Below are 71,637 nucleotides of genomic sequence, written 5' to 3'. Positions count from 1 at the left end.
TGTGCCGCAGGAGACTTGCACAGCACACTTGGGTTGATGGAAGTACAGCGCATGAACATGGGTCCTGAACTAACTTGGTGTTTGTTCAGGAAACAAAGCAGGATTACTGTAGATTTGCTGTAGAATTCAAGTTTGATCACTTGTTTGTGCTTCTGAAACTTAGCGTTGTCCTAGGAGATGCTTCTGATAAGCACAACAGGGCTTTCAGCTCTCCTGATCCCATGCATATGGGCAGCTCTGAACTGTAGAGTTATGTTCAGGCATGCAGTTGGGACACTGTCACCCAGTATGTGCAGTGGGGAATTTGTCTTTCAGCCCGTTCCATTTGTTAAAAGAAGAGAAGATGTAGCTGGTTGCTTTGTCCTATTAGTAAATCCGTAATGCAGAGTAATATGAATAGGAAGAGACTTAAGAGACTGACGGAGTTGTGCAGCCAGATTGCACTCTGCTGGAGGATTGGTAAAGCCTATTCAATTTCCATTTCAAGCAGGCTTGTATTGACTCCAGAGTCTCAAGTTTTTTCTATTCTCACCTGGGGGGGAGGGGGGACTGGGTTTCCTTAAAAAGGTAATAAGATGGGTTACAGGAGAACTGGCATACAAAGAGTGCCTGAGTTTGCATCAGATATCAATTGGAAATTTATCTGTTCTCATTATTCTGTTCTAGCTGTTTAGACCAAACATCAAGAATCAAGTGTTTCAGCTTCTCAGGCTGGCTGTCAAGAGTAACTGTCTTTCCTGTTAAGATGAAAACCTGCCGCTTCTGAGAGGAGATATGAGCTGCTACTGAAAATCCAAATCAGCTTTCCAATGTCAGAACTAATAGAGCGAAATCAGATGTGTTTCTGTATTGCTGCCCTGATAATTATATTTTCCTAGATGCAATTAAGTTCTTGTCTGTGGAAGTAATAATATTCCCTTCTAGAAAGTTCTCCACTAATCTTATGCAGCATCAGGAAAACTTAAAGACTATTTTTTGACCATTCTTAAATCTTGTAGCTATATTTGTACATGGTAATAATTATCTTGTATATTTTTTGTGACCTCAGTTGCAGTTTCCATTCTCAACACCTGCTATCCTGAGAGAATACTGCTTGGTCTTAGCAGTCTATAAATGTTGAAAAAACATCAGCATCCTTTTTTTGGCTAAATGATGAAATTTTAAGTTATTGTACTAGATAACTGTTCATATTTTAGAAACAGAATTATTCTAGGTAGAATGAGGACTACAAATACAAGTTAATATTTCTGATATTGGACAGAGGTGATAACTGTCTGACTACTATTAGAAAAAGGAAAAGTGTGTGTGCTTCCAGCTCTCAGAACCTAATAGAAGCTTAGTACAATCCAGAACAGTCTCTCTAAATACTTAGTAAGAAATTATTACTGTATAATATTCTTCATTTAAATACTTCTTAGAGAATAGCAGAAATGTTACCATGATTTTACAGTTGCGAAGTTTGAGTTGGAAAGAAGTAAAATTACTTGCATGAAGCGATCCAGCTGTCAGAAGTTATTAATTAAATATTGGGATGAAACAAGATATGTCTCTATTGTATGATCAATACAAAGCACTCTCTTCTGAACAGGTGCTTGCGTTGATATTCATTGTAGTCAGTATTTTAGAGGCTGATATGTCACTTAAACTTAACTTATAACCTTAATTTATATATTTTAAAAATGCATCTCTGATCTTGGAAATAGTACTGAGACAGTAAAGCTGTACAAAAGAGTGCTTACTAGAAATGCTCACATTTGATTTGGAGTCCAGATTCTGCTTGGTTCATTAGGGATCTTAGAAAGCACCATGGCTATGAATGGAGTGGTAGGTTCTGGACAAGTAGACAGCTTGTTCTCAGAGAGATCCATCATGGTGATGCAATTACATGGAAAAAAAAGCTGGTCTACTGTTCATTTTACTGTATTTTTTTACCATTAATAGGCTTATCTATTTAACACTGTAACATACTTGTTCAGAAACTTAGGTTTGTACCTACTTACTAATTTTTCTCCATTTTATTTTGTAGGGTTTTTGTGTAAACTGTTTGTCTCACCTATCTCTTTGCTTTTAAACTTGGGTTTAAATTGAATCTTTTCCTCACTAGTACAGGCCTTTCTAGAAGCATAGGTTGTGGCCTATTTCAGCTAGAACACAATCCTTAACACCTTGGACTTAATTTGAGGAGAGGGCTGGAGAAAGTGTTTTTACTAGTCAAAGTATTTGTATCTGAATGTGAATTTGTATTTGAAATTGCTCTATGGGCTAGACTAGTATGATATAAAAAGCACACAACATAACATTTGAATACAAATTTTATAATGCAGCTTCATTACAGAGTTTCATCTTCAAAGTAGTTGACTTGTTTTTACCCTCCCATCTGCTATTGAGAGTTAAGCTTAAGTAACTTCATGCACTTGGGCAGACCTAACAGATGTGATTCAGTACCTATAACGTGGCCCACAGGTATGTAATTTTAATAACTTAGGCAACTGGAATGTTTGAATGTAGTCCATCTCCCTAGTGAGTGTTGGACCAATGACATATTTTACAAAGTTTACCTCTGGACTGGCCTTCCTTGAATAGAGAAAACGCTCAATACTTGCATATCAATAATATTTAATGCAAAGTTAATGTGGCTCAAGGAAGACATTGGTCTGTTTTGGAGTGCTGCAGGCATAGGAAAGAAATGCATAATGTAATGTATCTAATCCTGTACAGTCAGATTTCAGGAGTAAGTCTTGTGCTTGTAAAGCAAATCAAATTGGAGTAAAGCATATTTTCAATTAAGATTAGACTGGAACTTTATAAAGACTTTAGACTAGGTAAAGTATTTTTCTTGCATTAAGTGTACCAGAGAGAGAAAAAAAGGTGAAACTGCCTTTAAGTTGTTTTTAGACCTTTTGTGTTGAACCTGGGAATGTTCAAGCTTTTAGATAGTTGAGGAAACCGAAATATATTTGCCATGTTCTAGTCTTGTTTTTCTCAGCTTGAGGAAGATATGGTAGTGGTAGAGTGAGGTAGTAGTTGCTTAATTTTAAGGGGTTTTTTTAATCAACTTATGTGCTGTGCAGTTAACTCTGAAGCAGTAGCAGAGAAGGGTAAGTCTTGTAAAGTAAAAATATTAGTGTAGCCCAACTTAATAAATTTTAAACTATGCTTGCAGTTTTTTCCCTCAGAAATTACTTGGCTATATAGACTCACGTAAGCCTTCCCGAGAGAGCAAGGACTGATTCTTAAGCAGCATAAAACTTTCCTATTACTATTCTATACCTTATGTTCAGCTGTCTTGAGAGCAGGAGTGTTTAAGAAGGGCAAAGGCCTCTAGTCAGTCCAGGTACAGATCATTGAGATTGTCTGTAGTTGTAATTTCTGAGTATTTGGAAGGACTTTGGGTCTTTGATTATTTGAGAGGTTGATATGGCAAACTTGTAATAATGTTAGTGTAGTGTTGAAGATCCAGTGGTTGAGGAATATGCTGGTTATTGTAGAGTGTGGGAATGTCTTTGGGTTTGTTTTAAATACAAAAGGATAATCACTTATACATGTTTAATTGTCACCTGTGATCTCCTTCAGAATGAGCTGAAAAGAAGCTTTCTCTAATCTTGTTTGTGTTGTTCTGCATTCAGTGGAATGCAGATTCAAAATCACAATCCCTATCAAAAAGGTCCTACAACTGAGTCTGTGCGTGCACACAGGTGACCAAAGTACAGATTCTGAAAGACCATGTATCACTGCTTGAAAAAGGGAGAGGCAGTTATGTAAATGCTTCTGCTACGAGTAACTATGGCAGTATCATTCTTTATGGAGTCACTTGCACCAGAACTCTTGCAGTACCTGGCTATTCATTGTTTACAGAGTACTTGAGAAAGGAAGCAGGACCGTGCCAATAAAAGGAGAAGTTTTTGCCAGGAAAGATCTGTTTTGGTGATGCGTGTGTATGGGTAAAATTTGTTTAATTTTTTTTCCCTTGGGGAATTTTCATGAGGATTTATTTCCAAGTGGAGGTTCAGGCTGTGCATGTGAAACCATAAGCAGGTACTGAGAATCTCATAGGGGAGTCTCAAAACTGCCTATGAAGCCAAACTGATTGTGTGTTTAGTTTATTATTGGACTTAATTTTCCATCCAAAACTTGAGAAGAAAAAGTGATCTATTTAAATTAGGTAGAAGCTAAGTTAGTACTGTAGTTCAGGAAGGACTTTTGATAGAAAATTGATAAAACAGCTACAGTACATAGTGTGTCGGCATCTCCTTATCTAATTTGAGAAGCAACTGCAAGAGTCTAAAGAGACTGGCTGAAAACTTGGTGGCTGTGTTTGAGGGGGAGGGAAAAAAAGCAAGTCAGGGGCCATGGGAATACCTGTCAAGGTATGCTTTAGTTGTATAAATCTATCTTGATTAAATTAGTGTGTTGGAAACACAAGTTAAATACCCTTGAGGGAGGACAAGAAAGGCAGTTGCCTTGCTGCAAAGATATCCCTAACTAAATGTGCCTAAAAATTATGTGAGCAATGACCAAATGACAGAGTAATGCAATGCCAAGTACCCTTTTGGCAGCTGGGGGTGGTGGTGGGTATCTGATGCTTATAGATAATATTTTTCAAAATGAGAGCCTTTTACTCACATTCTGGATATGTTTCTGTTGATCAGATTTAGTAAGTCTTGAAGTAACTAAAAATTACCTAGATATTAGTGATCTTTTTTACTTTATTTTTCTGGCCTGTGTCTCTATATTGGTCTGGCGTAACTCTCCTGAAGTCATCATTTTGCCTGGGGCTAAACTTCATTCTCTCTTCTTCTAAGAAAGATTGCCAATTGAGTTAGGCCACTTTGAAAAGCTTTTATGGCTTTGATATGGGTTGAAAGCTGCTGGAGATGAGGTTTATCAAATCCATTACAGTTCAGTGTTATTCCATTTGATTAGTCACTTTTGGCATACAGATAGGATTTGAAAAAAAAATGTCTTCAACAAAATTATTATCGATAATTCACATGTTTACATTACAGTTGTTTATACTGCATACTCCTCCAATGGGAAGCTTTATTTCATACACATAGAACTATAATGGATACACCTGCTTCATTGGAAGGCTTCAGAAAGTAGCCCTTCACCAGACCAGATTTCAAGTATTTAAATACTCAATATTGTGACATTTGCTTCCTGCTAGAAAGTGTTATAATACCACAGCAAGGATGTAGTCTTTTTTCTGGAATCTCTGATGGGGACTAAAAACTTTCCATTGCAAGGCAGAGAGGTGACAAAGCATTTTTTAGAAACAGACTTCACAAAGTTACATGAGTCAGTCTCACCCTGAGTTCTCAATCTGTACAAAAACAAAACACTTTTTTTTTTTTTAATTAGCATTACATCATTGGTTGAAAAAGGTGTACTGAGTGGTGCAAGCTCTCAAGTATACCCATACGCTTTTCACAGAATTGGCTTAAGTTTCATTTTCTGTTTTCCTTTTTGTAAATTTTAGGGAAAATACTTTATCAAAGAGTGTTAACTGTTTTATTGTACTCTGAATTTTGTCCTTGGTACTGAATAGGTATGCCTTATTCCCCAAGGAATATATTACTTACTCCTTTAAGCATTTAGTTACATGAATCATCCTAAAACATTAGTATCTCCCCAAGTCCCTGATGAGGTTTACATGTTTGTCAGGAAAAGAATTGCTCCCATACTCATGTTCAGTAGACTTTTCACACTATGTTAAACTCTCAGCCAACTTAGTGATAATTTTGACTTTTTGAGTGTTTTTCTTTATTAAAAAATTGCTATTTTTACCTTTTGATCTTACTTTTTTTCATCGTTCAATATATTCATCTCTTAGTGTGTTCTTTACAACTTTAACAGAGGTCCCAAGTCTTTCATTTTTATAACAAAGTTGAAGCAAGAAGAATTGACTGGTTTTAATTTGAAGTTGGAAGTGGAAAAAAAAGTTTATTTTCTTCTGTTTACATTCAAATCAAACATGTTTGGCTTGAGTCAAGATGTGATCCAGGTATTCTTTGCAGAATGAAAGCCTTAATTTGAATGGGTTTAGTATCTCTTTGTGCTTTTATACCAACAAATTTATATTCAAACCACAAGAATTATATCAAAAGATCTCATTTTAAAGGCATTTGAGATGTGCTTTTGGAAGTTGAGGTGGAGTGATTGAAGGAATTGCTATTTCCCAGCTGTGTAGAGCATCTCAGCTGCAGAACTTTTAACTTTACTTAAATGCAATAACTGTTGAGCTTTTTTTCCTAAGCTTCTAGTGCTTAGAAAGGGGACAGTGAGAGAGGCCAATACTTTATCTCTACTTTAGGAAAAGCAACTTTCAGATAGTGAACAAGTAAATAATTTGAAGGGGGTGGTATCTTGTAGATCCTTAGATCTTTTACTCTTAGAATGTTTGCTCTCTAAAATGCTGTTGTGGAAGGAGTAATGAGCTACTGTTCTAATACTCACAGTTTTTGGACCAAATATTTCACAATCTTATGACAATTTATTTTCCTTCCAGGAGTGTATTGTAACCATCCAGTCCTTATTCAGCTGCTTTCCCTTGGGTGGGCCTGGTAAGTTTTTGTATTTTATTATAAATAGCTTTGTCAGTGCAAGAAGGGTTAATTTATTTTCAGTCATTCTTTCCACTTGAATGTGGAGCAAGAATAAGGTTCAGCTATTGTTTGACTTTTTGTAACAGTTTGTCAGCTCTGTTTAAAATTGAAATGTACAGTACCAACATATTATAAACAAGAACCAGCATGTGCCCAGGTGGCCAAGAAGGCCAGTGGCCTGGCCTGTATCAAAAACAGTGTAGCCAGGGGGACCAGGGCAGTTCCCCGTGTTGGGAACTTGTGAGGTCCCAACTCGAGTGCTGTGTCCAGTTCTGGGCCCCACATGACAAGAAAGACAGTGAGGGGCTGGAGTGAGCCCAGAGAAGGACAGTGGAGCTGGGGAAGGGTCTGGAGCACAAGTTCTGTGAGGAGCAGCTGGGGGAGCTCAGCCTGGAGAAAAGGAGGATCAGGGGGAACTTACCAGTCTCTACAACTGCCTGAAAGGAGGGTGTAGCCAGGTGGGGGTCATTTTCCCAAGTAACAAGGTCATAGTTGTTTGGGGGAAAAAATTACTTCCTCATTGAAATAGGGCTAGCTGTAGGCAGTTTCCCCTCGGTGTTTGGGGATTTTTGTGTTGATGTAACTGCAAAGCTTTTATTTCGCATTCTGCATGATCACATAGGAGTACAGACTGCTCCATTTCATGTAGCTGTAGCAATGCAGAGCTTAATGGATGCACAATGAGGCAGCAGTTCTAATGCAAGCTGAAATGTTTGCTCTTTATTTAGGTTAAGGCATTGCAAATAAGTATATTCAATATTTTCTCCATCCAGAATGAAGACAAATGTAAAGATGGCATGTCCGAGGAATTTTAAAAGGTGTAGACCTCCTGACTGAGCAGTGCTGTGTTTTTTATTCTGTTTAATTAGTAAAGTAAGTATGAATCAAACCTATGCTTCTGAGAGTTAAATGTGTCACTTATATATATATATATAAACAGCAATATTGAACAATAATAAATTGTGCCACCTTAATTTTTATTCTGCCAATATGCTTAATTCTCTTGATGGGAGAAGATGGGGAATTATACATAAGAATATGTAATACAAAATGCCTTTTGGGGAATTTGTATATTTTTAACTGGGTAGAATTATTTAATCTGGTAGAAAGTTCTAAATTACAAGAGCCATCATGTTAATGTACCACTCTGATTTTGGAATTCTTCATAAATAAGAAATCACTTATGTAAGTTAATGATGGTAGTGAAGGCCTGCTTTAACTTATACCTGCTTGTTGCTTCTACTGGAGCAGTGCCCAAATGTTTGGTTAAAATATACCTTCTCCTAATCTCTCGTGCTAGTTTCGCTCTCTAAGTTTTTGCATTCCAAGTACCTTTCCTTAAAATAAATCCATGAGATGATGGCTGGGGTCAGGTCCCAGAAGTTCTTGGATCCTTTCACTATGCTCTGGAGTCCAAGCCACATGTTACACATATTTAAGACTGTGAAAACGGTAATAAACTTCAAGTATTTAATGGTGAGATAAATTGTTTTTAACAATTATCTAAGAATGTCTTTTCTTTTTTCTTCTACCAGCTGCTGTTCTCTCACAGGTGAAAGTCATGATCACGCTAACAGAACTCAAATGCTTAGCAGATGCCCAATCATCCTACCACATACTAAAACCATGGTGGGATGTCTTCTGGTATTACCTCACCATGATAATGCTGCTACTTGCTGTGCTTGCTGGGGCTCTCCAGCTTACTCAAACCAGAGTATTGTGTTGTCTTCCTTGCAAGCTAGAATTTGACAATCATTGTGCTGTGCCTTGGGATTTAGTTAAAGCCAACCTTAACATGTCAGCTAGCTCGACAGCACCAATAATCATCCCGCTTAAAATCCAGAATTATCTCCATCGGCAGCAGTATTCCTACATTGATGCAGTATGTTATGAGCGACAGCTTCACTGGTTTGCCAAATTTTTTCCATACCTAGTGCTTTTGCATACCTTTATTTTTGCAGCTTGCAGTAATTTCTGGCTTTACTATCCTAGTACAAGTTCCAGGCTTGAGCACTTTGTAGCTGTTCTTCAGAAGTGTTTTGACTCTCCGTGGACAACGCGTGCCCTCTCAGAAACAGTTGCTGAGCAGTCTGCGAGGAAGTTGCCGATAGCCAAATCAAAAACAGTGATTTCATCACCTCAGTGTTCAGGAGACATAGGGGCCAGCAGACAGTCCCTGCCATATTCACAACCTGGCTTGGAAACAACTGGAAGAGAAAATTCAAGTGTTCTTGATAAAAAAGAAGGGGAACAAGCTAAAGCTATATTTGAAAAAGTGAAGAAATTCAGAGTACATGCCGAAGAAAAGGATGTCGTATACACAGTGTATATGAAACAGATTATAGTGAAAGTCTTTGTAGTTGTCATAATAGTAATTTATGTCCCCTACTATTTATCCTTTATTACACTTGAAATTGATTGTGTGGTTAATGTTCAAGCCTTTACAGGCTACAAAAGGTACCAGTGTGTTTATTCACTAGCAGAAATTTTTAAAGTTTTGGCTTCATTTTATGTTGTTTTAGTGATCTTCTATGGGTTAACTTGTACTTACAGTTTGTGGTGGATGTTAAGAAGTTCACTTAAGCAATACTCTTTTGAGAAGTTGAGAGAGAAAAGTAATTACACTGATATACCTGATGTAAAGAATGACTTTGCATTTATTCTTCACTTGGCAGACCAGTATGATCCTCTTTATTCCCAGCGATTCTCAATATTCCTGTCTGATTTGAGTGAGAACGAACTCAAACAGATAAATCTTAACAATGAATGGTCAGTAGAAAAACTGAAAAATAAACTAGTAAGAAATTCCCAAGACAAGACTGAACTTCACCTTTTCATGTTAAATGGTCTTCCAGACAGTGTCTTTGAACTGACAGAAATAGAAGTCCTAAGCCTGGAACTTATTCCCGAAGCCAAACTTCCTTCAGCTGTGACCCAGCTTGTCAATCTCAAAGAACTCAATGTTTATCATTCATCACTAACGATGGATTATCCAGCAGTCAACTTTTTAGAAGAAAATCTGAAAACCTTGCGTTTGAAATCTAGTGAGATGGGAAGAATTCCGTTTTGGGTCTTTCATCTAAAAAACCTACAAGAATTGTGCTTAACAGGATATTTCATGCTAGATCATCACAACTCCATATACAATGACGGCTTTCATGGGCTAAAAAATCTGAGATCCATTCACTTAAAAAACAACCTTTCCCGTATACCTCAAGTGATTACAGATCTTCTGCCTTCTTTACAACACTTGTCTATCAACAATGAGGGAAATAAGCTGATAGTGCTAAATAACCTGAAGAAGCTGGTAAACCTGAGAACCCTGGAATTAATCTGCTGCGATTTAGAGCGCATTCCCCATTCCATTTTTACCCTAAACAATTTGCATGAAATTGACTTAAAAGAAAATAACCTCAGAACAGTGGAAGAAATAATTAGTTTCCAACATCTTAAAAATCTTTCTTGCTTAAAATTGTGGCACAACAGTATTTCATATGTCCCAGTGCAGATTGGTGCATTATCAAACCTGGAACAGTTGTATCTAAATTATAATAATATTAAGAATGTTCCATTGCAGCTATTTCTTTGTAGAAAGTTACACTATTTGGATCTTAGCTATAATAAGCTAACCTCCATCCCTGAAGAAATTGGTTATCTGACCAACCTGCAGTACTTGGCTTTGACAAAAAACCACGTAAGTAGAACTTTGAATTACTACTCAAAACCAAAAATAGATATTTAACCTACTATTTCTTCTGGAACTGCCTCTAGCTTGAAGTGCTTTTGTGGTGTTCATGATTAAAGCAAACCCAGAAAAAAGGGGTGGTGCTTGTTTAATTACTAAAGCTTTGGAATCAGCAAAGCTCACCTAATACTATCCTGGTTTGTAGCGGCTTAATGGCTTTGGTCCAGAGACAGTATAGGTTAGCATGGCTGCAGAAACGCATCTTTCCTTGCCCTGCAGCTGTCAATCCTATGTAGTATTTTAATGGAAGTGAACAGCATTTAATTTTTACCTTAAAATGTCAAACTGAAAGCTAAAGTTAATCAGCAGCTGGTTGATAAGCAGCTCAGGTGTATGATGGGGAAGAGGGAAATAATTATGGTTGGTAACCTCATCAGCAGTGCTAAACTTTCTGGCTCGTTAGTGTGGGGCTCAGGCTTGTGACTTCTTTTGAGGCTTATAATTGTTTTCATTGGTGAGGCTTGTTTTGGATGTTACATGTCAGTAGAGTGGGCCAAGATTACTGTACTGCACAGGTAACTGCTTGTACAGGTTTCACAACACAGGAGCTGCTAATGTCTCTCCACAGCCTGTGCTTGTTCTTAAGTGATTCTCAGGAGACAGTGGGCTCTTCCTCTCCCCTGCCCCCTGCACTCCTCTGCATGCACGCATGGATGTACTCCCCCTTCCAGGCTTGGTGTGTGCCAGGAGCCAAGCAGCTTTGTAACAAAACAGGTATAATAAAACCATTGTAGTGCTCTCAAGCACTTGATCACATAATGATAGAGAAATTACAGTCTTCCTTTTCCTTTCATAAACTAAGAGGGATTTTTACCCTAAAATAAAAACTGGAAATGTCAAAACATGCAGCTGTACCTAGGCTAACAACTTCTAATGTACTTTATTTTTGTTCTTCTCTTTTCTTTTTCTAGATTGAAATGCTGCCTGATGGATTATTTCAGTGCAAAAAGCTGCAATTTCTTCTTCTGGGAAATAACAGTCTGATGAATTTGTCCCCTTTTGTGGGTCAGCTACTGAATCTTGTTCACTTAGAGCTTATTGGAAACTATCTTGAATCCCTTCCTGCTGAACTGGAAGAATGTCAGTTCTTAAAGCGAAATAATCTAATTGTAGAAGAAAGGTTGTTAAAAACACTTCCCCCTCGTGTAAGAGAGCGTTTGCAGGCATGCTCAGATAAGTCCTAAGTTTAAAATGAAACTCTGCATCATTGCATTCTACAAGTCTTGCTTAATATATCTCTAAAAATCTGTATATGTAGAGAGGAGTGAAGGAAAGAGAGCAATTTACAAATCAATCTTAAATGCATTGAACTGAGTCGATTGTATTGGAAAAGAAAATTTTACTTAGATTCAAATAAAAGATGCAGCCTTTTACAGGTAAACATGTTTGAAAATTTTAGAACATGAATTGTTGTTTAGGTTCTACTGATTGAAATAATTCAGCTAAATGTTTATGGTAGTATTGATATGGAAGGGGTGATTGCCTGGCTATAGTGAGAGTGTATATACTTTTTTCCTATGAGAATTTTTTCTGTTGATAGTGATGATTTTAAACAGTTTCATCTCCTGCCATATGAGATCTAAGAACTGTCTGGAATTAGTTTCTAAATATGAATTCTTCTCTAACTTAGGATGTATTAAATTAAGAGCTTAAACTATTTGAGCAGTTTATTTGCATGGGGTATACTGAAAGTAATTTTTCATCATAACTTAATTTTTAAAAGCTTTTGACAAGTACTAAGCATTAATTCTATAATTGTGGAAGATGCCATTTGAATCTTACTATTAAATACCTAGAACTGGTTTCAGCATTTTGTCTTAAAAATAGTAAATACAAAATTAATTGTTGCCTAGAAATTGGGAAGAATCAGAAGAATCTGAAGTGACTGTTGTGCGCATGTCCTAGAGAACCAATCTTACATTACTGATCTTCAGAGACAGTGATGGCAAACAGAACACAATATAGTTGCAAAGTTGTCTTCTGTATGTTGTGAGCATCACAGGTGTTAGTGTAGTGTATGTTTCTGATTAATATTTTTATAACTTCTCATTACTGACTGCCTCAGTGCAGCTTCTCCACACCCAGTTATTGGGGAGAGGATGAAGGACATTTGTATTAGATACGGACAGAAGGACACAGATAAAACAAACTAAATAATCACACATCTTATATGCACTTAGGAGGAAAAGACAGGAAGCATTATAAGCTTTGCCTCTTCTAGGGATGTAATAATTTCATAAATCATAGTGGTGGGATAAACTCTTATGCCATCCTTAATACTTGCAAAACTGGATGGAAATAAAACGTTTCCTGACTTCATTCTTCTGCTGTGCGCTGTTTTATTATATTTGAAGTCTTAATTGTCATGATGTTTATCATGTTCACTAAAAACATAAGTTATGCCCCTGGGGAAGGAACAGGTTAGCATGCTTTCCAAAAACATACTTTAAAACTTTAACATAGTACAAAAAGTTTTGGAAAACTAATCTCAGTTATGGGATTAATAAACAGATGAAGTAAACTGTGCCCTGAATGACTTTGTGTTCAAGAAATGTGCTAACAGACTGTATTCCAGTTTGTAATAAAAAATCATCACAGATAAAACTAATTTTAGTATTAGACTACTTTTAGTCATCTCTTGCTCCCATTCCACTGCCAGTTTTGTGGCGTGTGAAGTTTATTTTGAATGAAAATGCCCAAACAAATCTGATCAACATGAAAGTAGATGTCTTTGCAGGAGCAGTGCAAGAGGTGCATGTTTATCCACTGTACTGATGGCATTCCAAAGACCTTTGTAGTGGGAGCACTTTTCTTCTCAGGGAACCAAAATGTGGTAAAACAATTGCTTTCTATGTAGTTCTAGAAATGTTTAAACTGGTTAGTTGTGTTTATGTGCAGACTAGTGCTGCTGGAACAGTGTTTCATAATGTCCGTATGTAACTCCTCCAAACTCTGTCGACTAATTTTGAGTTGTATAACAGTCCCATAGGAATTGACATAGTTCACCAACAGAGCTAGTACATGTGATTAAACCACAGTGCATTGATTTACACCCCTGTGGCAAAACTTGTGTTAATAATTGCAATAGGCCTGTCTGGACTTCATAACTTAACATTAAAGAACACTTTATGCCAGAATTTGACATGTAAGACTTGCAGTCTAATAATTTATATCAGATTAAATAAGCATTTTCTTTAAAGCTTTTTTTCTGAACTGGAAGGCTTTGTTGAAAAAGTTAAATCAGCAAGTAACTGACTTGGCCAATAGCTTCAACTTTTTAAGAATGCATCAGTCCTTTTATGTAATCAGTCAAACTGATGAAGGCAAATAATTATCTTAAATGTGCATTTTACACTAGTTCTGTCAGGAGTGAAATAACAGAAATAACTTGGAGAAAGGTACTTCATTTCTAAAATGGTAGGTTCAAAGGATTTGAGAAACTACCCAAATGCATAATTAATAGTAATATTGTTTTATAGGCTAAATGGGTTACATTTTTTGCAGACTTTATTTTGTCACTCTGCACCCCCTCAAGAGGGTTGGATTATTTTAGCTGTATGTTTGGGTGTTTGAAAAACACCCAGACAAAAGCTGGAAAGTGTAAAGGCTATAATGTCTAGCCTTGCTTTGAAACCACAGTGTGCCTTTACTATCCCTTTTGTATCATGAAACCTAATCCAAGTGCTTAGAATTGAGGGTGGAGACAAATGTAACCCTGAATTCCTTGAATTCACTTCAGCCATCACCTTAATACTCACTATTTCTTCACAACAAGGGAATTTTCAGGGAATCAATTTATGAATCCACTGTCAAACTTTGTACAATAATACTGTTGGCAATCTAGTCTTTGTATAAAAAATAATTTCCAATCAAAAAAAGGCTTTTCAACTTGTTTGTGTTGTATTGTGTTTAAGAACTTTGTATTGTGACCTTCCGTATCATGAACATTTTGTTTAAAGATTAAATTTTTGTTTGCATTACAATTCTACGAACTGTTCTTTATTTTTTGTAAGAGATGTTGCATTTAATGCAAAGCTCAGAAGTCTGCTTCCAGCTATCTGTATCTGTGTGGTAGCAGGTCTATCTTCCACAGGAAAGTGTGAAGATAATGAACAGTAGTGGGAAATGAACGCTATGCTCCATGTCAAAACAGTTTTCATATTCTGGACTAGGAGAGAAGTTCTTGTGTTGATTTAGAACTAAGCTTCCTTCTTAATTGTTGCTACAGAACCTTTTCCAAGTCTCCCGCTTCGATTTTTGTGAGCTGGGTAAGTATCAAATGCAGACTGGAATTATACTGGGAGAAGCAGGTTGGCAATGATTCTCTTCCCAGCTTGGCACGTACAGCTGTTCTGTGGCTAAACTGCCATAAATAATGCTGCTTGTGGTAAATCATGAATGTATTTCAAGTAGTGCACATGATATGAGCTCAAACGAGCTCATTTCTCTTGAAATGTGAGATGATACCTGATGGCTTTTTCTGTGGGCCTGGGTTTGACTCCATGTTTTTAAGGAAGAAGCTCAGATATGCAAGTAGTGTTACATTTTCAAGTGCTAGCTTTTTATTTTTCAGAATAAGAACCTTCCTAGTAAGTTTTACAGAACTGTAGCCCTTTCTTCTTGGAGATGAAATGAAATAACTAATAAAAAATGATGCAGCTTTCCTGTTTCGAGGAGGTAGTGTTAGTAAAATAAGGCAGATAATGATTTTTAAAACTGTTTTTTTCATGCCCCCACAGATTCATATATTTTGTTTTCATGGCAATGTATTGTTGCTCTAATAGTTTAATTTTTTTAGTCAATAGATTTTCATCATGTTAACGTACTTCCTTGGTTATGTGGCCTTTCCATCTTCCATAATGTAAACTGAGGTTCATTCTGTAATCACTTCTAATAAGTAACTCTTTCTCTTCCCTTTCTACCCCAAAAAATGCCAGGATTATTGAGAACAATGTAGGAGCAAATCCATGGCTGCAAGTCCTGAAAGCTGGAGGCAGTGCACATCATCCTGTGGATTGTTTCTAGGATGGATTTTGCAGAACTTTGAGTATTTCTGGAAATCAGGAATTAATCAAGCTCTCACACTTTATTTGGCGTTGTTGGGTGGGCAAGTCCCTCAAATGTGTGAGCATGATAGTGCATTTCTCAGACTGTGGTGCATGCTAGCGCCATTGTGATAGCGAGTAATGTAGGCTGTGGCAAGGGAGGGGGAATAGTAGTTGATAGAAAGAAGCAAGCAGTGATATTATGGTCCTATATGCTTTCAGGATACAGCAATGGTTCAGGAATTCCTGTGTCTGGAGAAGTCTCCATCCTGGCATTACATGGAGATTTTATCCCAGTGCTCCATTGCTAGGACATGTAGGTGATGGAGGGGGCAGTAGCAATCCACTCTGGACTGGGCTGGCATCTGAAAGGATTTAGGCATTATGTCAGTTTAGTGTGTTTAGTAAAGGAACCATTACATCTTTGTCTTGTTGTTTCTTTATGTTACTCCATTTATGTGACTATCCATTCCCTCTTAGTTCAACTTCTAGTAACCTGTAATCTGTTGTTATTTTGTACAAATGTGCACTCTGCTAAAAGACTTTTGGGTAGTATGGATATGCAAGTCATATGCATTTAACACTTGGAGAGGTGGAGAAGAGAGGATGAAAATGTATCTACCTGCAGAGAGAGGGGAGAGGAATAATTGCTCAAAGTAACGGGAGAGATCTGAGAGACTGTTGTTACTACTTAGCCCAGCAAGGCTCTTGGGAAGTGTAACTTGCTCGTAGGCAGTTCTGGCAGCGTGGTGCTTAACACAGGGAGGTATCAGTCTGTAGTGCTTGTGGGCCTGCAGGTTAAACAGGTACATTTATTACTTGCTGTTGCTTTTTTCCTCTTGTAAAAACACTATTTCTAAATTTACTGCTACTGTTTACAAATGTTACTTATAATCCACTGAATGAAAGTTATTTCTTTTTCTTTTCCCCTCCCTATACTTGCATATCTATCTATTGCAGAACCAATACTCTTGTCAAAAGATGTTGCAAAGCAAGTATTTGAAAAGTGTGAAGGGATGAAAACTGTAACAGGAGCTATGTAGAAAAGGCAGTCACTGCAAGCTCCCTGGCAATGCAACCTGAAAATCTCTCAAGTCAGGGTTCAGGTTTCTAGTATATGGATGGCAAGGGGAAAAAGGAATGTAGCTCTCTATTCTTCATTGCAAACATACCTAACCTGCAAGTAAATAGTGAATTGATTGATCATTTGAAATTGGCCTTGCTCAGTAGCAAAAATGCATAAAATTGTCATGAGACAGTTGGGTGGGGTTTTTTTTAGTGAAGGTGTTCATTATAGCTAAAGGTGTGTGTTCATCATCATTGGGGAGGTTCCAATCCTCTGACCTCTGTGCTTTGGCCTTCTCATCTAACCATTGTTTTGGCTTTTGCTGGACCTTATGCTGAGCTGATTCTATGCAAAAGCCTGGCAAAAGACTTTACTAGTGTTTTGTAAACTAGTGTTTCGTTTTCTAGTGTACTAGTTTTCTGCTGGTTTAATAAGCTGAATTAGTCTGGTACAGTCTGGCAAGTATCAAAAGTCAGTAGAATGGGACAAAGATCAGGGCCTCCCCTTATGATAACTGCTTAGGGTGGTACTTTGTATTTGCTTGCAGAGTAATTATCCTCAGCTGCCTGTTTGGTTTTTTTATTATAGTACGTTATTACAACCAAATGGCCATGACTTCTTTACATGGATTATAATATATATATAGCTGCATATATGCACATACATAGATATTGAATCCTGATCTAGTATTAAATAGGCTTAGGACACACTAATATACTAAATATGCTTATTTAAAATAAAATATTAATAAGTGGGAAGTGTAAGGATAGATTAAAAAAAACTCTTGAGTTTATAAATAGCATGTCTTGAACTGTTATCAGATAACAGATATGCTCAGTTGCTGTGGCTGCAATGGTTGCCTAAAAATTTAGGAACAGAAGGGAAAATAATCATACTTTCATAATGTGTAACCCATGATTACTGGCAAATATGTTGGCTCATTAATCCCTAACTGTCAGTTTTCCTTGGGTTGCTTGTGTTTTATCTAGGTTAGTGCTCTATTATGGAGCAGTGATAGCTTTCTGTGCTCCACAGAAAGTTTTCTGCTACTTAGGGATGATTCTGGTTCTCCAGCAGCAATTGCTGCATTGTTGTATTTCAGTGTGTGTTAAGGCAACCCCAAGCTGGCATTGCTTTTAATAAGGTGGACAAAGTGGCTGTGTCAAAGCAACAGAGGCCCTCCTGTAGTGGGGGTGGAAAACTGAAGAGGGGAGAAAAGCTAGAGCAGGAGCTAGTCCAGGTGTTGTAGAGCAAGGCATTTTCACTCCCGAATCAGTTCCTTAATCTGGCTGATGAGAGCTACTGCTAGTTTTTCCTTCAAAATAGTCTGTCTCATTGAAGAAAACTGCTGAAGTAACTTGAGGGCTGTGCAGGGGACTGATTCTGTAAGGTGCTGAGTTTTTGAGTAACTGCTTAGTGAATGTGCTTGACTTCCACCCAAAGCCAGTGGAAGTTCAAGGTATTCATACCATTCCAAATAACTCTTTCAAGTTATTCAACTCGTTCTTCAAGATGTCTTGGTAAAAGAATCTTTTAAAACAAAGATTTGTTTTCTTTCTGTTCTGTGGATATAAATTATAACATATGCATGGAAAAAAAATAGATAAGTTTTCTGGTATAAAAAATGGCTAGAAACAAGCAACAGTGTCAAAGGCAAGTACATATGACTCTTATTTGATTTAAATCCTTTTTTATGCCAAGTGTGTGTGGTTTTGCTGGCTTGAGAAATAAATCCACTGAACAGTCAGAACTGATAACATATTCTTTCCTGCATTGCTTCAGAGAAAACTGATAAACTTAGGTACAAAGTTTTAAATTTACTGAGTCATGCTTTCAGCTATAGCTTCCTGTTTTTCTGGATTTAATAATACTAGCACCTTATAAAGACAGATTGATTTTTATTGCCATAGATTTACACAGATCCACCAAGATATAAACAGAGCCTCATATTCCATAGCAAAGGAGACTGAAATTCTACATAATGTTTCAGGTTGCACTAGGCTACCATACATAGTTACATTATTTATTATGTTAAAATGGACACTTTTAATAAGTTAAGCTCACAAATAAAGATTAATAGTCGATAGAGTAGTGCTTCTGATACCTTGATGAAAAGTGCTGCATGTTTTATGCTGCCCTGCACTTAGTTCTTAATATATCAAAGATGTTTGTACTGGAAATGCACAACTGTCAGAGAGAAGCTGAAGTAGTGAGCAGATGGGGAAGTGGAATATGCACATGAGCTGAATGTTCTTGAGTCAGCAGTGAAGTAGCAAATAGTGCATGACAACTTGTCTTTTAAGACTTCAGGCCTAATCAGTTCAGATCTCAGTCATTTGTTTCCTGTGAGTACTGCTCCAGGACACTGCAGACTCGAAACAGAAGTGGAGCAGGGTACAAGCTGAGGTTTGGGAATTTTTCTTCCCTGAAAAAAGCTGCTGTTTTGTTCTGTTTTGGGTTGGTTTGGGATTTTTTTAAGGAAAATAACAAAGCTGTGCTGCAGAAGTCTGCTATGGTTAATAAGGCTCTGAGGTCCATTAAGTTGCAAAATCCCTCTTGCATTTTTCACAAGTTTCTGTCTTTAACTGTGTGCCAGTTGATTTCAACTGCCTTTTCTCATTAACAGCCCACCCCTAAGTGAGTTTTAATCGAAGTAGTAATTCCATAGGGCAAAGGAGTCCCCTAAAGCTTCTAGATGACAGAGAAAATTATCTCCTGTGTGTCTAGGTAAACATTCCTTCGGTTTCTGTATTGAGGTCAGGGAGATGCTAAATCACTGTGGTTGCTGCCTCACCCTTAGGGTCCAGCTGATGACAAAACTACAGCCTGGTATGTAGGAGAATTCAGGCTTGTGCTGGCATAAGAGAAGGAGCTGGGAAGGGCACAGTAGGGCTGATTATTTCAGTGGCTGTGCCACTTTTGATCACCCATAGATAGAAATGTGACCTACATAGTGGCCATATCCAACTATAAAACATGGAGTAAGAAACATACAGATTGGGAGGTTCAGTAATTCTACAGGCTGTCCCTGCTATATTTTGAAAGAATTGAGCTGGCAAGGAATACAGGAAAAGTACTATTTGGAAGGGAAAGCTTTAGTTGTAGGTCCGAGTCTCCCCTTACCAGCATTTATTCTCGCATCGTTAGCACTTGTTTAGCTAACAGCTGTATTTTTGCCATCTTCATAGAGTTAAGTCAATGGCTCCTTTGGCAGTTGTTTTAGTCCATAGGTCAGTGGGGAAGGAGTAGCATTTACCTGAACTTTTTCTCAGCCAGAGTAATATGCTAAAAAATCAGAAAGCTTTTTTAGTGTAAGCTGACTATACTGATACTGAATCAGATTGCCGATAAAGCATGGAAAATTCATCCTGTGCAACTGGGGACCTGACGTATTTGTCAAATCGTGTCTTTGCCTTCCCTCCCAAAATGAAAGTGTGTCCTGAGAACATCTCCAGTTGAGGGAGACAACATATACTGAGGAAGGCTAACAAAAGGACTGCAGTCATTTAAGAACAGTTACACAGATGTAAAAGGTATGTGTGTATGATAATTAAAGATTCAAAAATTAAGCTACTAGTTAAATGTTCAGAAACGATCAGCTATTGCCCGGGAAGCTAAAGCGAGCATTTGTAAAGCTCTGCAGTGTTTTCTTTTTTCTTTTTTTTTCTTTTTTTTTTTTAATCTCCTATTGAGATGCCAATTTATTTTAGCTTTGAAATGCTCCAAGAACTTGCATAAGGCATTTCTACTGCATTCTCGTACTTTCCACTGCCTCAGGCAATTGTACACTCCGTCTCCCCCTGACGGCGCTGTTGCCTGGCTGGCTGGGAGCCGTGACAGCGCTTCAGGTACCGGCATCTGCTTTGCAAAGACCATTTGAAAAAAGCATTTAAATGAATTAAATACAAATTTTAAGTTGAGGTTTGACTATGAACACACCCTTGAGTTCCAGTCTCTGCAGTATGGAGCAATACACTAGAAACGAGGAATGGAAAGCTAATGGGAGGCAGCGGTACCTGTTTGTCCTCGCTGTGTGCAAAGCAAATGCACTTCCCAAATAGCAAAACACTAAGGAATTCCTTGTTTAAATGTATGGATTTGAATGCAAAATGTGCATTTTCAGTTTACTTTTTGCTGTCAAGGGTGTCTGCCCTGATTTGTGCTAATCAATCCAAGCTGAGAAATGACCTGGGTTATTAAGATGGATTTTACTATTACAAAAGTTGTATTAAATGGAAAATGTCTCAGGAAACGAGAAGTCCTTTTCCTTTGAGAAACAGCTTGGTTCTGGAGGGAATAGAAATTCTGTTCATCTTCTTCCCACTTCCAATCCATGTAAGAATAGTTACCTGGAAGCATGCTCTGCTCACCTAATTTCCCTTTAGCTGGTATTTCTGTCTTTGTGGGGCACTACAGTCACTATATTGCTTAGGCTGTCCCACTGGCTTGAAATGTACTCTCCTTCCCAGTCCTCAAGTAATTTTTGTTGTTTAACCTTTTCTTGAATATCTGTTATTTTCTTCAGGTATCTTGAGTGGCTCTGCTGGAAAGTGTTTTTTCTTCATTTCTTTTGAATAAGTGGGAAAATAAAACACTTGTAATTTTGACTCTGTAGATAAGTTCTGAGTAACTTCCTAAGGCATCATGTATTGTCTTCTGGTTTTATTCTATGAATGTGCAATATAACATACTCTACATGATGTTCAAATGTAATTGAAGAAATGGTTTCATTATGTAGAACGAATGAGAAAAAATCAAATCCATAGCTTGCTGATGACAAATTTTTAACTGTCTAATAATATTTTTCAATATAATCTGGCAAAATGTTGTGTCTGTTGGGTTATGTCAGCAAACAAATAGGCAGTGGATTAGTTGGGGTGTTCCTCTGCTGCTTTGTTTATTTGCAATGAATCCCAATTGTCACTTTTTGTTTCATTTCTGTGTTTTGAGAAATCTATTTAATACATTGCTTCCAGCTCAGGTGCTTTCCTAACTGACTCTTCACCCTCTGATTTTCTCCTGGATTATACCATGATGTCTATCCCCATGGACTGCTTAGTTCAGTCCTTTCACTCTGGCTGCATTTTCTCTCTTGAGTTTGCAGCCACTGTGCAATTGTCCTCTAATTAAATCTCTCTGCGTGCATATTTGAGGCTATATAGCAGTCTTTTGGGGGTCTTCGTTTCAGTTGGGTGTTTCTATTCCATGGAAGGGATGTGTAGCTGCTCACTTCCGTGAAGAGGGTGACTGTTCTCATGTGCCAGCATCAGTGAAATTATTGGCTAGCTGCTCCCAGATCATGCCACCAGGTATCCCCAGACTAGTCACTAGATGTCAACATCACCTTCTCCAACTGGAGCACCAACTACCACATTGTTATTGGATGGTTGCTTGCTTGTAGCAGAACATACTCCAAACACTTTGAATGTTCATGGCATGTTCCTGATCCTGCCACTCTCCAAGGTTAGGAGGACAGAAGATGAAAGACAGGAGTTAGTAATTTCTCAGTGTGAGCTTTTTAAAGGTACCAGGAGCAAAAAAAATAATAAATCTGAAGGCCTTTACTTTTCTGTGCCCGAGTCAGCTTTTGGTGAGTGCCTTGGGGAGCAGTGGCAAACCCAAGAGGATAGAACAATAAAACTTTTCTGGAGCCATGGCTGTGTGTCAGAGTTGTAGGTCTTCCAGCTAATGTGTGCAGCCAGGGGCTCCTGTCAGTACAACACATGCTTCATCAGCATCAGGACTCTTGAGGATCCCTAGGATTTTCAAGACACACAGGTATTGTCTTTACATTCCTACCTGAAGATGATTTTTTTCTGTTTCTAGCTTGGCGATGCATGCAATCAGTCTGAAGTCTGACAAACTGTTTCATAACTGGATGGAAGTTGAGAAAACTGAAACCAGGGTGGAAAAGTCTTATACTGCATCATTTCATAAGCAGCTGAAGGAATGAAGCCTGGTCTACAGATCAGTGTCCCTGAAGATTTCCTCATACTTGAGTTATTTAAAAGTGACCTCCCTTTTACAGATTTTTTGGTGTTTTAATCTTTGAGGCTTTTTCTTGGCCGGAACACTTTGGAAACACTATCTTCTTCCCCTAGGTAGACAGTTATCTCCCTTCGTGCAACTTGAAGGAACTCTTGTATATCTGAGACTTCTTTTGATTTATTTGTTTGAAGTAAACCAGCACATTCAGTATTTACTAGAGGAATGACAGAGATTGCATCATTAATGTTTATGTTTTACCTAATTACCTCTGGGAACATGATGTAAATAGTCTTCCTCCTAAGAAATCTGCAGAAACTGTGTTTGTTACTACAAATGCAGTAACCTCTGGGTAGATTTATCCATTCCACATTTAATGAACCTTGAAAGAGGTAAAGAAAGCAATACTTTAGTGAGAGTATGGATCAGAGTTTCAAGTGTACATCTATACATACCAAATCTCCTTTCAGCTTTTAACTTTATCTGCAAAGTCTAACATAAAAATTGAAGATGGGAGAGAGAAAAGGAAGATGGACCTATCCAAAGGCACAAAACAAGATTGCCTGGGTGATCCTGGGTGTAATTATCAAGGCTTTAACTAATCAGGGTTTTCATTGTTGCTGTTGCTTTTGCTGCAAAGTTGCTCATCATTTCCTGTCCTTCTGGTTTTTCATAATGACTTAGTGTTCTTGTCAAATTCATAGAATTTGAGCCAGTAGTAGGGTTTTATTTGTTAGACTGGGAAAAAAAAGGAACTGAAACAGTAATTTACAACTTTTTTTTTTTTTTTTTTTAATCGTGTAGCTCTCTCCTCAGTTGTTAAGAAACATGCCAGAAGAGGGAATGCAGACTGTTCTCCATTCTGGCTGGCCTGCCTGCATTGCTCTCTTCCTTTTCAGCTAATGCAGCTTGACTGTTTCTGGGCTATAAGCAAAGGCCTGTGGGCTGTGCCAGGCAGCTCTCCCAGCTCCTCAGGACTAGCTCAGTACCCATGCACAGCAGTGCCTTGTGTGGGGGAGTCATACTGTGATGCACAGACTAAAGGCCACGCCACTGAAATGTTGTGGAGGTAATGGCAAAATACAGGTGCAGGGAAAAAAAGTTGTGTTTGTGTTCTCTGTTCAAAGCTGGTGTATCGCTTTTGGTAGGCTGGCACTGCTGCGTGTTTTCCCAGTGTAAGCCTGGAGGAGGTCTATCTGTCGTGCTGTTGTCAGGGCTGAGCTGCAATTCCATGAATAGCATGAGCTGGCGCAAGCTGATGGTACTGCAGAGGGAGGTGGCTCTGCTGCCCTCTCCTCCCTCCTTCCCTCCCTGTGTGTGCAGATATTTCTGCAGCTGTGCAGAAATGTCTGCACGGGTCAGCTAAAGCAGCACTGGGTGCGGGCCCAGGCAGTAGCGTGCTCTCCATTCATCCTGCATGTTGTGGTGCATCCATGGCACAGCTCTGGGCTGGTCTGCACCCTTCCCTGCCACATTCTGGGTCACAGAGGCCAGTAACTGTGTCCAGCTGGCAGTTTGGTCGTGGCAATAAGGGAGTTCAGCTGTATGGATACAGGCTGTTCTTTGCAATAAGTGGATGTGAAAAGTAACTCCAGTATCATATCCTTTTTCTTTAAACTTTGATAAGCTGCCTGTGGCTAGTTGCTTAACCTTGGATGCACATAAGTGGGTTTTTTTTTATTCCTGCATCTCTCTCTTTGCTGGACCAAAAAGTAAATAAGTAACAGAAATATGAGAGCATTTGAAAACCTATTTTATAAAGTGCTATGCCTTGTTTCAGTGTTCCATCCAAGCATCTTTGTACATTCAAGTACCACCTGAAACAGGAAGAACACAAACACTGAATAGTAACCCCAAGGTCACCTGAGTTTGATGCCTGATGTCTAAGTAGAAGCTGCAGACTTTACTCACTAATAACCAGTGTCAGGACCTGAGATCTGCTTGATAAAGCTGAGAAGCAAACACTTCCAGGGTTGAAACCGTAGCAGATTTTGTACTTGTAAGAGTCCGCTTATTTTTAAGTAAGGTTTCCTCCAGCATGTTGGAGCAAAGGCTCTCTGAAGGAAAAGAGCAAAAGGCTCTCCTGGAAGGATTGCTTTCGTTATATACAGAGGCCAAATTTTTGCACATGCTTTGTGGTACTTTCTTTTGAAAGTTCTCTGCTTAACCTCTGCTTCAGAGTAGGTCCTAGTCAGCAGAACTGATTTCTTAATGAAAATGAATGGTCAGATTTCCTGTTGCTTGTGTGCCCCAAATAGATTGCTCTCCTTTCTCCTCAGAACTGCAGCCTTCACCTCTTTCTATAAAATTATTGCCTTTTACATAGTCATTGCTGGATGGAAGCATGGACATAGAGCTCTTAACCTCTCCATTAGGACTCCTTTCAAGCTAAAAGTGGATTTGGTTTTGTAAGATAAAATCATGGAGAAGTTACATTTTATGCTGAGATAATTTTGTACTGCTTTATTTCAGAGTCCGCTCTTGACATCTAGGCTTCCTGTAAGCCTAGCAAAGGTCTTATAGCATGTCTATTTTCTTCATTCTTCTTTTCACAAACCAAAATAGCTTAGTGGTGCAGACACTGTTAGCATTACCTTTGTTCCTTCTTTATACTTGTATTTTACACAATAATCTCCAGGAAACAATCCTATTCCTGGAAATTCATCACATTCCACGCAGTTGTGTGGCCTCACTGATGGTGGTTTTCAGCTGCTTTAAGTGATTCCGTGGAACTTCAATTTGTGTTTGAGATTCCTGGAAGGTTTGTCATATACAGTGCTCTAAAACCACAATACAGCAGATGAAGGCAGGCAAAGAAAAATGCACAGTTCTGTCTCTTAAATTATTATTAACCAGTCTAAAGGGGAAGTTGGTGGAAGCATTGTTTGAGTCTTAAATGTCTCAAGTGTAGGTATATAATCAGCCTCTTGCTGAACAAAGAGTGAATGTACCACATCCATTTCAACCAACAGCTAGACCAAAACAGTTTGCATGGACGTTTCATCCCCTTACATTTGTGCTATAGTAAACAACCCTATCTCTTATCTCAGCTGCATGCAGGCTTGTTTTATGTATGTATATGGAAATACACACAGCCTTAGTTCTGAATCATGTGATAATTGATCGTAGTGATAGGAAATTTTGGCAATGCAGCCTGGACTGCTTGGAAAACTCTGCAAATCACATCCACCAGAAACACCTCCAGCTGTGAGAAGGGAAGACTGGAGCCCTCAGACTATCATCTTTCACCTGTGTGAATACCAGAGAGTGGAGGATACAAATGCACTTCTTGAAATAATGATAGAGACTTTCAGTGTGAAGTCACTGACTTGGCTGAATTTGGTGCAGTCCCAGTGGAGACCAAACCATTGACAACCTAGAAAAGGCAAGAGTAAAAATGAAAGTATCAGGTGCACATTGTGTGTATGAGGCCTGAATAGGCATGACATTGGACTGACAATTAGTGCAGGCCACAGATTGCTATTATTTATGCCCCCTCACCACAAAAGCTTATTCCAAACAGTCTTCCCAAACACTGCAGTGAAGTACATGGTCTTTTGGGCTGTTCCCCCACTGAAACAGAGGGAAGTAGCCAGAGTTGAAATTGTAAACTGTCCCAAAGGTTTTTCGGTGGGATGTTTTTCCAGTAGTTGGATTCAAATTGATTCCTAGTGAAGGGCAAGGAGCAAATACATGACTGAAAAACAACAGCGGAAAAAAACCCTTTTACCTGTGAGCACTGAAATGGAGGCAAGTCTGAACACAGCAGACATAATTGCAGTGGGGTCAGCTGCATTCCACTTTAAGTGGCTGACGAATATGAACGAAGCACAGTGCAGGATCCACGCTGACTTCCGCTGGCGGAAGTGCAGTTGGCCTGGATCTGTGTCATGGATAAGCAGCAAAGCACGTACCCATTCATCCTCTGCGTGGGCCTTGTCTCATGACGCAGGAAATGCTGGGAGCTGTCTGCTGCCACTGATTGCCCTCCTAATTGAAAGAACGACACCAGTCCAAAATGAGACTGATGTGCTGCTCATTCCATCGTACCTGCCCTGACGGCAGCAGCGCGGCCCATGGACTGCACTTTCACACCACACTTATGCCAGGACAGGCTTTCACTGTGGACTGGCTCAGTGATGGTTAGCACTATAAATCCAAAAATACTCTTAGTTTGATCTGACCAGCCTCTACTGTGTTAGGAATCTCACAACTCTTAAAGCTACCAAGCTTCTACAGAAGCCACCAAACAACATATTTTGTTCCTTATCAGTTATGTCTGTATCAGATAATCCCCTGTGCAGGTAAATTATAGACTAGGTCATCCCCAATCCCCTGAGACTTCCTCTGTCCTGCTAGGCAAGAGGAATTTCAGGGAACCATTTAGATGTGTGGTGTTTCTTCAGTGTTGATCTGTTCCAGCAATTAAAACAAAACAATTGTTTAAGTTTAGGCAGCCAAGACTGCTGCTGTATTTTAGTGCTTTCTAATTTTGAGAATCTATTCTAATCCTGACCCTTTCCCAGCTAACAAGCATACCATATGTCTGATTACTCAGGTTCCCATGCAAAATAGGAAATTAAAAATTCCAGATGATTAACAAACATTTCTTCTTGTTTATTTTGAGATGAGTGTTTTAAAATATCATGAAAAGAATTCAGGGCCTTCTTTCTCAAACATTTACTTTATCATTTAGATGTGTAAAAGATATTTTTGTTAAGAATGTGCTGTTCGTGCTTTTTAGAATATGATTTATTGACACAGGTTTGCTTGCAGTAAAAGATCTACAATTAACTGTTTAAAGACAGTGGACAAAAGGCTGGGTAATTCAATGGTGGAATTTCGGAGGGGGGCAACTAGGCATAGACATTCTAAGCTGGTTTAATGACAAGGAAAGACTTGAATCCTCTTCAAAACATCTGAGCCCAAAGCATGATCCAAGTTGGACCACCACTGATAGCCTGTTATCTCTTTGCAGAATGTCAGCCGGGGGAGCAGGTCATGTAGCGTGACTCAGTCCAGTACAGCACAGAGCCAGGATACTGGTCAGGAGAGGTCACTGCTCTGACAAGTAGAGCCTCCCCTAAAAGTACAGCTTCTTTGTATTAATGTATAGATTCTGTGCATGAGTTTGGTTATGAGCAGACTAACTTGGCGAGAGGCAGAAAGCTGTTGAGAAAATCAAACACCTGAATTAAGCCATCTCTCTGTGAGTGCTTGTATGAGGGGAAGAGATGGTTCCCTTGCAGAAGAATGCCTGAATGTATGTCTGACCCAGCTACAGCATTTCTGTAGAGAAGATCAGAGGGAGAAGGCTGGGAAGCAGCCCTGGGGCAGCCTCAGCTGCCACCTGAGACCAGCAAGCCTGCTGTTTGACTCTTGTCCTAATATCCTCCACCAGAAGTGTTTGTCCTTGCTACAGCTTGTTTACTCAATCACACCCATAGATGTACACTGGTAGTAATAAATGCCTCTGTTATTTTGAAAGTAGCAGTAATTATAAAGTGCTTGCTCTGAGCTCGAGCTGCTGGGCTCCATCTCTCCTGCCTCATGTGAGCTACCCCCACTTGTTGCATCACATCTAAAATTAGGTAAGATGCTGTATCCCATGAAGCACACAGCTCGGTGGCTCAGAGCTGCAATAGCAGACCAGGCACAGCTGCGTAGCTCCTCAGTTAGGAAGATGTTTTCAGACAGATCACTGAAGAAAACTTAATGATGATCAGAAGTGTTACAGAGGTAAAGCAGCTTTCAAATCCAGGAGCTCCAGTCCAGCCAAAGGTCAGAAAAATGGGAGCTAGTTCTATTTCTTTTGGTATGTCTTTAGCTCTGTATTTTCTCAACAATATGTGGGGACAGCTGTCAATAGCTCCTCTAGAGACATCTACTTGGGCCAAATTCTTCTCTGAGGTAGTTGCACTGCTTTCACTGTAATCATACCAGTGATGAATGTGGCTCTTCTTCACTTAGGAACAACAAAAGAGCTTATGAGATTAACATCCTTTCAGTGTTTTCCTTCTATTAAAGCAAGTTTTAGTACTTAGAAAATGCTGTGGGCTTAAGAAATGACTTCATCCTGCTCTGAAGCCTTCCTTCTCCTTCCCAGACTCAGCCCATAGCATCCACGCAATTTATTTTACAAGTCTGTATTCCCAGTGCACTGCTAATATTCAAACATCTGGTGCACTTAAAATCTGTATTTCAAAAGCACTAATCTGGGGGGAGAGGGGTTAAAATGTGAAACTAGAGGAAAACAAACTAGGGAAAGGATAAATTTTAACAGAAACTTCAAGCAGCTAAGAAGTACTAGAGCTGTCAAATCATGTATTTTGGATTTGAGCTGAATCAAATCACAGAAGTGGTTTTTCAGTGCTTCGTCTGAAAGCAATTTAGCTTTTCTGTGTTAGCAGATTATGCTGTTTTCAACAGTTGTTGGAGAGATGACTGATGAAAAGCATTTTCATTGTGGGTGTGCTTCCAAGTATAGACAGAGCTGTGGCACTCAAATCCCGGTTTTCTTACCCTGATCTCTCCTGAAGCTGAGGGTAAATGGTCTGTCAAGCTCTGTGTAGCACCATCCCTTCAGACCCAGCTTCAGTGCTGGTCTCAGGACCCCAGACTTCAGGGTATGGGATGGCTTTGTGTTTTTTCAGGGTGCATCCTCAAATTATGAAAGGATTGTGGGGGGGGGGGGGGGGGGGGAAGGGAAACAAAACAGAACTCTGAGCAGGAATCAGTAGAAGATGGGGGCTGTATCCTGGCAGTTGGTGCTGAGCAAGGACTTCAGGATTAGGCATCCTCAACCTGGATCACACTTGAGAATCATGGCTCCATGAACAGAGGATAACTGCAATGTAAGCACTGGCAGTGCAATCTGTCCCCATGTTCAACTGAGTTTGGAGGCTGGTCTGCAATAGTTTTAACTCAGGTGCAAATCAAACCCTGGCCCTGGTTCTGTCATAATGTAAGTACTGCAAGGTAGCACTCAGTAGCAGCAATGACACTTGGAGAATCTGTAAGTTATGAACGACAGAATAGGCCAATTGACAGTAAAAGGCAAATGTACTAAGTTTGGAGTAATGACATTTCTTATGTGACCTGTCCTGCATTCCTCTGGAGTCAATGGAGAAGAGGCAACAGTGAAATCAAAGCATGTCAAAAACTTGCAGTCATACAGATGGTTGAATCCAGTTACTATTGCCTACCATTTTAGTAAAATAAATACTCCAAAGTTACTTCAGATTTCGCCAGCCTAGATGGTCTTTAAATAATGCAGGAATTCACAAATAAATTACACTTTTCTGCAGGCAGCAGATTTTTTCCACTAGCAAAGGTATTTGGAGCCCCAGTTGTGTGTTTACTATCAATGATGTATTTTTGGGCCTTCTTCCACCACAACTGCACTAAGCCTCCATCCCCAAACACATCAGCTATATTTATCCATGGACCATGTTTTCTACTGCAGTATCAGTGACCTTGCCTGTAATTATTCTTCACAGGGGAAGCTTAGCTCAGTCCTCCAAGTACTGCAGTAACTCTGAACAAAAATAACCCAAAAGTCCACAACAGGAAACATTAACAATGGCAGGATTACTGGCCACCATGTCACCATAAAATAAACGAGCAACTGAGAGGGAGTTTAGGGAAAAGCAGCACCACAATTAAGTAACAGGAGGGACTGACTTATGAGGAAAGATTAAATGAGCTAAGCGATGATGAAAGGGTGAACAGAACAACTGCCTGCAAATGTTTGAAAGAAGAAACCATCCAGGACAGGGAGGGATTCTCTAAGTTGCTGCCAGGAGTTAAGAGTAATGGAAAGAAACCAATAAAATGAACACAGCAGTCACCATGACTATTTCTTCAGCTCAGAAAAAGAAACCCAGTGGTTTTGTCCATGTGGAAACCTTGCTCATTTGTCCTGTTGTATTCCTTAGCCGTATCCCACAAAGCATGGGGGAAACACTTAAAATTATGTAATGGTGCAATATTGCTGAAATGTTTTAGGCTGGCAGCTCTGAAGGACTGTGAGGAAGCTGTGCTGGCAACCTCTTCCAGCTCCTGTCAGACTCAGACCCTCATTTCTTGAGGTGCCTCAGAAAGCCTTGAGGTTTCAGCTGAGAAAAGCAGCTCTGCACAGCAAAGCACTTAAGCAAATGCTTCAGGCAAACGATGAACCGAACTCCTACAGCTATAAATCGCATCCATGATTCCCAAATGAGGAACCTGAGTCTGCCCTCAGCAGTCCCTGAAGCAAACAGTTACAAAGTCAGAATTACCCACAGCTATCCCTGGCAGACCTTTGGTTCACATCCCAATGTAGTTAATATTCTTGCAGCAAAACAGCTGTGAGGCATCATGTTGTGTTTGTTTTCATTAACTCCTCCCCAGTGGGCTTATATGTTTGTATTTCCTTGTTTACATACTTGTACTGTCCCTAGGGCGATGCACACACTACCCCTAAGGTTAGGGGCAAGTTATTGGAGGGCAAGTATCTCCCTCTGATGCAGAATTTGTCTTGTCTCTTCCTTCTGCCAGAGATGTAAATCTTTCTGGAAATGTTAGACAAAAGTCCCTTTAAACATGTGGTTTCTTTCAGCAGCGGTTTTCAGACTTCGCTTTTTGAATTGCTGGGCCAGAAGTTTGTGTTTCCAATTGTCACTCTCTGAGACACTTTTCCATTGTTAATGGAGTCCCAGGCGCTTTACAGCCTGGTCTCTTTATAGTCGTTCCACGGCCCTGCGTGTTGAGGTCCAGATCTTTCCATCACAATTTCTGCTGTCATCTTCCCGACGCGGCGCGAAGCCTCCCGCCCGCCCACAGCGACTGCGGCTCCCCCCGCCCGCTGCTGCTTCCCACGGCACCGACCGCGCTCCGTGCGGGCCATGGAGCAGCCCCAGCCCGGCCCGTCCGTGCCGCGGCCGCTCCGCCAGCCCCCGCCTCGCCGCTCCTTCGGCCGGGGATGCCGCGGGCGCGCCGGAGGTCGCGGCTCCTGGGTACCGCTACCGGCGCCTCCGGGGCAGCGGGCGCGGGCGGAGCGCGGCCATCCCGCCCACAGCCGCCGCCGGGCCCGCGGGGGCTGCCGGGCACGGCCCGACCGGCGCCCCCCGGCACCCTCCGCGTGCGTCAGACCGGAGACGTGGCCCCGCGGCGGCGGGGGCGGAGCGGCGGCGGGCGGAGCGCGGCTGCGGGCGGCCTCCCTGCCCCGCCCGACCCGGCCCGGCCCTGCCCGCCGCTCTGAGCCCCGCACCGCGCCGCGGGATGTTCGCGCTGCCGCCCGGCCGCTGCCCGTGACCCCGAGCCGCACGCCCGGACGCGCACCAGGTGAGCACTGTCGGGCCCGGCTGCCTCTCCCGGGGCGCTCCGCTGCCTGCGCCGGGGACGGGGCATCGCCGCGGGGAGGGGGCCCCGGGGTCCGCGCGGGGACGGAGCCGCCCCTCAGGGCCCGGCCCTGCGCCCCCTCGGGGAGAAGAGACCGGGCCCGGCCCGGCCCGGCCCGCGGCTGCCGGGGCCCCGCTTTGCCCGCCAGCGGCATCGGCGGTGCCGCCTCCGACCCCAGGCAGTGCCGGAGAAGCCAAACTTTATCTGGGGTCGCCGCCGTCTCCTCTCCCGCGGAGGGCGCCGGAAAGCGGCCGCGGCAGCCCCCCCACGCTCCATCCATCCCACCGCATCCCTTACCGGGCGGGGCAGCCCCGGGGCTGCCCGGCACGGCGGTGGCCCGGAGCCGAGCTGGGCTTCCCGGGAGCGGGGCCGCCGAGGGGGCAGTGGTGGGAAACAGTCGCCGTGGAGACGGGCGGCTTGGGAAAGCCCGTGGCCGTATTTTCCCCGAAAACAAGCCCCAGACCAGCCCGCATTACGGGGAGGATGTAAGCAGGACTGGGAGGCGGCGGTCCAGCCGCGCTCCCACCGCGCCCGCCGGTCCCTCCGCCGTCCCTGCGCAGGGTCTCCAAGCTTCGGAGGGTCCTGGCAGGTTTCTGCCGCCGGGCCGGGAGGGTAGCGCAGCCCCAGCGGCACTGCGAGGCTCCGGCATCCATAGCCCGGTTTTTGAAGAGATTAAAAAAAAAAAAAAAGAGAAACAAATCCTGATTTTAAATCTGTTTAAAACCAGCTCTGCCTTGCCGCAGAGTGATGAGCAGTTTTGTCCTTTATTCACCAAGTGAGTTTCTCCAGTTCACTAGAAAGAGTTGACCAAGCAAAATGAGAGGCTTACGAAAAACCGCTGAATGTATCCTATCAGAATTTCATGAGGGTGAAAGTGTTTAAAAGTAGGGAATTTAATTCCTCAGCTAAGTATGTTAGTTATGGTTTGGCTTTTTAATTTTTTTTTTTTTTTTTTTTTTTGGAATTAGTACTTCCTGTGACGAGAGCCTTAGTATTATTAGCACCACTGTTTGAAGACAACCATGTACACGTTTGCTCCCACAAAGCACTCCGGGTTTGAATGATGCTGTAAAAGATTGGACAGGCAGAAGAGTGCTTTGCAAGATAGTGGAGAAAAACATGACAACATTGGAAATAAATAATAATTTAAAAAATCTCCCTTCCCAATTCAACCAAGTATGTATCTTGCCTTCCTCCTCCCCCCCCCCCCCCCTTCCTGCCCTCGGGTATATTAGCTTTTAGTTTTCTTTTTGGTATGATGAAAGCTGTCAGGAGGGTAGCACTCCCCTGGGCTCACTCTTCTCCTGGAAAAACCTGTTTGCTCCCGTGGTGCAAATCAGCATGGAGAGCTGGGCTGAGCAGAGTTCTGAGATGATCCCTAATTTTAACCTGGCCTTGGATTCCTGCTGTCTCACAAGTGCCCGTGTCCCTGGGCTGCCAGCAAGGCACAGCAGCTTGGTGCTGAGCACCTGTGGTTTCTGAATCATTTCCTTTTCCAGTTACTTTCTGAGTTTGCTAAATTTGTGGCAGCAATGCTGCTGTTTTCTTCCAGTCTGAATACTGACAGGCCCTGCTAGAGGTTTTACCATAATATAACTTTCTGTGTGTTTTATTTGTTATTATTTACTCTTGTAAGCAGTTTTAGAAATAAGCTTTCTTATGGAAAGGCTAAAAATCTAGTTGCTTTGTATGCCCAGTATTGGAAAAGGCTAGCCCTGGTTTTCAGTGAAAAATGAAACCAGAGACTGCTAAATTCTCCTTACAAGTGCTCACTCAGTGCTTCGTGCTATCTTGCAATCAGTTCCTGTACCAGTTCAAGTTGATTTCCTGAGGCAGCCTCATCCCACCTCGGTATCTGGCTTTTGAGGCCCACAATAAGGAGCTCTGACCAAGAGGGGGGCAGCATCCGGGCTGGGCAGGCCAGAGCATTAAACAATACTCAGGTGGCCTCAGCTCCAGAGGGACAACACAGTGAGACCCAAAATAATGAACTGGGTCAGAGTGCTGGGAGGAGCAGTTCCCCTGATTGTCCAGTGACCTCAGTTGCAACTAGTTGAAGGGGGCCCTATTCACGCCAGAAAGGCACTTCCCAACCCAAGGCTTTTTGAGTGCTGCGGAAAGTAAAAAAAAAAAAAAAAAAAAAAAAATTGAATTACCATCCAAACAATTCACAATAACAGGAGCTAGAGTTTAATTTTACAGTTTTTTCCTCTTTAAGAAAACTTAGTAGAAAGATTCTGTCCTCATTGTCAGAGTTGTGAAGGGCAGGGGAGGGTGAATAATAGTGAAGAAAACTATATAGTGAAGAAAACACTGAAAATGAAACAATTGACCTCAGGAAAAAAAGGAAAAGAAACCTTCTAAATACTTTAAAACCTTACTTAATAAAGCAAAGAAGCCATTCTCCTTCCAAAATGATTTGTCAGAAGAATGTTAACAAGGGTTAGATTTCACACGGTCAACATAATGGAAACTTTACTCTCTTCTTCATCCTTGAGCTGTTTACCCAGGGATTTTGTGTGACAACACTGTTGCAAATTCGAGCTATAGTGCAGTGAGTTGGGTTTGTGTTTCTAGGATCTCTTTCAGGCTAGGAAGATACTAGGTTTGATTCAGCCCTCTTGGCCAGGTGTGAGTATGTCATTTGTTCCATTGCTTTCATTCATAACACAGGGCAGGCACTCCTGCCTTCCCATACCCAGGCAGGCACAGGGTGTTAGAGCTGTCTTTCAACCTGACAGACCCTAGATGAGCTTTCTTTCACTGTATTCATTTTACATTTTAGTGCCTGGCACATGCAGCTAATCAGACACAGCATAAACTTTACAACTGTATCAACCAGAGAGTCACAGGTTTGGACCAAGATGAGGGTTTATTTGGAATTTTTCCAGTACAGTTTCTGTGCACTGTCTCCTTTTCCCTTGAAGGACTGATTTACAACCTAGTGTTTGATCTGGTCAGATTTTTAAAAGGTAGGATAATACCATGCATGTGCTTTGCACATTTCCCACTTGTTTGGTAGAATCCTATGTGTGTTTTTTCTCAGTTTTAAAGTAAAACAAAGGCCTCCCCTGAAGCGCAGGATGGCACCATTCTCCACAGAAAGTTGCTAATGCCGCTGTTAGGACGAGCATATAAAATTCCACTGAATTTGCACCAGAACATGTAAAAACATTTGGTCCTGTACCATAGTATTAAAAATCCATTTCTCTCTCTGTCAAAGTAAACTTCAGCTTTTCCATTGACTTCCAGGTGAGCAGAATCCAGCCTTTTATACCAACTTCTAATCCTGGGTTAACCTACCAGCTGCTGAAGATGGAGATGCTAGCTCACATCTCCCTTCAGTGGCAATAGTACATAGTGATTTTTTATTGATGGGAATCTTAAATTCAGCAAGCCAGCAATAAGACTGCCAACATGCTGAGAACATTTCCAATTTTATTTACTTATCACTGAAAGGAAGGTGGGAGTTTGGACTAATTGCTTGCTCTGGAGCATATAGTGAACCAGAGCACAGGTCAAGCCCAGCCCTGAGCGTGCAGCACTGTAAGATCTGATACACATGTGATTTACAGCAGAATGCAACAGCTCAGAAGTGCAGGTTGCTGTCAGAGGGTTTGGTGCTCTGAAGAAGGACCATTATAGATCTCATTTTCCAGTTGATGTGAATGTCTGATGAGCTGCCTTAGGGGTAGGTAGTTTTCACCAGTGTTCACAGACTGTATTCTTGGAAAAGCCCCTGGTTTAGTGTAATGTGACTAAAAAGAGTATTTGCTCTCTGCAGTCATTTAACCATGATGATATAATTTCAAAGAGCTGCACACCTGCTATAGTGTTGTCAGAATCCCCTCCCAGCAACTGCTTTGATCTCACAGTTGAGGCTTGATGGAAACAGCCTTTTTTTTCTGTTTTGTGCAGCAACAGACTTTTTGGTGGAACGAGGTGAGAGCTAATCCCTCTTTGATGGTCTATGGATGGACACTGTCCTGAAAAGGTCCAATAGAGAAGGTAGTTCCGGCTTTCCAGTTCATGATCTTTAAAAGTCATCTTATGTGAATACCAATTCTGATTCTGTACTTATTAGTGTATATTTTTGAGTGTGTGTAGATCACATGCAATTTATGTGCTTGAATTTACCTATGTTAGTCTTTCTTATTCTTTCAGGAGTATGGATGAGACCATGAGTTTATTTTTACTGTCAGGGATTTTTGTAACAAAGGATGGTTTGGGGTAAGAAAATCCACCAGCTGCTTCAAGCTGAGAATACCTGTATGTTTATCCAGGTGTTTTGGGATCCATGTTTTATGAGACTATCATGAAATTTTAGAAAGCTCTTTTGTGTTACATGCAAGTGGGAGCAAAAAAGAGTCTTTATATGAAAAAGTCTCACAAATCATGAAAACAGGCATTTCTTTAATGTTTTTGGCTCAGCCACTGCATAAAATGTTTTTAACTAACTTGTCAGATGGTTGAACTGCTTAAGACTCAGAATGGACCTTTTGTGCTTCCTGTCCCAATTAGGAATTAATTTTTAATTATATCAGCTGAACATTTTTTAATATGAGCATGTATTAGCTTGTATTAGCCTCAGGCACCTATTTCTTTGGTAATGAATGGCACTGATTCGTGTAATATTGTCTGTTCTGTGACATTTTACAGCGTTGTTTCTCTCTTCATTATCTGAGTATGTTAAATAGTGTTTGTGGAAAACCTGGTATAATTTTGATTAAAACTTGATGTGATTTTATTTTTTCAATCATTTAGATACATTTCAGGAATTCTAAAATATCACTTACTGCGTAGTTTCTTGCTCTGTTCTTTGGTTTGCTGTTAAAGGCTTTCACTCACATTAAAACCATTTTGCAGCTCTGGAAAGAGGGCAGGCATCTTGAGTGATAGCCCTGATAAACAAAGAATGTTACTCCCAGAGCTGAAAAATGGTAAGTATGGCCTTTGAAGTAGTCTTTGACATGGAAATGCGTAGAGTGTACTTTCCTTTAGATTTGGAGAAATAGCTCAGCAAAGCCAAGTCTCCACACAGGCCCATGTGCTTGGTACGAAAAGAACTATTGATTTCACTGAGACTTTTATCTGGCAGAATCTTGCCCTGAACAATTTTTTGTCTTTAGTCCAACCAAGTTGAAGTCAAAGAGCGGCTGACAATAGGAAGTCTTTTTGGTGTGTAATACATGAAAAAGTCCTATGACTCAGTTGGAACAAACAACAAGGTTATTGTCTGGGATTCATTGCCAAAGCAGCACTTACTGTATATGTAGGTGGAATTTGCAACATATATTTTGAAATGCAGTTTATGAAAGTTGCTTCTTCTTTATGTCCTTTATGTCTCCTTTTTATGACCCTTATTGTCTCCTCCAAGTTTCTGGTTCAGGTCTTTGAGCTTCCACTGCCACAGCAGAGGGTACCAAGAGCAGAGCAGGGGTATTTGCTGCTACCTCTGCACCATGCTTCTTCCTGGATATTAGGCAGAGGGGCAGCTGAAACCTAATGTACACTGGATGCTTGCAGTGTGGACCTCAGGAACTTGGAGGGAAAAGAGTGGACTAGGTATTCAGCATGTTTCTGGAAGTTACACCCTTTCCAGTTTTCTCCAGCACTAAATCCCCTGTTGGCGTCTTGCCCACGATTGCGGTCCTGCGGAGCTGGGGCTCTGGGGAAGCTCGGTTGTGGCAGTTGACATAATAGAACACAGCTTTCCAGTTGTTGGTTGGGACCTTGCTGGAGTTCAGGTGGCACAATCTAACTGTCCCCAGTCAGTGCACCTGGAAATGAAACCCCTTCCCTACTCTGAACAGCTGTCTCACAGGGGACAGCCTGATGGTGGCCAACCTGCTTTCATCATCATTGGCACATGTGCAGCCCTTGTGAAAACTGCATGAGTTTCACATGTTTTGTAGAACCACCAAACTGGGTACCGGAATAATGTCTTCTGTGAGCTAATTGTATTTGGTCTGTTCCTCAGACTGTAAACTAATACGAACTGTGACATTTAATTTTGGTAATGTCTACTATGAAATAAAATTCACTTCAGTCACTTTTCAGGGAAGTTTTGACATGCTATCAGTTTAGATTCAGGCATTGCAGAAAACTGGAGAAAACCAACGTTACGATTTTTGTAGTACTATTCATTCATATTTCCCACCAAAGGTACTAAAGAAAGTAGATACCTTTCTGTTTTGCAGCTGGAGAAGTGTTGGCATGGTGGGTTGATGTGGCGTGCCCAGGCTGTCCATGGCCGTGTCCCACTGGGGACTCCTGACTCACGCTCTGTTGTTCCTCCAGGTCACATTTCCTCACCAGCTTCAGCCACAAGGACATGAATTTGTTTGAAAATACAGTAAACACATGGACTGTTAAAAAAAACTGTTTGGATGCAAATGGTTTGTTTTTAATGTCTTTCCAGTTCCTTTACATGCGATTTATGTTTAAGAAACAGCATCATTTGTTTGTACTTCTTACTTCAGAGTGATGGTATTTCTTCCTATGAAAATCTCTGTTGCAGTCAACGGAACAAAAAGGGAGCCATCATGTTTCAAACACAGGCAACACAAGCCAGTGTTCAAAGTAGTTTTTCCAGCCAAAAAATTTATGCCTTTTTAAAAATTATTTTTTAAATTGAATTTTATATTACAGGAAACACCAATGGCACCTAGCAACCTCCTGAAATGCTACAAAAGAAGAAGTCAGTAGCAGAGGTTTTATTGTATGTTACATGGGAACTGACCAAGCACCTACACTTACCAAAATACTGGACATCTTGGTCAGTGCAAACATGTAGCAAAATAATTCCCAAAACTGAATGTCAGGGTAGTTCAGACATTATTTCGCTGCATGTACAATGTGTGTGAGAATACACAGATAAGAATGGAACATAAACCTCTTGGGAATTAGGAGTTACTAATTCCAGCCCTTATCATCATATTTCCCCCTTAGTCTAATCTCAGTTTCCCAGGCTTGGTGTCTTGTCCCCACATCTACTTTTAGTCCTCTCCTGGTTAGGTGATGAAGTGAAGCAGGTCCATTATCTGTCATTTGTGGTGCAGTGCCAGGAGCTGTGAGGGGTTTCTGGGCACATGCAGAAAATGTTCGTTGGCTAAGATCAAAGGACACAAACCCACAGTTTCCAAAGGTTTATAAATTAGGCAGCTGTTCACACTGCAGTAAAATCTGTGTTCCCAATACAGAGGTCAAATTTTGGGGCATGGACGATCTGAAAAGTTTTAAATGAAAAGACCACAATTTTTGTAGGGTTCACATCCAATTTGTTTTCCTAAGCTTGTTTCTAGAATGGTTTGAACAATTATTGGCTAGATCTTCATTCAAATTTTGTTTTAAATTACACTGATTTTTTCTTACGGTAGTTTTGGGGACCCAGTCCCATCTAAAAATACAAATTTGACAAAGTTATAATCAACAGAATATATGACTGATGATAGCACCAAGCCATTTTCATGCCAGGCTGTGTCTATCAGCTCTGGCTAGAGGAGACTGTTGCCCTAAGCCCTCGGGCTCTGCACAGACCAGAGACTTTGTTTAAATAGCCTCTTTGAGAATACATCACCATCAACCTGACTGCAAAACTCCCTTACTCATGCTTATTTAACTGTCTCAGTGTTCAGTTCCAAAGCAGGTAAAAACAGGAATGTAAAATTCTGCTTTTCAGTGGAGCCTCAGGTCCTGTGCTGAAAAGCACTCCAGCTTTATTTCACCTCCTGGCCCATTGGCTGAGGCCAAACAGCACAAAGCACGTGAAAAGTGATTTTATGGTATTTGTGCAGAGTAACAAGTGTTTACAGTGAAGGACTCTGGAGTTTGGGGTGTGCAATGCCTTGTCCTGTGTAAAAACCCACTGGTGTGCAGCCCCTGCACACGTGGCCCACAGCCCTTGGGCTCTGCTGAGTCCCTGCTGCCAGGTCCCAAGTTTGTTTTGTGTTAAATACGAGCTGTGCTCTGTTGCTTTAATGAAGATGAATATGCAATAAATCATATATGGCAACCAACCTAGAGACCTTGCAGCGCTATTCCCAAAAGGCATTTATAATTTATCCTAACATGCAGTATGTTTAAAACAGCCAGGAGAGCAGGATTGGCCTAGCATTTTCTCCTTTCAGTAGATCCCTGATACGAAAGACCAAGCAGCTGGCAGCTCTCCTGACAGCACAGCACAGGCAGCCCGGAGGCCAGCTTGTCATGGTGGGGAGCAGTGGCAGGAGCTGCTGCGACTCTGCCTCAGTGAGGAACACATGCTGTCCGACCTGCCCGGGTGAGATAAAGGCAGAGCCTCCCAGTTATTCCCTTCTTTTTGCTCACTGTGCTGCTTTTAATTGCCGTGTCTCTACAGGCTGTGCCTTTAAAGCTGAGGTGGGGCAGTGGGAGCGGCGGGTGCTGTTCACTGGTGGCGGAGCCCTCCCCAGCAGCATGACCCTTTAATTCTCCTGAGCGCTGCTGCCAATCCACACAGTTACACTCCATAAAATGAATGAAGTGACTCTATGAGAATCCGCTTAAAAATAGCAACCAGTCACCTAGCAAGAGCTGGAGCCTGGGGCCTGGAAGGTGCTACAAGCCAAAAGCACCTTTGTTCAGGGTTGTACCAGAGGGGCAGTTCTCTGAGCAATAATGTCTTTGCTTTGTGAAGTGTCTCAAGACGCAAGAGGAATACAGCTTATTGAGGGGGCGTGTCACCCTCCATGTCCCCAGGTGTTTACCCATCTGGCACCGTGTGTCCTGTCTCCGACTGGGGTCCCTTGTGTGCTGCTGCAAGGCAGGGCACAGCTCCTCGGTGGACACGAAGCTGCGGTGAGCACCTCACAGTGCCTACCTGTGAAGCATTACGCCAAGGCCAGGGCTTGTCCCCAGGGCTTTGTGCTGTGCCAGCGAGCAGTGCCAGCAGGGCACGCTGGTCCCTTGGCTGCTGTGGCTGGTGGCGGTCGGGCTGGTGGCGCCCAGGCCCACAAACCCCCCGCCTGGAGCTCCCCGTGGGCAGGAAGTTCATGAATTGATTTCCTTTGTATTCTGCTGCGGACATCACGTGGATTGTCTGGTGCCTCGGTTTTCTCTTTAGCTGCACTGGCAAGAGCCATCGTTACTTCCAAACTGCTTTCCTTTATTCCCTCTGATGTAAACCCACTGCTGAGAGGCTGCTTTGCTCCACGGTGCGGCGTTTCACAATCAGCCTTTGATTCAATCTCTCGATTTATCAAGTCTTAATTTGTTTCCAGTACTTTTGTCCCCCCCCCCCCCCCCCCCCCCCCGACTTGGATCTATTTATTCTCCTTTGCTCTTTTAGGTCACATTAATTTGTTGTGTCTCACTCCTAATCTCCCATGCATTAGCTGATTCCTGTAGTTGGGTTTTCTGATGGAGTAGGTATCACATTTGTACTTGGATTCAAGTATTTCACCTTATTATGACATATTCATTTTCACTCACCAAGTTTTCTACATTTCTTAGAAGTTTTAAAGTAAGAATCCCTACTAATTTCTCTCCCCTCCAATGTTTTTGAGGTTTTTTATTTTGTTTGTTTTGGGATTTTTTGTTACTGGTTTTTTTCCTGTTTGGGTTTTTTATTATTATTCTTTTTATTTAATTTGGCAAACCCACAGCTTTGTTCTGCAGCACTGCTTAACAGACAGTACAACTGGTTTTTAATCCAAGTTCCTTTTTTATTTCCTTCTGGTAGCTGAATACCAGATGATTTATCTCATGTACCGTTTTCTTTTCTCTAGGGTCTGAGGATTATTAAAAATGTAAGAGAAAAAAAAAGAACAAGTTCTGGTTTTAATTGAAAAGAATATCCAATATTTAGAACTCTAGTATTTACTAAAGTAGGTTAGAATAGTATTTTACAATAAGTCAGATGCCCCATTTCAGCTATAATGTATTGTGCAATTAAATAACATTTTGAATGTGAGTGAACTGAAATTAGTAATGCAGTCTTAGTTTTCACCAGATGAAATGTTGAACTCCTTGTCTTTTATCTCCTTGTTACAAGGAGAGATAAGAAACTACAGTAAGTGGTGTGCTGTCCCAGAGATGTTGTCCTACAGTAAATGGTGTGCTGTGACTCGGACTGCAGTGTGACTTTTTAGCATCCCTTGATTTGTTCAAATTAATGATTGACTGAATCATTTTATTGTGTGCAGACCTGGTTTGTGTGTGATTATTTGAGTCTGCCAGTCGTGCAGCTTTGGGTGCAGCAGTGGGGAAGAGCTGGACTCTGGACATGGCCAGGAGGGATTTTTCAGGATTGCTCTGAGCCAGGTGGACCTGCTGTGTCTTTGAGGTCTGAGTTGCTGCTGATAGATGTCCTCTCCATCCCTGGAGAAAACAGAATGGAAAAAATGCTAGAGGGAAGTGGGAGACAAATGAAAAGTGACTTGGTGTCATTTTGCTCTGTGTGCAGATGTCAGCAGTGCTGGTAAGCCTGGGCTGCTCTGCACTTCTTTCCAGCATTTTCCTTGATTCTTAGTACAGGAAGGGGAGAGGCAGTAGGGTTCCTCCAGTGAGTGTTGGAAAATGGTTTTCCTACTTCTTCACATTCAATTGCCATGCAAAGTTTCTTGTGAATGTCTTTTTGCCCTAAAGCTAAAAAATATCATCTGCTGGTAGACATTGTTGGGTTTTTTTACTGTTACTTTCTGTGCAGTACTATTGCCATCATTCAGTAACGTTTGTTTTCTTTTTACAACAATGTAGGAAAACGTTAGACGGGTTTTGATGTCTTGTGTTGGACTGTGAACCTTCCACCTCCAGAGATGGGTTTTCTAGGATGGCTCAGAGAGGCTTTCTGTGTGCAGCTCTCCCTCGGCTTGGCCCATTAATCGGGTAACAGTATGTGCACTCTACTAATGAGGAGTCACGCTATGCAAACAACAGCCTCTGAAGGGAACAAGGGATCAGGGCAGCATGTGTTTGTGGTATTAGAACCTATCTGCCTTCATCGAAATTCCCCATGTATCACTTAGGGGAAATAAGGCAAAAATAGAAAACAACAAAGACCCCTAAAAATACATAGTGAAACCTGTAAAAAACAACAGCCAAATGATTTTTTGGTCTGAAAGCTGTCCCTGCACAGTAATTTGCAAGATAATTTCCAGTCACATCTGCTGTCAGGCACTGCCCTGATTCAGTGCTGCCGCCTTTCATAACACTGTGGCTCAGATCCACGGTTACTTGGGTGTCTAACCAGTCACTCCTGGGTCTCCACACGTTTCCGTGCATGTGAGCACTTGTGCTTTGTCAAGAATCTCCACTGCAGGAAACATAATTCTGTCTTCACCTGACACTCAAATTGTTTATACTTTTGAAAAAACCCTTACAAATGGGATCTCTAGAGGCTGTGCCATCAGAATATGAAAAAGCACTCCTAAGCCATTATTACGGGGCTGGGAAGTAAATGTCATGATTTTAAAGCAATCTGTTGATAGGTATTCTTGGGTGTACTGGTGGCATTCCAGTCAGCCAGCTGGCCTCAAAACCTGAGCCAACAGTAGTATATGTGTTACAAAACTTTGAGCAGGACTGTTGCATGGCAACTGTTTAGCTAACATTTGTATTAGTGGAATTCTTTGAGAATTTTCGATGTTTTTCAATGCTAGATGGAAAAAAAAAATTAAAGCTTACCAGCAGCTACTCAGTAACCTGCATTTTATATGGAAATGGAAAAGAGAAGGGTAATTCCTTACCAATGGCAGTGGAAATGCATATGGGAATGGAAGAGAGATTGAGCATGATGTTCTTCAGCTCAGGTGCCACTGGGAGCTGCCAGCAGAGATTTAGCTGCAGGAGTGCTGGGCATGTACTTAAGATCCACTTTTCCCACCAGTATTTATAAAAGAAGAGTGAAAGGCAACAAAGGTTTGTCCCAGCAGCTACCCCAGCTTTTCTCTCCTGTAGAGGTGCATCTCCCCTGATATGTATGCTAATACTTGCAAGACAAGCACACAAAAAGCAGAGCTGTGGTTCCTGGCTGCCTGCCATTTGATAGCAAATGCTGCATTCCTCCACCAGCGCTGCAGCAATTCAGGCCTGTTGGCAAGGGTGCTGCCAAGTCTCTGACCTGGCTGTGTGAAGTCAGGCTTGCATTGCCGTCATTTTCACTGATGGTCTGTTAATCTGGAGGTGCTGTGGGGGGACAGCCTGCCTTCCTCTTGGGGATTGCCAGTTGTGCAAGAGGTGTGTGCAGTTTTATCTGGCATCATAGCCTGCATCCTGAGGACAGACTTTAGAAGGACAGGAGGCTGAGAGAGTGTCTCCTGTCTGGCCAAGTAGTGCTTAAAGCAACATGGAAGGGTTGCAAAAGGAGGGGGGGCTAAGGAACAAGAGTTTTTATGCTACTCAGCTGCAAAGCCCCAGCCTAGCTACTAGCACAAGTTCATTTACAGACTTCATCTTATGCCTTTGGGGACTACAGTACCTCCTGAGGATCAGCTGGGCAGGCAGAGACACAGCAGTCCCTGAGAAGGTTCCAAAGTGAGCATTCTTCCATACAAGTATGGACAGTTAGTGGGAGTCAGTTATTAATCTTTAGGATGGCTGTACACCTGCAATGAATTGCAGCCATTAGGGCTTGAATCATTCCCTTCCTGTTCCCTGGCTCTGAATGAACTGAATCCCTTAAGTTCCTGGGCAGCCTCTCAGCAAGTGTGTGCTTATCACTAAGCCTGCACACAGATGGATGTCACCAAAACCATGTTAATGGGTCCCAGTGTGCAGCTGAATCAGGATTATAGACTTCCAGTAAAACTGTGATATTAAGTGATTGTGGTGAGCATTTATGATGTTAGTTAATGGACAAATTTTGTTAAGCGCCCTTGGAAGTATTTTTGTTACATTCCCATGTGAATTTATCTTTCCACTGTAACTTATTAGGGAGTTTCAGTACTGGTTGGTCTCAGGGATTCAGTTACACATCATGCTGTAGGCTTTAAAATCAGTTGCTTTGCCCGTACATGCTCATGTGTTAGCTGATTTTTCAGAGGACGTGATGATGTAAGCCTAGACATCTGAGGTGAAGATAAAGCCCTTGATCTGCCTGTAGTTTTGGTTACCTAAAGCACTTTAGGAACTTGCACTCAAAACATAGTAGATTTAAAATTGCAGTGAGTATGCACAAAAATATTCCAAAGCATTCCTGAAACCACCATGAGTAAAATTGAAGTGAATGAAACATGGTAACTAAACGGGTGTGTGAAGTTTGAATGCAGGACAAGCATTTCAGCCAGACCTTTGAGATCAAGGCTAATGTGTATGAAGCTGAACATCTCTGTGTATAGAATGGGCTGATTTTCAGGGGTGCAGAAGGCCTCACTGACCCATCAGAGTTGGCTGGAGTCAACAGAGAAAGGGATTTGCCTGCCTGCATGGATGAGATCCCATGCTCTCTCTTCCTCACAGGAGCTGCATAAGTGACAGCATGAGCATCCCTCTTCTGAGGTGGGGTGTCAGTAGCTGGGAACTTTTATGCCACATCCTGGGAGTTCCATTTACAGAGAAGGTTTTTTCACTTGCTCACACAGCGTGAGCAGTCTGAGCTGCAGGAGACTGAGCTGGCCTTGCTCTTTTGCAGGACGATGATTCCTGTGACCGAGTTCCGGCAGTTCTCAGAGCAGCAGCCGGCGTTCCGGGTGCTGAAGCCCTGGTGGGATGTGTTCACGGACTATCTCTCGGTGGCCATGCTGATGATCGGAGTGTTTGGGTGCACGTTACAGGTAAATCAAAGGGACAGAGGTGTGGCGGGTGCTCTCGGGGCTGCTGAAAGAACACCACAAATGAGGAAGGGCCTTGGAAAGATGGTGTCCCAATTTGTTTTATCTCTTGGGCTCACCATGAACAAAGCAAAAATGTGCTGGTCCCAGGATTAAAGCTGTTTAGGTAGCAACATCAAATAACACAGACCAGACTTTTAGCAGCTGTGAATCAGCAGAGTTGCACTAGAGTCAATGGAGCTGTGCCAGCTAAGATAAGAGCTGTTGGTTTGGCCGGTGTCTGGATCGCTGTTTTCACCTCAATTTGGTGTAACAGAACAGATTGTCAGCTTCAGTTCTTATTTGTTACCATTTTGCTGTTTGAAAGTTTAAAAAATGTAATTTTGTAATTCCTGTTTTTCTTTATTTTGCAAATGTTAATATTTCTGTCATTATGCTTTAAAGGGATTTGAAATTATTGTGCTGATTTTATTAACACCACCCACAGCTAATATTATATCTCTTCCATTCCAAAACATCTCTGAGGATGCTTACACATAAACAATTGACATTACTGTCAGTCACTGTTAGTTATATTTTGCTAAAGAGCCAAAAGCAGAAAAGAAATGAAAAATACTGTTTGGGATGACTCCACAAAAATATAGTACTGGCTCAAACATGAATCTCATGTTTCTTGGCATGACTTTGAAATGGACTTAAAGGGACACATTGACAGAGCTCTTATTTCAGAGGAATTTGCTTACTTACATGGCCTAGGATTTAGATGTACTGTGTCTCAAATTTCACATGAAATCAACTGTAGTTTTGCCTGTATTCTCCATTCTCAAGTATTTTCAGTTGATACAACATTCATGTTTAAAAATCTCTTTATATAGAGCTGAATTTTGCATTAGTAGATAAGTATTTGCTTAACCACACAAAGTAAATCATCTGTTATATCTGTTAGCTGTTTTAAGTTTGCCCACTTGATTGGAGGAAGCACAGTGGAAAATGATGTGTGGAAAGACTGAAATAATAGACAATTTTTTTTTTTTCCAACTTACTGTGAGATACATAAATCCAGGATATAAGTAAGGGTGTATATCACAGTAGCATTTACAGACATAGATTAACTACAGAAGTTTTTGATGTGCCAACAGTTATGGCACTGATATTGTTCAAAACACATGTGGTCTTATCTCAGCCTCTCCCTACACCAGGGTGGATCATCAAGGATCATCTGATTTTGGTAGCTCTTGTTGCATACCTTATATTAATTGCTTGCAATAGCCATGATATCAAAGAGTATATCTACACTACACACACGTTCTTAGTTTGGGCTAATCCCAGTTAGTCATTCAGGGCAAGTAAGAGAGTTCCTTGGTTTATCATGCAGATTAGCACTTTAAATTCAGACTTATAGGGAGCCTTGCATTGAACTCAGAACTGTTATCCCAAATTAAACCAAAGGTGGTTGGTCTCTAAGGCACTCTGAACTCCATCTGTCAACATGGATGACCACCCCAAATTAAGAAAATTGCTTTTTCTTTTAATTGTAGACAGCCTCAGGAGCAGAGCTACGTTTTTTCCCTGAAAGAAGGGAAAAAAGAAGCTCCCCATAGAGAGGGACTTTTGACAAGGGCGTGTAATGATAGAACAAGGGTAAAGGGCTTTTAGCTGAAGGAGGGTAGGTTTAGATTAGATATAGGAAGAAATTCTTCACTGTGAGGATGATGAGGCACTGAAACAGGTTGAAGTTGTGGATGCCCCATCCCTGGGAGTGTCTGAGGCCAGGCTGGATGAGGCTCTGAGCAACCTGGTCTAGTGGAAGGTGTCCCTGCCCATGGCAGGATGTTTGAAGTAGATGATCTTTAAGGTCCCTTCCAACCCAGATCATTCTATGATTTTATAACGACTCTATATACATGTGTGAGAAACTAAATAAAATTTATGTCTATGCACACACAAATGCCTTTAAAGGACTGTCCTTATCTGTCTTTATGAAGACTGAAGATTAATAATGTCCCAGTCCAGATATGCTCACATTAGCCCTTTGTCAGCCATTTTTGGTGTGATAAGACATCACAGTGTGAGAGTACAGCCACATGAATGCAGTTGTGCTGCTTTCAAGCCTAAGCTATCTCTGAACATTTTGTAGCCAGGGTGCATACACCTGGCAGTAACAGTCTGTCTCTGGGGAGAGCAGTGCAGAAGATCCCTGGTCTTTTCTGGAAGCATTCCCTACATTTCTCCTTTTTCTGGATTATCTCAGTGCCCTCTTATTCAAATTATGGAAGGCTAACCATAGATAGAAAGGGGCAGCCTAGTTCTTGGCATATAGAACAAGTGTCTTGTTGAGAATAATAGCATAGCCTGTGGGGCCAAGTAGCGGGCTGTGGGGAGGAATGCCTGGCAGCCGGAGGAACTCCAAGGACAGCTACCCATTGATGCTGCTACCATTGTTTGTACATCAGTTCAAAAGATACCTTTTTGTGTGTTCCAGGTCATGCAAGACAAGATAATATGCCTTCCAAAGCGCGTCCAGCCTTGCCAGAACCAATCTAATAGTTCAAATGCGTTTAACACAATCCCTGATACCACTCCCCTTCCACCACCAAAGCCATCCACCCCTCCAGCTACAGTTGAAATGAAAGGACTCAAGACTGATTTGGACCTTCAGCAATACAGCTTTATAAATCAGGTGTGCTATGAACGGGCCCTGCACTGGTATGCCAAGTACTTCCCTTACCTTGTCCTTATACACACACTGGTCTTCATGCTGTGTAGTAACTTTTGGTTCAAATTCCCTGGATCAAGCTCCAAAATTGAACACTTCATTTCAATACTTGGCAAATGTTTTGATTCTCCCTGGACAACAAGAGCTTTATCTGAAGTATCAGGGGAAGACTCTGAAGAGAAGGATAACAGGAAGAACAACATCAGCAAGTCTAATACTAGTCAGCCAAGCACTGAAGGCACTTTGGTCAAGACGCAGTCTTTAAAATCAATCCCTGAGAAGTTAGTTGTGGATAAGGGAACACCTGGGGCATTAGATAAAAAAGAAGGTGAACAGGCCAAAGCACTGTTTGAAAAGGTGAAGAAATTTCGACTGCATGTTGAGGAGGGTGATATACTCTATGTCATGTATGTTCGCCAGACTGTACTTAAGGTAATTAAATTCCTTATTATTATTGCTTACAACACAGCACTTGTCTCAGAAGTTAATTTTACAGTAGTCTGTAATGTTGATATTGAAGACATGACAGGATACAAGAATTTTTGCTGTAATCACACAATGGCACATCTGTTCTCCAAACTTTCTTACTGCTACCTGTGCTTTGTAAGCATCTATGGCCTGACTTGCCTTTATACACTGTACTGGTTGTTCTACCGTTCACTGAAAGAATATTCTTTTGAGTATGTTCGGCAAGAGACAGGAATTGATGATATCCCAGATGTCAAGAATGACTTTGCTTTTATGCTTCATATGATTGATCAGTATGATCCTCTCTACTCCAAGCGCTTTGCTGTTTTTCTGTCTGAAGTCAGTGAAAATAAGCTGAAACAGCTGAACCTAAACAATGAGTGGACTGCAGATAAACTGCGACAGAGGCTACAGACAAACTCCCACAGCCATTTGGAGCTACAGCTTTTCATGCTTTCTGGACTACCAGATACAGTATTTGAAATTACTGAGCTGCAGTCTTTAAAACTTGAAATAATTAATAATGTAATGATACCAGCAACCATTGCACAGTTGGATAATCTCCAGGAGCTCTCATTGCACCAGTGCTCTGTGAAGATCCACGGTGCCGCCTTGGCTTTTCTGAAGGAGAATCTCAAGATCTTGAGCGTCAAGTTTGATGACATCAGAGAACTTCCACACTGGATGTATGGCCTCAGAAATTTGGAAGAGCTTTATTTAATTGGCTCCCTAAGTCACGATATTTCTAAAAACATTACACTGGAGTCTTTTAGGGAGCTTAAAAGCCTAAAAGTTCTTCACATAAAAAGTAATTTGTCCAAAATCCCACAATCTGCAGTCGATGTTTCAAGTCACCTGCAAAAACTGTGTATCCATAATGATGGCACTAAGTTAGTGATGCTCAACAACCTGAAGAAGATGGTCAACCTGACACAGCTGGAATTGGTTCATTGTGATTTAGAGCGCATACCTCATGCAGTCTTCAGCCTTCTCAGTCTTCAGGAATTGGATCTAAAGGAAAATAACCTCAAATCCATTGAAGAAATAGTAAGTTTTCAACATCTGCGAAAATTGACAATTCTAAAGCTGTGGTACAACAGTATAACCTACATCCCAGAGCATATAAAGAAACTCACCAGTCTAGAGCGGCTTTCCTTCAGCCATAACAAAATAGAGGTTCTTCCGTCCCACCTATTCCTATGCAACAAAATCAGATACTTGGATTTGTCTTACAATGACATTCGCTTTATCCCGCCTGAAATCGGAGTTCTGCAGAGTTTACAATACTTTTCCATTACTTGCAACAAAGTGGAGAGCGTGCCAGATGAACTATACTTTTGCAAAAAACTTAAGACTCTGAAAATTGGGAAAAATAACTTGTCAGTCCTTTCACCTAAAATTGGTAATTTGACATTGCTCTCCTACTTGGATATTAAAGGCAATCATTTTGAAATCCTTCCACCTGAGCTCGGTGAGTGTAGAGCTCTGAAGAGGACTGGTTTTACTGTAGAGGACAACTTGTTTGAAACTTTGCCTTCTGATGTCAGGGAGCAAATGAAAGCTGAATAATTTCTTGCTCAGTTTTACAGAAATAACACTTCTACCAAAAACACTCTAGAGAATGCATACTCTGAATATGCATTTAATTTGTCATTATTTTTTTCTTTTTCAAATCCTTTCTGTACAAACAAATTTGGAGTAAGGACTACATATATTTTTAAATAAAATTTTCTCATATTTTTTCACTGTTTTAAGATATTTTTAAGTTTGTTTTGCCCTGAGAACAAGGGCATCTCTAACTTAATTTTTACTGGTAAATGATTTTGTTTGCTGGTTTTTCTTTCCATTTCCTAATCCCACCAGGGAAACTGTGTTTAAGATGTATGCTTTGGGTTGCATAGTTTGTAACAGATGATTATATTGTCTTCCTGGTTATTGTTAATCCCTTAGGACATGGTTTTCAACAGGTGGTGCTGCAGTTGTTGAATGCCTTGTTTCCTCTTTTCTTCAGTGGCAGTAGAAGGTGTTCAACATCTAACAAGAACAAATATAGGCTGACAATCCCTTTTTACTTTCAACAGGGTTTTCTCAGATGGTCAAAGCAAGTAGAAAAGGTTCTTCATATGTTTTAACAGGTGAGAGGGGGCATGCAGAACTCCTTCAGGGCCTTTTGGCAGTTCAGTCTGGCTGCCCATTCACACACTGCACTGAGCAGGAGGCACTCACTGCAATTTCCTCTCGGGTCCAGGAAGAGTGAAGTCACAGTTCACAGCGGAATTGGGACCAAAGTGACTCACGTTGAAGGTTTTCCAAGCAGTGCAACAGGATGTGACTGCCCATTTCCTACTAACTTGAGTGGAAGGGGTGCAATGAACTCACCCTATTGGAAATGTCAACTCAGCAAGATGAAATGCTGTCTTGAAAAACCCCATCCTCCCCTAAACACCCTGTGCTGCAAGAGAGAAAGTGTCCTCTGCCCCCTCAGCCCACTTCCCCACCAAATTGTTTGGCACCTTCTAGGAATGGGATCCAGAAACAGCGCAATCGTGCTTAGTTTGTAAAGCTTCTGGCAAGGAAATAGCCTCTGATGTGCTGCTTAATTGAGCTTGGGTAGCATAAAACCAAGCTTAGCACAGGAATATTTGCAGATTTGCAAAAATGAGATTAAATGAATACATTAACTTCTCACAAGTCTCAGCCTACCCAGCCTACCCAAGGACAGGGATGAAGGCTATGCTTTCATCTCCCAGAGAGTAATTAAATTGGAAATCATGCAGTTGGAAGTCTGCTCTTTAAAATAATGTAATATCCAATGATTGTGCATCAGGTAGGGAACTTGACTCTCTGAAGCCATGTTCAGCACATTTATTTAATCCAGCCATTTGATTTCTTTTAGTCAGGTTTGAAAGGGATGTGCTGCTCACAAGCTAATTTAAGATAATCAAAGTAGTAAAATATTTTGCTGACACATATTTGAGTCAGATGCAGGCACTGGATAAATGTTTCACAAGAATATCTAGGAATAAGTATTTCTGTAGGAGGCAATGCTGTTCATAAATTGCAGAGGTTGAGTTGCTGATTGTTTAAATTTATGTAAAATATTTGACAGTTGTCAGATTGGTTGCTCTTAAATGTTTTCTAACTGCCATTGTGTGTCTTGAGCTACAGTTAATCTGAGTTCTTGAGCTTGATGCAAAAGCATACAGCTGGTTTAAGAGTATGACTTATAAAGGTGGGGAGACAAACTACAATGAGAACTTCCTCATTAATCTGGGGTGTGCTATGCAGTCTGGTGTGTGGGCTTGCCACAGTACCAGTTCAGACTTATTTTTTGTGCTTGGCTGTGTTCTGGAGAAGATCCATGTGATTAATGGGTCAGGCATGAAGGAATCAAATCAATTTTTGAAGAGGTTTGATTCAGTTCTATTGAAGACCTATAACTGATGTCGCTGTTGCAAAAGCTACCCTTACTCGTGTGTGGAATGCACTTACTGGAACAGCTTGGCAGTATATATATTCTAAATGTATTTCACTTTGATGTTACGTGAGGAAGAGAAACATTTCATTGCTCATATTAACCTAATTATATAAACCAAAGTGCTGTTGTCTCTGATGAATGTAAACTGTTTGAAATGTCCAAGTAATTGGTGGAGCTGTATAGTTCTCTTATTTAGATTTTAAATATGGGATTACAGTTAAAGTTTTTTAAAAGGTCTTTATATTCCTAGATGTACATTTTAAATCCCTAATTTATTTTGTGTCTAATGTTGTTTCATGTGTAGTTTGTGGTCTGGTTTCTGAATGGAAGTTGTGCACACCTCATAACTGAAGGTTGGAGGCTTGTTCTATGCCATATTTGTAAATACATCACTTAGGGGATGTGGAGGTTTTGTTTGTTACTGATTATATTTATACCAGTGCAACCCCTCATGTGGACACAGTTACATGAGTATAAAGTGCCTTGTGCTGGCATATCTTTATTCACTTTGCTAGGAATAAACTATACCGGTCTAAGCACTTTCACACTAATAACTGTATCTTCTCCAAGGGTTTGGTTAGCTGAGACAGCTTCATCAGTCTGACAGCTCACTGTCACCAAAAAGGGGCAGCTCCTTCTTCCTCCCATGCTCCCTATTCCTGCCACCATGTTCCAGCTGCTTCTCATGTACCTTTACAGGTCTGGTGCTGGTCTGATCCCTCCACAGGACAAATCAACTTTTTAAGCCAGCAGAAGACTATGCCAGTCTAAAAAAGGTACTAATTTTCTGCTGGATCAGCTCTCTAAAGGATTGGATGGATGCTAGGATGGGAGTAACAAGGGGACAGGACTCTGCAGTGAGGGTCTGTACAAGGAGAAGGTGGGTCAAGTCCCTTTGGAGGTGCTAGGTCAGTTCATCGTCTTGCCGAGCCACGTGCTTGGAGAACTGTGCTGTTTTGTGTAGAGCAGGGTTAGGCAGCTTGGCTTTTGTGAGCAGACAACCCTCAGGCTCACAGTGGATGATAAAATATCACATTACTGTTAATTTCTTAATGAAACAAACTCAGGTAGCTGCACTGTTAACTTTTCTAAACTTCTTACTATCTAGTCTGGGGTGTATTTTCCAAACCCATATTACAATAACTTAGAAATGAGTCAGCTGAGGGAAGATTGTTTCCTAATTCTCTATGACATCCAGGAAAATATGTACAAGTGCCATATTTGCTCAGTGAATCATGTACTGCTCATATGTATATTCACATGCAATTCATACTAGACTTTTCTGTGACCAATAGTATTTGACTTAGAATGGATGGACATTTTGTGGACAATACTTTAGCATGGTTTGTATATATACAAAGAGTTTATATAACTACTTATATTAATCAGGTGCCTAAAAAGTATAACAGCTCCAGAATTTAAGCAAGGCATTTTTTCATTATTGCTCAAAAATAGTAAAAATCTTACTTGGTAATGGAATTAGAGATGACAAAGATTGTATCAAAAGTAAGAAGACAACCTTCCTAGTACATTGACCCTGACAAGCAAATCTACTTGTGATCAGAATCTGGAGATGTGCATCTTCCCCTTGGTCAAAATTAGAATGGATGTTTGTGCTGACCTCGTGCATCCAGCCAGCCCAACAACTTTTGCAAATTCTGATTGAAGAGCTCCAAGTCTTATAACCCTTTTCTGGCACTTCAGTAATTCATGTGCTTAAGTGGTGACAAGTCCTGTAGGAATGCCAAGAAAAAACTCTGAAATTTGACCAAATGGACAAACTTAATTCTGTAGCAAGAATCTTAATATGATAATAGACCTGCATAGTGTTACATTGCAATATAGTACACCCAGAAAAAACCAGAAATAAAACGCTCTTTTGTAATAATGACCATTATCAGACTGCAATGTGATTATTTGTTTGGGAAACACTTTGTTTCTGGGTTACCTAAAAATCAAATAGAACCATCTTTTGGGTTTGGTCCCTTGGGAGGGTAATCAAGAAAATATGCTTAAAAAAACATCGTTACACTTGACAGGCTTTACAGCTGCATGGTCTCGCTTCCTGTGCACCTCCTTCCATTCCCTGACTCCAACAGCCAGCAAAATGGCCAGGAAAAAAGCCATTCCTGCTGGAGCAGCTCCCCCGCTCTGGTTCCTGTGCTCTGCCAAGGCTTGGGGGGATTCTGGGAGCCCTGCCAGCCTGCAGCAAGGGGTGTGAGGGTTCCTTCCTCCCCCCGGCCATGTGCCTGCACTGCCAGGGAAATGGTGCTGTTAGTCCTCGCATCTGACATACCCCCCTATAAATCTCCTGAAGAGATTTGGAGAGTGTTCCAAAGGCAGTTGGGCTGCCTGCATTTGGTGTGGGATGTTTTCCTCATATCTGTTTCTTTTAAGTTGTAAGGAATAATGTGTTTCAGTTTTGGTGTTTCATACCAAGAAGCACTGTCCTGCCAAGATGGAGCAGGAATTACTTCTCTCTGGTGCTTGTGGTCCCAGTGGAGGGAGGAGAGTGGTAAGCACAGCAGCCTGAATCAGCTTTGCCTTTGGGTAAGGCCTGGCAGGGAGCTGGTATGGGGACATGCTGCCTCTGGGGCATGGTGGGCCTCACAGAAGAATTGAAGAAGCCTTGCAGACAGTGCAGGCTTTTACCTCCATGCTGTTCTTCTTGAAAATGTGGAGGGCTGGGAAAGCTGGTCCATTCCTCACAGCGCTGCTCCTTCCCACAGCCCACCAGAGATACCATCTCAGGGCCACATCCAGTGGGATGGGAACCATGGCACAGGTGTAACCACCACAAGGATCCCTGTGGCAGTGTCAGCTGCTGGAGCAGATGTCACACTGCTTATTGAGAGTGCTGGTAGTAGGAGAACTTCATGACCTGAGGTAGCTGAGCCCTGAAAACCTCTTCTTTCAGTTTCCTGAACATGTATGCATGGGAGTGGGATTTAACTGGAGCAGGTACTGTTGCTCAGGAGACTGCCAGGGCACAACCCCACCAGCAGCTAGGTCCTCTCTGTGCCAGCAGGCAGCAGTGCTAGGGCCAGTGTGTCCTTCACTTCATGCCAAATAGCTACTGGAGAGTCCCTGTAGCCATGACTGTTTGTTTGTATGTCTTCATAAATTGCATTTGAGAAATGCATCATATGCTTTGGTAAAAGAATTGCATGTCTGTCCTCTTTTCTCCTTTGGGGCGTACATGAAGCTCTGAAGAGTCAGATGAAAAAACAGTTTCTGGTTTTCTTATTTTTCCTCTGTGATTGCCTCAGAAGTACCCCTCATACCAAGGGTGTAGGTCTCCCCCCTGCTGCCTCCTTCTCCATGAGGAGCAGGGAGCAATGGCCCACAGGCAAAGGCTGGGAACACTGCAGGACCATGGAGGCAGGAAGGGGTCTGACAAGAGGATGAGGATGAGCCCTTCAGCCTTTTCCCTACTGCCTTGGTGGCAGGGCAGGGGCATGCAGGCAGTGTCCCACTGGCAGGGCAGCTCAGCACAGCAGCTCTCTGCAGGTCCACCTCCACCCACAGGTGCCTGGCGCACCAGGCTCAGCTCCCGATTTCCATCACATGGGCTGCCCATCATCATGCTCTTGTCTGTAACACTGGGCGCAGAGGACGCGAGGGACAAATCTGGGCTGGACCTGCCCTGTTCCCACTAGGATTGAGAAGGCTGGTGTGTCATGGGGGAACATGAGGTTAGCAGACATGCAGTGGATGGCAGTGGCCCCAGAGCTTCCGCATAAGGAAGCCCAGACCAGCATGAGGACCTCGCTCCAGTCCTCTGGCTCCAGGCACATGTTTGAAGGAGCTTGTGCTGGCAGAGAAGTTGTTTTCAAAAATACAATACCCTCAAGGAGTGAATTAATCATGGGCAGTGGGCTTTGGTGGCTTTTGTGAGGGCCAGATTCCCAGGTACCACCATGGGCAGCACTGGCAAGGTATATGATCCCAGGGGTGTGGAGTAAAACACCTACATTGCAGGCAAGCTTGAACCATTCTACTGTCAAGAATGATTTTATCAGTCCATCCTCTCCCCTGCTGCCAAGCTTATGAAGATGCACCTAAAGCAGTGGGTATGGGGACCACATCCAGCAATGTCCTTCTTGTGACAAGGTGGCAGTGGCATGGACATCGAGAATGGTAGTGACAAGATGGTGCTTCCTTCCACACCTCTCTCAAAGGGCCAAATGGGACATGTGTGACCATGTCCCTTTACAGTGCCACAATTATACAAAAGGCAGACCTGAGCTATTTCAGACAACTGTAAGGTCCCCCAGGAACCAGACAGAGGTGGCAAGGGAATTTAGGACTTACAGATGCACCAAGAGCCCCAGAGTACACAGAGATTTCAGCAAGGAGTCGCTTACTAGGGCATGTGTTGCTGCCAGCCTGGTATGATACTCCGGAGCATAGGCTGACTTGATTTATTGTGCTTTTATATTGCTGGAGTTAGAGGGCTACTAAACTGTCTGTCAGAGGAATTTTGTCACATGAATTTTATGAACTGTGGTAAATAAGTGTTGATGTTTTTCTGAATTAAAATTCAATTTAAGTGTAACCCTTGTCTCTTGCCAGCTGGGGTCATGTGGCACTGTTGGACTGGCTTGTGGAGACTGCCTGCAGTTCTATTTATTTAGTAAAATATTTTAGCAAAGCTCTGGCATCCTGTTTCCTTGCTGTGAGCAGAGAGAAGAAAGTAGTTTAAGTAGCACAAAACTTGAGTACAGTCACAAGGTTACCCTGAGGATCAAGTTGTTGGCTACAGCTAGGAGCTAGATGAGATTTTTACAAGTTCAGAACAAGTTGCAAACAAAACCACAGAGCAATACTCTCAGCAAAGAGTAACTTTGGGAAGCTGGAGTGGAGGAGCAAATACAGGCAGGATTAGTGCTTGGGAGACTTGTGATCTCATTTACCAATTTGTCCCTCTCCCAAGGCACATGATCCTCTGCAATGCAGGGGTGCAGAGTGAGAGGGGCAGCCTTACTGTGGTTGGATGCAAGTCAGCTGGAAGTAGCAGAGCGCTTCTCGCCTGTGTTTTGAAGGTGATGCTACCCATAAGGCAGTTTATTAGCCCACTTGACTGCAGCATCTCTGTGCTAGATGTGCTGAGGAGGACTGACAGCCACAAAAGGACAGAATTTATTATTTTCTTTAAATATAAGAAATCTATTGCTACATCCTCACTGCAAGGTCTCAGTGTGCCACCTGTGTCATTTTGGAAACACTGACCCTTCTCACTGTTGCCAGCAGCACGTCACAACCCACACGTGGACTCTGGGTGGGGTAAGACGTGGTAAGTGACTCCCATCACAGTTGTGCCCCTAGGTGGTGGCTACAATGCTCCTCAGAAACACAGCCTAACCTTTGGGGGGATTTTACCCCTACAGCTTCAATGAGCTGAAAGCTTCTACAAAGCCAAGGGCCTGGACATTTTTTTCAAACTGGAGAGCTTATCAGGGGCATGAATCAGTAGAATAGACAAGAAAACTATCTGAGCTGATGGAAATGGCTTTGCAAGGCCTGGCACTTGCACTGTGGAAGAGCAACCAAGTGGTCCTGCCAGTTCAGGGCTGGATTGGCCAAGCAGGTAGTGCTGGTTCCTCCTGCCCAAGCGGCCCCTCCCAGGAGCTCGGCATGGATACCCTGATGAACTGCCAGAGGAACTGCTGAGCACCTGCTTTGCCTTTTCCAGCAAGTATTTCTGCAGAGGTTGTGAAAGTGGGAAGGTACTGCTTCCAAACTGCTGATAGCATCCGTTATCAGAAACCAGCGGCACAAGGGGCTCATCCCTGCCAGCACCAGCATCCAGGCACCTTGAGCGTCAATGATCCAGCTCTTCCACAGTACCTGTGCTGTTCACAGCTCCTCCAGAGCTCTGGGACTCTTTCCTTAGCACCATAACCTACACTCTCCTGTGAGCACCCAATTACTTATAGTTGTTTTCTTCAGAGAAGTGAGGCTGGGACTTGGTGAGTGTCCAACTTGTGCATCAACAGCAGCTTGAGCTTGTACCTGCTGCAAGCAGAGCTTTGGCATAAATCTCGCAAAGCAAAAGATTTTTTGGTGGGAAACCTGTGAAAAGGACCTGAAAAGATAATTCGGTGCTTATCAACCCTCTACGGGGGGCAAATAAAATCTTGCAGGCCTGGAAAAAAGTGAGATGATGAGGCAGGGGGTTGCTGCATCCTGTGATAGCCAGGGTGGGGAGGGGTGCTGGAGTTCTGCTGGCCCTGATGCTCCGATGGCTATGGGGTTACAGTGCTTTTTCAAAAAGAGGGCTGCAGCAGCAAGGCAAACTCTTTGTAAGAGAATGTTCTGTCCATGACAGAGTAAAGGCTTTTACAGTCATTGAAGAGAGGGCTCTGGCCTGGGCAGCGAGGGACCAGTGAAAGGGTGTTTTGTTGGGACTTGGATTTCTCTTGGGCTTGTGTTGACGCCAGAAGGGCTGGGGCTTTCCCTTGGCAGGAATGGGGAAATGGAGGAAACAGATGTGTTGCCATGGCAATGCAGGGAGCAGCTGCCATGGGCACAAGCCTCCTGTTCTGCCACCTTCCAGCCCACATTGAGAGCCCACATCAGAGAGTCAGCCCCGCAGGCCCACAGCCACCCTCTGACCCCACTGACCCCAAACAATGGGGTGGGATGGGGTGACTGCAGCACCCACACCACCAGCTAGGCTCCCCTTGCCCTCCACCAGCACCAGGTTTTCCAGTGGGACAGTTGGGGCTTTCATTAAAAATGAAAAAGCCTTTGTTTACTTAAATGTCTTTTTTTCCCTCAGCTTCATCGCTCCAATTCCCATTAGGTAGGCTTCAAGAGTCCTCATTCACAAGGGGGCAAGAGCTAAGTCAGACTCTTTGGGGGAAGTTACACCTAAATATGAAAAACACATCTGCTCAAAACTTGCAGATTCCAGACTTTATTGTCTCTGTGTCCCAGGTCTTGCAAAATATTTATTGATTTTTTTTTTTCCAGAAAAAAAAATTAGTGGGTCAGTAGATGACTGAAGTGGTGACTTTCCCAAAAGTGGTCTTCCCCTTGTTCTCCTTGGACACCAAGGCTGGAGCACAGAGCACCAAGGGCCCTATGCATCATCTCACCAGAGAGGGCAACGAGCTCTAAAACACCAGGAATGAGGACGTGTGGCAGAGGGCACGTGAGGCCAACTGAGGTGCTCCGTGTCACTGACAGCTCTCCTCTCCATGCTGCAGGTGTGCTCAGTCCTGACAGGAACAGGTCCCATCTGTCTTAGTATTTGGCCCAGGATATTTTAAACAGGGATTAGAGGAAAAGGAATAATCAGTGGTTGAACTAATCAGTAGGCTCCAGGGGTAGGATGTTCAGTGGTACAATTAGGTCACTCTGCCTCAGATTCCTCATGTGGCACAGGCTGCTTCCTCCTTCTTCAGCTCCTTGCTGCATCCTTTGGCTGGAGTTGGAAGGTGAACAGTTACAACTCTGTGATGCTCAACCCCAAGCAGCTAAAAGTAGGTGAGAAGTTCCCTACCCAAATGACTTACAGCAGATACCACCAGCCCTGGGTGTTCAGGAGTGCTTGATCCCAGCAGCTGAGTGTAACCCTGAGTGTAACAGCACAGGCCAGCTGAAAAATTTTTGCCAGGATTTTGGTATGTGCTGAGACACAATCCAAACAAAAGTAAGCAATGTCTCCCCAAGTCAATCATTTATGATGTGTGTGTGGATGTTTTCCCTTGACAGCAACACATTTCAGCCTTAGCCTTATCTAAATCTCATTTAACCAGCTATCCAAGAAAGGTTTAAGAAGTGGCTGGAAACTGCATCTAAATCCATCCATTTGAGCTGTAGTTTCATCCAGTACTTGTTTAGAAGAAGGCATGCCTGAGAGATCTGCCTAATGTATGAGGGTGTTTTCCTTACACATTGCCTGCATTGACATTTTTCCATTGGAAATCACTCAGCTGTTGGGGGATCTGTGATAATGATGATTTAGAAACAAGGCCAGCAAGGAATTCAGACAGAGTACAAACAAATGGCCCAAAGCTGCCTCCACACCAAACGTATTTCCATTTTTCACACCCTTTTTCCCTACAGCGTGGAAGGCCCATAACACTCTGTAAGTACACATTTACAGTCACTTCAGGCCTCCAAGGGCATCCCACATGAAAACAGCTCTCATTATATAAGAAATGTTTCCAGTTTAGGAGCCTTTAAAGTGAATTCCATTAATGTCATGCCTCTACAATTCCTTCAGCTCTCTCAGCAGGTTTTGATCCCATCTTTACATGTGCCTTGGATGCTTCGGTTGCCTTCCAAGATATCAAAACTGATTCCCTGATTTTTAGTTGCATGGTGTCCCCAAACACTTTGTTTTCAGATCTTTAATGTATTATTTGCCATGGATGCACAGATAGTGCAATAGATGCCAGATTTATTATGTCTTACGGAGATTCTGTGAATTTTTTTCCCCTTGCAATCTTCGTGAAGAAGTTTGTTTATTCTGCAAAACTTCAAAGCATTCAAATTTAAACATTTTGATTTCCCTTTTATGGCTGTGAAAAATGAGGTGAGACCTCAGAATGTGAGCCTTTTCCACAGTGTCACTGACAGGCAGCAGATACTACAGAGTCATGGGGAAACTGGGAACACACCAAACAACATCTTACAAGGGTGAAGGGCAGAGTCTGAAGTGAGTAGCTCACTGAGCAGTGCTGCTGGTGGAGGTAGCAGGAGCTGAGTGGTCTCAGGCCTCACAGTGTTGGCTTGTGCAGCAGGGGACAGGTGATGTTCCCTCTCTGGATTATGCCCCTTTTTGTGGTGAAAAAAGTGGAATTCACTAGAGATGCTGCTGGGGACAGGCTTGGGGAAGTTTCGCTCTTTCCTTTGCTAATTAACTTGCTAAGCACACACTGATCATGATGCCAGCTATTGCTCCAGGAGAGGGGCTGTGTCTGGCCCCAAGCAGGGGCACGCATGCCAGGAGGGTTACCCCAGAATGTTCCTGCCAGGGCTCAAGCTATGTATGGAAGTTAGAGCCTGGCACCCAGCATCTCACTTGCTGCCCTAAAACAGCCACTCTGTGTCTCTCTGGCATCTCCATCCCCACCTTTGGCATGGGGAGAGCATTTAAAGGAGTTTGTCAAGCTGACAAGAGGTAATATAAAATACTCTGAGATCCTCAGGTGAAATCCACTGATAAAATAACCTGTTACTGTTGTGCATCTCATCAGACTTCCCTGAAAATCATTCTGACAGTTCCATGTGAGTAATGCAGGGGTGTATGCAGACAACAGTGTTGGTAAGGGGGTTTTCGACTTTCCAGGTGAAATAGATGCTGATTTGATCCTGGTGACAGTTACACATACAGCAAACAGTAATTATTCTGTGTCTCTCCTGGGGGTTTACAGCTGAGTGAAGCTCCTGATCACTAAAGTAAGTAAAGCCAGGAGGTGACACCACACTGCAGGAGCTCTTGGCAGTGTAGATGCACCCTTTGTCAGCATTACACCAGTTTGGTTTGTTTTCCTTTGTATTTGCTTCCTCTCCCCTCAGCCTCTGCTGTTGAAATCCTGCCTGTGTCCAGCTCTTCACTGCTCCATGGAGCTGAGGGGCTGTGGCTGGATCCTAAGGGGTAGGATGGCAGCAGCTGGTGGGGTCAGGGAAAGCAGAGCGCAGCACTGAATGGGTTCCAAGGCAACAGGGCTATGTGGTTTTCTGGGAGCAGGGAGCCCAGGTCCGACCACTTAGGGTGTCACAGCAACCCCAGCCCTGGGGTGTGCACCAGGAAGGGCTACAGGGACCCAGCTGCAAATGGCAGTGCTGAAAGCCTGGGTAGAAGAGGAAGGAAGTTTTCCGGCTGTCTTGGTTTCTGTTCTTTCTTCAGAATTAAATCTGATGGGTATCTAGGGGAAGGTTTTATCCTTGATATTGGTCCTCTTAAATCCTTCTCTTTTCCCCCTGTATTTGCTCTGAAAGATTTTTTGTTCCCTTGCCTGTTTCCCAAAGTTTTCCTTTTCCCTGTTTCCCTATCACTTAGGGGGGGAGGGAAGTTCCTAAACCCAAACCAACAAATTAAATAAATAACTCAGACTTACAGGAAAAGCTTGTCTATTTTTGAACTTCCTCTGCCTAACTTTATTTCTGACTCCTTCAGTGCCCAATGTCTCCTGCCACCCACCTCTGGGCTTGGGCACGTTCACAGGCAAAGTCGGAGGGGTGCGGAGTGGGAGTCTGCTGGGACCCTCCTGGGGCATGCTGACCTTGCTGCCTCCTTGAGAGGTCAAGGTTCTTCCCCGAGAGAGTGGGGAAAAGGAGGGTTTTTAAAAGCAAAGGAATTACCTTAGCTAGCCAGGAAATTCTTATGCAAGCAGGGTACATAAGCAGTAGCTCAAATTCTCACCAAATCAGAGTACCCAAAAAACTATGCCACAAAAGCAGCCTGATACCACTTACCCTAATGGGAGTGCTGTATTCCCAGGCTGATAACATAAAAATGAGCAACCAACATGTGAAATAAGGAAATACTGTATTTCTCTGACTGTTTCTAACTGCTTACCTACACAGTTCTTTTTGCTGCTTTTGGCTTCTATTTTCTACAAAACCAGTTTTTTAGGCAGGATTATCATGGCTCATTCAGTGAATGCCTCACTCCAGTTTGCTTTCTGCAGCTTTTTTGCACTTGGATCCTCTGTTAATAAACAGCCTCTACTGTTTACCTCCCTGAGGGACTATGAGAGAGCCTGCAGTCAAAGGGGATTGAAAACATCATCTTTCCTCTGCCATTGAGCTGGAAAGAAAAGCCTCCTGAAAAGCCTGCAGGACATAGTGTTTATAGGAATCTCAGCTCAGATGAGGCCAGGAATAGCACAGGGATGAAATGATATGTAGGAGGACCAGGGACATAGGTGGCTGCTGGAGGAGGGGTTGCCCAGGGGGGTGGCTTCTCCTCCAAAAGCTGCTGAAGACATATCATGCAACTCCTCCTTCATGCACAGAGAGGGAGAAATCTCTCTCAGCTGCCGCAAGTGACTCATGTAGAAGGAAAAAGGTGGATCTAAAGACCAAAGTACAAATCAGGACTAAAGGGTTGTACCTACCTCCTCCATTACTATGCAGAAGAACATCAGAATTGAAAGGCAGATTACTTTTTGTGAAACAAATTGCAAACAACTGGAGGGCTTCAAGTGCCTGATCTATTTATAATAAAACCAGTGGGAGGCTTAATTTGCTTATTTTCCTAACACTTAATAAAATATCTGGCAAACAGAAGTGATAAAACCACTTATGTTAAAAATTTTGTGTTTTCACTTCTTCAACAAGCCTTTAACTGTAGGCTCTGCTCACCCTGGGAGACCGTCAAGGGAGACTGGAAATTTGGAGAGTTGAAAAATAAACACACAAGCTAAAACTCTGTGAACAAATATTTCATTACTTATTTATTGGTATTAAAAGCCAATACCCCCAGTTCTTCTAAGATAACTTCACACTACTTTAACAAAGATTCAAAGAAATAAAGAAAGGGAGAGGTCTTTAAAAGTGTAAATCCTCTTCCACTGCAGTCAATTAAGCTGCTGCCAGTGGAGCCATTCACTGGGGGAATTTCTATGAGGAAGCCCTGAAACAAGCTGAAACTGCTTGGTGAAGGTGACATTTTTGATTAATATCTACACTCACAGAAGCCTAAAAATCATTTCACAGGGCTTTTGAACAAGGCTGGGAAGAGGAGGATGCAGAGAAGGTGTGGGTGGTATGTTCCTCTTTACATTTATTCTCCAAGTCCTTCCCTAATAAAATAAAAATGCAGTTGGGGGTATCTGAGAGGTGCAGGAAGGCTGGTGGCCCGGCAGTGCAGGACAGGGGTTTGGTTTGGAGGCAGCAGTTGGGCAGTGGGATGGCTGCCATCACTTGCCTGGCTTAGGCAGCCCCGGATTCCCCTCCAGGCAGCACAAGGGCAACACTAAAGGCAGCTGTGCCCACCCGAGTGCTTGCTGCAGTTCTCAGCTCAGGGAAAGTGACACCTGGGAGAAAAATACATTCATTTATTTATTTGTGTATATTTTAAATGTATGCAGGACCTTAAGCCCTAGAAGCAAGAAAGAGGGTGAGAAGAATTTAAAGATCTGTGTTTCTCTCATGCTTGTGAGTTGTGCACATATTTTCCTTCCCATATACTTTACAATAAGGCTATAAAGAGTAAGTGACTTTGCACTAAAGGTGCTGAGGGTCATGGTGTTGCTTACTGGAGGGGGCTGTAGGACCAGCTGTGTTGGTGCGGGTTAAACCAGAAAGCCAAACTGGCAGGTGTAGGACATTGGGCTAGGATCAGTGCTGCGCTTCCCCGGAGCTGGGTACAGCTCTCTGCCCTGCGTGGCATACACAGCCCATGCAAGTAGAACCCTTTGTGCCTGGTGAGTGCTTTTGTGGAGGATGTATATGTGCTCTCAGGATAGGCTCTGGGTCCCCATCCTGTTCTAGAGTCATGTGTTCTATATTCCTGCTGCTGGGCACTCTCCTCCCCTACCTGTGGATCCCACCTCCCACTCACAGGCTCCTTCCTTGCAGTACTCCCTGCAGCTCCTGAGTCTGGGCTGCTGGCTACCTTCAATGTCAGGGCTTTGGCTTTCTTTAGGAAGCTAGAGCAGAAAATGGAGGATGTAGTAATAAGCTTGTGGTGCTGCTGATGGGGAGAGTTGATGTGTCCTGGGCAGTGAGTGCTCTGTGTATGAGTGCTGCAGTGCTGGTGGGCACTGACTAAAATAAAGGTGCATGTAACTGGGAATGAGCAGTCTCAAGGATGGGCAGGGTATCCTACTGAGGAGGTGAAAGGAGACTGACTGTGTGTCTGGGTTTTTGGTTATTTGTTTCTGTTGTTGTTCATGTGCTGTGCTCCCTTAGGATGGTCTTTTCTGCTGAACTCTTTCAACCACTGGTTCCCACAGTATTCAACATTTTTCTAATGTAAATTAGCTCCTTCTCAATGTGTCCCTTGAATTGCACAATACTTGGGAAATTCAGAGAAACACCGATGCCCTGAGGGCAGGGAATTTTCAAAATCTCTATGTAAGTAGCTGATGATCAAATCCGTGCAAGTTATTTGTCTATATCCTTGTTTTTCTCATTTACCTGACATTTACCCACACTCTCTATTGGTGTGGCAGCTGCTGGAAGAGGCATCTGGTCTGTGTCAGCTTTTATCTTCTTTTTTTATTCCTACTGTGCCTCATTATGTATGCTCACTAATTCAATTCATATCTGAAGGAAATACATGAGAAATTAACTGGCAAGACATCAGCAGCTGCAGGAACTCCATGGGAGAAGAAATCTATGAGGTAATGGACTTAGTGGCAATGTAAAACCTAGACATGACTGCAAATTACTTCAGCACATGAGTCTGAAAACAGAGAGACGATCCAAGAAAATGGAAAGGAGTCAGAAGTAAAATATCTGTGAAGTGGAATTTTTCTTGCTCCTCTGAAGGCTGTAGATGTACTCAGAACACAGTAAGGCACCTTGCAGATCAGGCACAGGCAGGACAACACAGCAGGTAAAATCCTGAGGCTGCATTCTGGGTGCCTGCATTCCCCAAGTGCCTGTCCTGTGGGGCAGGAATATGGCTGTGAGGAGTTTGCCATGGCTGTCCTTTGCTTGGCACCTGTGGGATGGTTGGGTCTGAGTAATTACACATTTTCAGCAGCCTTACTACAGATATAGAGACAGCTCCAAAAAAGCACTCTGCCTAATTACACATTTCAGTGGCTGATGTCAGGATTGAAACAGAGACACCTCCCCAAAAAGATCTGTGATAGCCCCAGTTTCTAAAAGTCCACCCCAGCCCTGGGGCACTGTGGGGCTGGGGACACTGCACATACTGTGTTGCAGCTGAGGGGTCCCACTACCTTTCTTCTTTTTTGTTTTTGGTGGGGGTTTTTTTGTTTTGTTTTTGAGTCAAGTGACATAAATATTCCCTAGCACTGGGGAGCCACATTTATTTTTATAAGACTGAACTTCTCTCACCTCAATGTTTAGGGCAGCTTCCTAAGAGAACTATGCTCACACAGACTTCCTGCCTCTTGCTGGTAGCTGGTTCTACCAGCTGGGACTCCCAGCCTGCCCTCAAGACAGAAGATGGACTGGGAAAATGCCACAGAGGGATACTAGGCACAGCCCAAGTGACAACAGCCAGCACATAGAAAGCCAGTTTAAGGTCACAGATTCTGTGCTGCAGCTCTGCCCATAATGAGAAGAATGTTTTCAGCTGTGAGAAATGCTGCTCTCTTCAACCACAGTTTGCATTTGGACAGAATGGAAAAAACAGGTACCCACAGGCTATAGCGATGTGGTTCCACTGCCCAGAACCACCATACAAAGTGCTATCAGGATGAGGTAAAGCCACTCCTTAAATAACTTGGCTGAAATTAGCCCTAGATCAGCAATTCTTACAGTAGCCCTGTGCTGTAAGGTCACTATGAATTGTTCTTTTTATCTTGCTGATTATAATAGCAACAGCAAAGTTTTTCTTGGTGTGTTGTGTTTTTCTTTCTTAGGAAATAAAAAAAAAAAGATGGGCCAATGTTCTGCAGGCACCGTGGAGATAACTGTGTGTCCTTGTCCACAAAATGAAATCTCTTCTGGTTTTTTTTCTAGTCCCTTTTCCTGGGGTGCTTGCCCAGCTCAGCTGGTGAAGTCCAGCATGATGAACTCCAATCCTATGTGATAGATTTGCCAGGAGGTGAGGCAGTGGGGGCTAAGGATGGGGAAAGTTCTTTCCTGAGCAAGTCTTCCTGACTGATGTACTGAAACAGGAGTCCTGACAGGGAAGCCATGGTGGCATGAGGATTGCAGCTCCTGGAAACCAGCTGGCTTCCAGAGCTGGGGTGTAGAGCCACCATCCCCACAGCCCACAGGGCATTCCCGTGGTGTCAGCATGGTCCAGGACAGCCCTGCTATTCCCTCCTCTCCCTGCAGGTTTGGGATAAGTGCCAGGGGGCAATGGTAAGAACAGAGGTAGCTGGGTCTCAGCCACAGGCTGTTTAATTGACCCAAGTGTCTCAGGCAGACCCAGAACACACCAGTTGCTCTGTCTTGCACTGGGAACCAGAATACAGAAAGCTACAGAGGTTTTTAGATGTCTACCACCATCCTCACCTTTCCAGTCACCCCTTGTACTGGGTTTGCTCATGGTACAGCAAAGGGGTTGCCAGCACTGCCAGCACTGTGCAGTTACCTACAGCTATAAAAATAGGTCAAATGCTTTGAATGTGATTACAGAACAGAGGTCAGGCCCATCTTACAGTGACTTTGGACTAGCCAGAGAGAGGGATACTTGGATTCCAGTCATCAATATGGGGATACAGATAGCACAGCAGGACCAGAAGAGATGTCTGTGAGTCTTTAAAGACTAGAAAAAGGAATTTGAAACAGACTCCTTGGAATGTAACTTGAAAAATAGGCAAGTAGAAAAAAAACAGATGCAAATAATTTCAGGTTTCCAGTTCTTTAAAAATGATAATGGTTCAGGTATGTGATGAGCAGCTACTTTCTCTGAAAGCAGGCTAAATATTAAAGAAAAAGGAGAATGTGTGTATATATGTATGCACCTTGAAAGCTTCCTGTTGAATTATGAATACCTTCAAATCATAAAATATAGAGCCTGTCAGTGGTTTCCACAGAAGTTTGAACATGCAGTTCCACTTGTTCACAGTGCAGTCTGTGTGTGTTATCACGTTAAAACCAGAGAGAAGCAAGAAACACACTGAAACATCTTGTAGGTAAAAAAAAAATGAAACAAAACCCCCCCAAACCTGATTGAAAGGCAGTAATTATTAATGGAAAATTCACAGTGGAGAGGCATGAGGAACAGACTTCTCTAGGAATTGGCTTTTATCACACAACAGTCAATAGATGAATTGCAAGAGGTGAGGTTCTTCCTTCCCCTGGAAAAGTGGGGAGATTAAAAATGCGAAGGTTCACCTGGAGCTGCCCCGGTGCAGCAGAGATGCTGCAGTGGGACACTGCTCTTGTGCTGACAGCAGCAGGAGCTTGCACAGCCCTCCCCGGGCACTGCCAGTGTGAGGACTACTGGGAATACTCAAAGCTGTCATGGTGTGGAGGGCATGACCCTGAGGAACAGTGTATTAGGGACTGACAAATCACCCATAAGATGTGGGTTTGGCAGTAGGCAGCCCTTCCAGTGCTTCCTCCACGTCATGTACCCAGGATACTCTTGTAGCTGGAGAAAGGATGTGCCGGGATGGGCTGTCACAGCTGTGGAACTAGGGAGATGTATGGAATGAAAGATACAGGCCTTGCAAGCAGCTATAGAGCCAAAGGCAGGAGGGCAAGCAGGGCTGAAGATGTCATGATACTGGCAGAGTACAGCCAGGCTGGCAACAGGCACAGGGCTCTTGGCAGCAGCAGGCTCTGCCCATCCTGGGCAGTCAGTCCTTACCCCAGGCCAGCAAGCTGGGACCAGCAGGGGACAAGCCTGGATGTGGCACCTGCAGTGGCAGGTGTTACTTTAGGGATGCAGGAAGGGTGTTGAGGTTGCCGAAGACTTCCTCCCATGGTGGAGGATGCAGGATGGGGGGTGGTCCCACTGGTCTGCAAAGCCTCCACTTAACAGTCACAGTGCCCAGCTGTGGGCTGATGTCCTGGCCCAGTCCCATTCCCAAGAAGGTGCCTGATGACTGGGACTAGGGCTGTCCCTGGTGCTTTCTGGCCTGCCCTGCTCCCTGGCTGGGATGATGGGACAGGTCCTGCTTGCTGGGTCCTGCTCTGCTGCTTCAGGGAGCCTACATGGCTCCCACCTCCCAGACAGCCCAGGATCCCAATTACCTAGAGGGCCATGGAAAATACAGTCTTATGAACTGCAGGCAGCAAAGAAAAATTTCCAGCAAGAGTTGTATGACTGAACCTCAGGTCAAGTCTGTTGTCATTAATTCAGGGAGGAAATCCATGACAGGAGCTGGAGACAGGGTGCCCAGAGCAGGAGGGAGGTACTGCATCTGCAGACACAGCCTGAGGAGCACAGGGGTCTGCCCAAGAAGGAAGAGCTGTGAGCAGCTCAGTGAAGAAGGAGGAAGCAGTTCTGATGGAAACAGTGACCTGGATTCTCAGATCACTGAATTGCAGGAAGGCTTGGAGTCTAATTGAGCAGCCAGGAGAAAAACAAACCCAAAACAACAACAACAACAAAACCCCTGAGTAGAAACTCAAATTAGAGGCTGAGGAGAAATTGGAGATCCTTCATACAACACCAGAGCTTTCTGGAAGGAGAAAAAGGATGGCCACTGTCTGAGAAAGCAACTTTGAGGTCAAGATGGGCAACAGCTGAGGCTTTCCAAAGCACTGGGAAAATAATTCAGTTGAACAAGCAGAAAGTTTCTCAGCTGGACAATACACAGAAACAGACCCAGAAGGCAAACCTCAACATGTGGCCAAGGCAGGTGGAGACACTTACATTGCTCTGGAAATCATAGAATGATTTGGATTGTAAGGGACCTTAAGATCAGCTGTGCCCTAACTCTATGGACAGCTGTGTGCAGCCTCAGTAAGTGGGAACTGGGTCATTCAGTAATTATATGTCATTTTTACATGTAATCATATCATATGGGCATCTTTTATTGATTTTCTTTGCTGCTAGAAAGGAAGTAGTTTGAAATGAAACCATTAATATAGGGAGATATATGGATTTCTAGCAACAATGTGTGGAGATTTGAATAGAGTTCTACAAAGGAAAAACCTTGCTCCTCTGGAGGGTGTGTGTTCATGATGCCCAGAAAGGCCTTAAGGCATCTGAATGTCTGGAAGGCACAGGCTGCAGCACACCAGCAGAACTCTACTGATGCAAACCCTCCTGTGGATGCCCTTGCACTAGAGTGACTAGAGAGATTTCTGTCTAGTTTGTGTTTATGGGTATAAAGAGCAAGTTAAACTTGGTTATTATTATCTGGATTCAATACACATCAGAGTCAGCTGGTTTAAAGCAGAACCCTGAGGCCAGATCTCTTGTGATGTTCAGAACAAAGCCCTTTCATGTAGCCATGCTGCCACCAGTCCCTCTGCCGCTTAACCTGCAAGCTGCCTTCTTTCCACCACCCTCATTTCTGGCAGGGAGGTAATTCCTGTTACCCATCCTGCTGAGGGCAGAGTGTGCTTGCAAATTGCAGCCTGCCCAGCACCACCTGTGTGTGATGGGCACCTTCCTGGCCCATCCTTGCTCAGCATGGTCCCTTTCACACCAGCCTATGCACAGCTGACAAGCTGATGGGAACTGGCGGGGGAGAGCTCGTTTCCCCAGGCTGGGTGCCAGAGAAGCAGGCAGCAGTGCTGGGGAAGGGTGAAGAGGGCTTTTGGTTATGTGTGTCCAGAGGAGGCTGCTCTTGCTGTTCCCTTGACAGAAAGCATTAGGAGATAGTGAAGCTGGAGCCTTGTGTGACCCCAAGGAAGGTGTCAGAAGTACTGAGCAATCCACCAGCTGTCATCGGGAGAAAGACAGACATAGCTGAGGTTGGTGACAGCACAGGCAGAATAACGCGCTCACAGAGACCTGGCCAGCAGCAGAGAGTCCTGTTGGCAAGACAGTACTTGCTATCAGTAAAAAGACATAGGTAGGCATCACTTCATCATGAAATGCTCTGGCTAAGCAGGTAAGTGCTGTCTGAGATCCCTCACACAGCACTAGAGGGGGTAATGCTGCTCTGCTCAGTCACAGCAAATCTGCCTTTGATAGAAGGGAGTAGAACCCAGATTACATCTGTCACTTTGCAAGTACAAAGAGGTTCTAAAGAGAGAAAACAGAGAATCCAGAGAATCACAGCACTAGCTCATGCCTTTTTCTTTTCCTTCCTGGTGGACCTCTGAATTTACCCTCTCTTGTTCTCTATTCCCATCTCTAAGACTGAAGGTCTCTGGTACATCCTTACATGCCCCTCTGCACTCTGGCTGCTGCTTCTGCATGGACTGGTCTCGTGAGGCTCCATGCTGTGTCTGGAAGCTCTGTCCAGTCTAGGTACCTTGGGGTGATGGGTGGGCAACTGCTTATCTACCCTATTGACAGTACCTCCTCCATTTCCTCTGGGCCCTTCCTGTCTTCCTCTTTGGCTTCCATCCTGGCCTCAGAGACATACCAAGAAGTTGAAAATAATCTCCAAAATTTGAAGCATTTTGCTAGAGTTGTGACTGCTGAGAGTTCATGTTAAAGCCCCAGCTACTGTAACAGTGAAGCAAGCAGCGAGGGCTGATGGTGCTGGATCTGAGAACTGCAAAGCTCACTAGGACACTGCAATGCTCACAAGGAGCATTTTCTTCCTCTCCTTGAAAGGAAAGAGCTGGAAGGAAAATGATCAACTAGAAAAGTATGTTTGTGAGAGAATGAATTTAATGTGTTTGTGGGTTCAGATGCCTGGCACAACCAATTTTCATTAGCCTTGGCAGGTAGG

The 71,637-nt window shown here is 42.7% G+C and overlaps 2 protein-coding genes across 3 annotated transcripts in view; both read left to right on the top strand.

The window, feature by feature from the left end:
- LRRC8B (leucine rich repeat containing 8 VRAC subunit B) overlaps nt 1–14,278 on the top strand; it is an 18,644-nt gene extending 4,366 nt beyond the window's left edge. Inside the window, exons 2-6 of one of the 2 annotated variants that reach the window (XM_082287573.1) lie at nt 6,509–6,563; nt 7,379–7,478; nt 8,141–8,234; nt 8,598–10,299; nt 11,262–14,278. In XM_082287573.1, coding sequence (XP_082143699.1) covers nt 8,167–8,234; nt 8,598–10,299; nt 11,262–11,534 — 2,043 coding nt within the window. In that variant the 5' untranslated portion in view covers nt 6,509–6,563; nt 7,379–7,478; nt 8,141–8,166 and the 3' untranslated portion in view covers nt 11,535–14,278. Of the gene's footprint in view, nt 1–6,508; nt 6,564–7,378; nt 7,479–8,140; nt 10,300–11,261 lie in introns of both variants that reach the window. The other variant, XM_082287572.1, reaches the window with a different exon arrangement.
- Nucleotides 14,279–31,677: 17,399 nt separating this feature from the next.
- Nucleotides 31,678–54,078, top strand: LRRC8C (leucine rich repeat containing 8 VRAC subunit C). The gene is made up of 3 exons (XM_082286808.1): nt 31,678–31,770; nt 45,416–45,557; nt 48,037–54,078. The coding sequence occupies exons 2-3, from the start codon at nt 45,420–45,422 to the stop codon at nt 50,305–50,307; spliced, it is 2,409 nt and encodes an 802-aa protein (XP_082142934.1). The 5' UTR covers nt 31,678–31,770; nt 45,416–45,419; the 3' UTR covers nt 50,308–54,078.
- The last annotated feature ends 17,559 nt before the right edge of the window (nt 54,079–71,637 follow it).

The sequence above is a fragment of the Coloeus monedula genome (assembly GCF_965178545.1).
Source record: "Coloeus monedula genome assembly, chromosome: 9".
In the NCBI taxonomy this organism is placed as follows: domain Eukaryota; kingdom Metazoa; phylum Chordata; class Aves; order Passeriformes; family Corvidae; genus Coloeus; species Coloeus monedula.
This window is presented reverse-complemented; position numbering and strand designations above follow the sequence as displayed.

Bases quoted from the DNA above. Each gene is read 5' to 3' on its own strand.
- LRRC8C (XM_082286808.1), top strand. From the start codon at position 45,420: ATGATTCCTGTGACCGAGTTCCGGCAGTTCTCAGAGCAGCAGCCGGCG. The intron at 45,558-48,036 runs GTAAATCAAAGG...TGTGTGTTCCAG, and splicing joins TGTTTGGGTGCACGTTACAG to GTCATGCAAGACAAGATAAT.